The following is a 71009-nucleotide window of genomic DNA, read 5'->3' on the forward strand; positions in this document are numbered from 1 at the left end:
AGCATTGAAGGGACAAATATGGTACCCATCGACGTCCCAAATTTTTGGAGAAAAAGCTCAAAGAACTCAAAAATACAAAGTAATTATGTGTCAGAAAAAATGGTCTCAACAAAAGTACCCCCAGAGTACTTAGAATAACCCCACAAAAAGTATTTTATAGCTTGAATGCCCAAATCATGAGGTATGCAAGAGAAGTGTGAGGCTACATCCATAGTTAGAACAATTTAACCTTTCTTGTCAAAATCGAACTATTTGTCCTCAAACTCACCGTGTTTGGAGGAGGAGGAATGCTGCCTATGACCCCAAGAACACAATCCCTGCCGTCAAACATGGAGGTGGAAACATTATGCTTTGGGGGGTGTTTTTCTGTTAATGGGACAGAACAACTTCACCGCATCAAAGGGAGGATGGATGGAGCCATGTGCCGTCAAATCCTGGGTGAGATTCCTTCCTTCCCTCAGCCAGGGCATTGAAAATGGGTCGTGGATGGGTATTCCAGCATGACAATGACCCAAAACACACAACCAAGGCAACAAAGGAGTGGCTCAAGAAGAAGCACATTAAGGTTCTTGAGTGGCCTAGCCAGTCTCCAGACCTTAGTCCCATAGAAAATCTGTGGAGGGAGCTGAAGGTTTAAGTTGCCAGACATCAGCCTCGAAACCTTAATGACTTGGAGAGGATCTGCAAAGAGGAGTGAGACAAAATCCCTTCTGAGATGTTTTCAAACCTGGTGGCCAACAACAAGAAACATCTGACCTCTGTGATTGCCAACAAGGGTTTTGTACCAAGTCATGTTTTGCAAGGGGGTCAAATACTTATTTCACTGAGTAAAATGCAAATCAATTTATAACTTATTTGAAATGCGTTATTCTGGATTGTTTTGTTGTTATTCTGTTTCTCACTGTTCAAATAAACCTACCATTAAAATTATAGACTGATCATGTCTTTGTCAGTGGCCAAACATACAAAATCAGTAGGGGATCAAATCATTCTTTCCTTCACTGTAAAGGCACCTCCTCCTGGAGTGACCTTTTTCCAATACACATGAACTTGAAGTTATGGCCGGCCACCAGGAGACCGTGAGGCTGGAGACTTAATATGAACCTTGCACATATTTCTGAGCTCACAGCACACTTGGGAACTACTTTAATGAAAACAATGCCTAAACCTACTTTATGGGAAGCTCACAAAGTGGTCATCCGTAGACACCTCATACATTTACTCTAAACTTAAAAAGATGGTGAGCTATCACATACAAAATATCACACAAAAGATAGCCAGGCTAGAAATCTTTCACAAATCTTCTCTATCGGCTGACACTCTGGAACAGTTGACAGCTTCACAGCTGACTAATTCCACGCTTAAAACACAGAGACAGTTCAATGAGATTGGGAATAAACCTGGTACACTGCCAATGACGATCTGCGCAAAGCGGGCTCAACACTACATCCCTAAAATTTGGAGACAGTAACAATGCCCTTTGCCATACAACAAAGGGAACAGCACGGTGCTTACGACAGTAAAATCAAGCCCTGTACAATCTACCCTCCACCCCTCGATGTTCCCTATATACTGCACCACCCAGGAAAATCAAAGCTTACTGCAACAAACATTTATCAAGGAGCCTCTCACTCAACACCATGGACATTTTAGAAGCCCATATAAAGCATGAGGAGCTTAACTTGGCTATTAGGTCTCCCCTGGGTTCAGATGTGAGTTTTTCCCAACCATTAGGCTGTATATGGTCTTCATGCTGAACAGGACTGGGGTTAGATCGGCACGTAAATAGTGCCCACATATCTGTAATACCAAAACTGAATGAAGTATGTAGTAGACTTGTGCATTCGTCTTCGGGCGAACATGGAAACGAACACGAAGAGTGCGTTTTCGTGTTCGTTCCGAAGACACGCCGAAGAGAAGACGGCGGCGGTAAAACGTAGGCGAAGACGAAGACACACACCACGAAGATCTTCGTGATTGTCTTCGTCTTCGTCTACCACTCCCCCCCCTTCATCTTACCTTGTCTTGGCGGCATCGCGGCAGTTCCCGGAAGTGGAAATCCGCAGGTTCGCCGTCACAGGTTACAGGGCAGTGCGAATGAGCCTATTGGTCGCCTACAGGGACCTCCTCTGGCATCAACCAATTGGTTGATGCCAGAGAAAGACCCTGCAGGTGACCAATAGGCTCACTCGCACGGTCTTTGTAGCCCCTGACAGCGAACCTATGGATTTCCGCTCCCGTTAACCCCTTCGATGCTGCGTTATCTAACGCAGCATCGAAGGGGTTAACGGGAGCGGAAATCCATAGGTTAAAGGGCCGTGCAAGCGACCAATAGGCTCACTTGCACGGCCCCTTAACCCTTTAAAAAAGTTAACCCCTAACTAATTGAACAGGGAGGGAGACCAGTGGCATCGGCAGTGCCGATGCCACTGGTCTCCCTCCCTGTTCAATTAGTTAAATGTCCGTACGAGCGACTTTATTGGTCGCTCGTACGGACATTTAACCCCGCACGGACTAACTAATTGAACAGGGAGGGAGACCAGTGACATCGGTCTCCCTCCCTGTTCAATTAGTTAAAGACCAGTGGCATCGGCAGGGCAAGTTGCAGCTGCAACTTACCCTGCCGATGCCACTGGTCTCCCTCCCTGTACAGAGTTAAATGTCCGTACGAGCGACTTTATTGGTCGCTCGTACGGACATTTAACCCCGCACGGACTAACTAATTGAACAGGGAGGGAGACCAGTGGCATCGGTCTCCCTCCCTGTTCAATTAGTTAAAGACCAGTGGCATCGGCAGGGCAAGTTGCAGCATTGGGGTTTTAAAACCTCAATGCTGCAACTTACCCTGCCGATGCCACTGGTCTCCCTCCCTGTTCAGATAGATAAATGTCCGTACGAGCGACTTTATTGGTCGCTCGTACGGACATTTAATTAATTGAACAGGGAGGGAGACCAGTGGGATGTGCCGGGTAAATTGTAGCATTGGGGTTTTAAAAGTCTGCACGAGCGACCAACAGAGTCGCTCGTGCAGACTTTTAAAATCCCAATGCTGCAACTTACCCAGCAGATCCCGCTGGTCTCCCTGTTCTATCAGTTAATAAATGATAGAACAGGGAGACCAGCGGGATCTGCCGAACAATTACGGCACCAGGAGTATAACAGTCTGTACGAGCGACCCTATTGGTCGCCAGCAGGGGGCTCGTCTGCCATCAACCAATGGCAGACGAGCCCCCTGCTGACGACCAATAGAGTTGCTCATACGGACATTTAAACTCCTGGCGCCAGAGCGGCTTTAACTCCGTTTTAACCCCTTAACCGGGGAAAACGAAGAAAACCCGAGCACGAAGAATGTCCGCGAATATTCGCCCGAAGAGAAGACAGGACCAGGCGAATATTCGCGGAATACGAAGTTTTTTTTTTTGCCGAAGACGAGCACGAAGACGAACACGAAGAGCCCCCTGGTGCCCAAGTCTAGTATGTAGTAGTTTCCTTCCAATTTAGATATCTACATCCTAGTGGATATAGTTTATCCTAAACTTATCTCCTCTGCTGCACTGCCTGGAATAGGACTTATGAAAATGGACCTCTCCCCATATTACATGGTTCTGCAGAATCAGAGTGCTAAAGATGAATATCCTGCACAAATGTCCTTACCTCGTACAGGCTATCCCCATTTTCATTTCGTGGTCATACCTTAGGCAGTGTAGAAGACTTGTTGAGCACTATCTATGATCCAAGACTATCACATACTCACCTTGGTAGACCACATACTAGTGGTAGGATGGGGGACCCTGACCTAGAACTGTACTGGGTACCATCCGTCTCTCTGAGCAAGCCGTGGATATCACTGTAAGTTACTTACGGGGGCCCCTCACCAACTGGCTCTCAAACCGGAATAGATATGCCACTACTACTGACCACCAAACAATAAGTCTGGAAGAGTGGCACATATGACATATACCAGCTCTCTGATGCTGATCCCTAGAGGGTCCATGACAGTTTTTGCTCCGCCAAATGGCCGATGCTTATGCCTCCATCACGCCCTCCAGGGCTCCACTGTTAGGCCACTTTCTGACCTGTCAGAGAACCCAAACAAGACCTTTCAGGTTCACTATCTTGAGGAAAGAATTTAAACCCTGACTCCTGTTGACAATCTATGCAATGCGGCTGATAAGACCACCTACCTTTTCTTCTCTATGCACAAGTGATATCTGTACAGTGTGGCTCTCCACACTACTTCTTTAGTTTTGAAAGAGAGAGATTTAAACATTAAACAACAACAACAACAGGATTAGAAGAAAATACTCCCGATAACACATAAAGGTTCCATGTATAGCAGAATACATAAAAGATGAATAGATGAATACAGAAAGATGTTACAAGGTCCTTGATGACCTCCATTACTTCCGTCCCCGGTTTCCAGAACAATTCTGGAAGTGTCAGGTGGACGACAGATCATGCCTGCACATTTTGTGGTCATACTCACGCATTCTACCCTTTTAGGTCAAAATTACCCGCATAATTAAGGAGATGGCCGACCCTGACTTCCAGGCCACTGCTGCAGCTATATATCTTTATCATTCCCTTTTCCCCTACATGGCCTACAAGAAGTTCACCTAATTAAAACAGTGTACGACAATATATATGTCTCACTCAATGTATGCATATGTGTATTGAGTTACATGACTACCTTGTCTAATAAACTAAGGATTGAAGAAAAAAAAAAAAAAAGATAAAATAAATAATACTGGTAATAACACTAAATGACTTTAGGGGCTGATGAAACTCATTTGTCTGAACTTGAATTTACATAATACTATAAAGCTGGCTCGTAAACAATTTTCTTTATATTTCTGCATAAAATCCTAATAGTCTCTAATGTATATTATCTAACACCATACAGTAACAGACACATTCAAATATCTTATGTACACGCATGCTAACAACATATACTAATACACACACTATATGCGGACATACACACTCATGCTATCACCATATTAGCACTGGGTAACGCTATATAAAACTACACACGCTATCATAAATCTGGCACTACGATACAGTAGACTATACATTAACACATACAAACACTGATATGACAGAACACACTTACATACACGTCTCCCCTCGCACCATTGAGAGTCCGGCACCCTTTCCTTTCCTGCTCGGGTATGGATGCCTTAAGGCTTCCATGCAGGAAAGCATAGGGGGCCGTATTCACAATGACAGCCATGGCTATTTTTTACCCCCTTTGTCCCACAAAAAACACTGGATGCATTCTGTACTCCATATCGATGTATGTATATAGATCTTAGTTTAAACCTGAAACACCTAACATAACACGAAGACCAATTCAAACAGGGAATAGTCATACCTGGGCACTCTCCGGATTTGACACGGAGATTGCTGCCCCTCCGGTTCTCCGGGTCAAGACCAGAATCCTCCAGGTCATGGGAGCGGGGTCTTGACATGCCCCGTTCCCCCCACCCATTTTACCTTTAAATAGGGGTGTTTCCCGCTGACGTCAGCAGGACCGCCCACCGACGTCAGTGTGCAGTCCTGGCCGCATCTCGCAAGGGAAGGCTCCGGATAGCCGGAGCCGAGAAGCTCCCAGGTATGGGAATAATAAGTAAAAAGTAGAACTTTCTATCCATATATTTAAACAATTTTTTTTTTAATAACAATCTTTGAGAAATCACAAGAAAATCCTTTCCACACACACAAGGCAGGCATAGTGTATACAGCAACAAAAATACATTGGCCATCAAACTCTACGTATTATAAGCATTATTATACCTGGGAATGATGCAGGTTTCAGTCTCTAAGGTGAGATGATGTTCTTCTGGGTCTCTGCCAACCTGATGCAAAAATCATAATTGTGAGCATAGAAATAAATAATTTAAAACAGCTAATTATATATATATATATATATATATATATATATATATATTACACTCAGCAGACAACAATAGTAGAAATATAAACTTGATGCTATTGGTGATAAAACAAAAAATTCCAAAGATAAAACACCAACAGGATTATTTCCCAAGGAAACATTACACTGTATGACAAATCAATGAATAATCTTATGAGGGTTTCAGGTACTAAATCAGCAAGGAGACTGTTCCCCGATATACTGCCCCTCTACCACCTGCACTGCCCTGTGCCCCGATATACTGCCCCTCTACCACCTGCACTGCCCTGTGCCCCGATATACTGCCCCTCTACCACCTGCACTACCCTGTGCCCCGATATACTGCCCCTCTACCACCTGCACTACCCTGTGCCCCGATATACTGCCCCTCTACCACCTGCACTACCCTGTGCCCCGATATACTGCCCCTCTACCACCTGCACTACCCTGTGCCCCGATATACTGCCCCTCTACCACCTGCACTGCCCTGTGCCCCGATATACTGCCCCTCTACCACCTGCACTGCCCTGTGCCCCGATATACTGCCCCTCTACCACCTGCACTACCCTGTGCCCCGATATACTGCCCCTCTACCACCTGCACTACCCTGTGCCCCGATATACTGCCCCTCTACCACCTGCACTACCCTGTGCCCCGATATACTGCCCCTCTACCACCTGCACTACCCTGTGCCCCGATATACTGCCCCTCTACCACCTGCACTACCCTGTGCCCCGATATACTGCCCCTCTACCACCTGCACTGCCCTGTGCCCCGATATACTGCCCCTCTACCACCTGCACTACCCTGTGCCCCGATATACTGCCCCTCTACCACCTGCACTGCCCTGTGCCCCGATATACTGCCCCTCTACCACCTGCACTACCCTGTGCCCCGATATACTGCCCCTCTACCACCTGCACTACCCTGTGCCCCGATATACTGCCCCTCTACCACCTACACTACCTTGTGCCCTGATCTACTGCCCCTCTACCACCTGCACTACCCTGTGCCCCGATATACTGCCCCTCTACCACCTGCACTACCCTGTGCCCCGATATACTGCCCCTCTACCACCTGCACTACCCTGTGCCCCGATATACTGCCCCTCTACCACCTGCACTACCGTGTGCCCTGATCTACTGCCCCTCTACCACCTGCACTACCCTGTGCCTTGATCTACTGCCCCTCACTCCTCACATTCTCCATGTTTGCCCTCCTCTCCGGACACCTCCCTTTCCAAAATAACATGTTTATTAAACAAAAACGTCACTTCTCTGTTGGATTTTCACAAGGCTAGGAATTACCGGTTATGCTCTCTGGAAACCTCCCTTGGAGTTAAACTGTCACTCAAAACGGTAGCGCTACGGTCCGCAGTATACATTCTCCTGTGTCCTAGGTACTGGCCAATGATACGGGAGAGCGCTAGATAGAGTGGCAAAATCAGGACAGTTGGGAGGTTTGTTTGCTATTAACTAAACTGTCAGTTTATACAAAAAATGTTTGGTGTCCGCAGAAACACAAAACCGGGTTTTTCTAGATTAAATAGTTTTAAATTAAACGATGTAATGTTTCACATTTGATGCTTTACATTTAACACAAGCTCACTAATACCTTTTATTAAATAGGCTGAAGAAGCAGTGAATGTATTTGTGTTATTTAATGTGGTTTTGTACATACTTTTATTTTTTATATATTTGTTTATTGTTTTTCTCCCCTGCCTCATCATGTTGCCGTGTCTCACGCTTTCATGTTTTGTGAACTAATAATTGATTCTGCTTTAATGAAGTCATAACTCCCTTAGTTAGAAGTAGGCTGCACATTCTATTGCACACTCAGATAGCTTTTCGATGTGGATGTATCAGCATGAAGCTGTTCCTGATCGGTGTTATTATTTGGGTTCTTTTGGTTTTATCTGAGAGCTCAGAACATGGAGGTGAGTTTATCGGTTATTACAGATTATTTGGCATCAAGGGCTTTAGGGATGATTATGTACCGCAATGACTGTCATTATTAACTCTATGATTTATGGATGTTTTATAGTTTTACAGCTCATTCTATTATTAACTATTTAACCCACCTCCCCATTGTATTTAAAACAGGTTAATGCCTATAATTGACAAGTAGTTTTAAAACCAAATATATTTAATAATGTGTTATTCATACTAGATTATCCATATTGTGTAAATACCAATAAAGTTACATTTTACAGATTACAGGGACATCCTGTTTATTAAAAGACCTTTTGTTTTTATTTCAGTCTGTGGAAACAGACCCCTAGCGGAGGATTTCCGTGGCTCCCGCGTGGTGGGGGGAAAGGATGCGGAGCCCGGTAACTGGCCCTGGGCAGTGAGCATCCAGGAGGACGTTGACAACGAGTATTTTCATTTATGCGGCGGCGTTGTCCTCAATAATTTGTGGGTTCTCACAACTGCCCATTGCTTCAAAGATCGCGGCAAGTAAGTAAACAAAAAACAAACACGTCATACACTTAGGTCAATATGGGATTTATTAATGCCTGAAAAAGTAAATTCACTAATAAAATGTACTTTGGTTTATTCAGTGACTATCATACCTGGAGACTTGTGTTTGGCGCCAACCAACTTTCAGACATGGGGACAAAGGCTCAGATCAGAGCTATAAAAGAAAAGATTCAACACGAGAACTACAACCCGGAAACGGAGAGTAATGACATCACCTTGCTCAGGCTGAATAAGCCTCTGAAATTTGATGAATACACGCAGCCAGCGTGTCTCCCGGCCAAACAAGCCATTCTGGACAAAATGGACGAATGCTACATCGCAGGCTGGGGCGTCCTTAAAGAAGCCTGTAAGTATCCATAGACTTTATATATAAGAATAGACTCTCTCATTATCACTGTGTGCTTATCTTCCCCTATCAATGGATTGGGCCCTTGTGGCACCTTTCTGGACACTGGGGCCTGGTGGCCCCAATGTAAGCTTTAGAGCCAGGTCACTCCATTCTAAGGGTGATGGAAGGAGCATGGGGTGGGAGGGGGCACCAAGATTTCTGAGGCCAGCCCTGTATCTGATAACTCTTTTATTCATCAGCCACTGAAACATCGGACGTCCTCCAGGAAGCTCCTGTGAATTTAATTCCAGTGGAACGCTGCAACCGTCCAACCTGGTACAATGGAGCTTTGGGTGACTACAACTTGTGTGCCGGATATGAACAGGGTGGTATCGACAGTTGCCAGGTAAGCCCATTATTGTCCTCATTCCCTTCTAACTCACGGATGATACATTGTTAATGTTTTTAACATCATGTACAGTTGTAGTAATTATTAATTAAATGCTTTCTTTTCTTGATTCACACAGGGTGACAGTGGAGGACCTCTGATGTGTAAAAAAAGCAAAGCTAAGTTCTTCACCGTAGTTGGCATAACCAGCTGGGGCTCCGGCTGTGGCCAGAAGCAAAACCCTGGAGTTTACACCTCTACCCAGTATTACCTCGAGTGGATCTCTAAACACATGTCCGAGGACATGAAGCCTGCATCCAAATCTTTGAAGATGAAGGCTGTGAAAAAAATCTGGCCTAAATTAGCTGAGAAAATCAGCAAAGCTGGCAAGAAAGACCATTAATTTTTGGGTGCTCTGGAAGTAGAAGAATCAAATCTGAACCATCTCTTCACCAGAGGATTATTATTACATGTCAGCAATGTGTAGCTTAGAATGATAAGATTAATAAATAGAAATGCATGAATAAGCCGTGTACTTGTGATGAACATGGAATGTTGTGGATGTGTATTGTTAGGATTGGCTAGTGTGAATACAAACATGTATTTTGTGTGTATGACGAACTAAGGTATTTAATACAAATATTCATATAAACTGTTAAATTAAATTTGTATAATTTGTATTGCAGTTTAGTCGATCGTGCCCTGCTGCTGCTAAAACTATATTGAATTTTCTTTGATATTTAAACATCACCAGAATTAATAATCTACCAAACCAAGCAGGTTATTGAGGGATATTTGCTTTATTGTACAGATTTGTGAATTCTGTGTGTGTGAGATGGGAAAAAAAGAGAAGATTTCAAAATCAGAGGCATCTAATGTTCAGGGTTAATGAACATACAGTATGTAGACAACCTCTATCGGCAGCAAACTCACAAAAGATGGAGAGTTCTGGGTAGGATACCCCGGGAAGTTCACGGTTAGACTCCTTGCCAACTACCACTAACTTTCCACCCCTCACAGCCCCTGAATTTTCAATGAGTTTAATCTCTTGAATGGGCAGATGTCGCACTCAAGTCCTGCTTACTTCCAACCTGTTCAATTATATTTGGTGCTAGCCTTTCCATAATACACAGCTACCTCTACCCCTATCTGGGGGCAGGCATTATACTTTAATTTATCTGATTATACCACTGGTTCAAGTAGTTCTTTTGAAGAGCCGCACCTTACCAAGTCCCGCATCTTCCATACAGACTGGCACAGGCTCACTACATTTAAGAAGAACATTTCCAAAATTGCTTGGGATTGTTCTTTGTCATTTTTGCAATTGGATTAAAGAATGGAATCTGTAGGTGGTTTTTTTTTTTAAATTTTTTATGTAATCGGCCACATTAAGTGGAAACTAGCATCATAACCTTCCCTTAATGTTTCCAACAGTGTACCTTCTAACCTCATGGATATTACCAATCCAACCCTGTCAATCAACGCAGTCTATGGACAATTGCTTATGTATAGGTTGACCCATGCATTCTTTCTCAAACCCCCAAAAGAAGCCTTCTGAAGTTGTCAAAGTTGTGATTCAAAGTATATTTTGCAGTAATAGGAAACATGGGTTCAATAGACAGAAAATAGCCGAAACGTTAAACCGATGTTTACCTAAATGTCCACCTTAATTACAGCACCAATGTTGACCTGATCTGCATAAATTATTCTTCTTCTTCAGTTCATAAGAGGTGCGAAAAGTGATATGACATCATATATGATTTCCGAACTAAAGGTTTTATAAAGTACATGGAGGAGATTAACTATCATGAAGGCATGGAACATCATGAAGAAAGCAGCGATGTCTGTTTCTGTGCACACAGATATCCAGCCGTTTCTATGCCGGAAGTCCTGCGTGATCTCTTCATCAAGCAAAACTTCCTATATGAATGAACATGAGTAGTGAGTTCCACTGATCAAGGACCGATCTGTAGCATCGGTAAAGAACAAATAACCCTGTGAGAGTACACACACACACATATATATATATATATATATATGTGTGTGTGTGTGTGTACTCTCACAGGGTTATTTGTTCTTTACTGATGCTACAGATCGGTATATATTCCTCTTGAACTCTCAACAATACCTGAAAGGATCGTGACCAGGGTGCCTCCTCTGTGGCTCTGCCAGAGGAGCTGGATGGGGAGATCAAAAGATATCCCTTCGCCAGGTCTCTCTCGGCAGCGGCAGACAGACAGCCTCTCGTGCAGCCTGCAAGTATACGGAAGTCAGGCGAATGGGGGTCACATTACCCCGGCAGCGGTAAGTCCTGTGGTTGGAATCAGGGGTGCTAGGGTTGGTCTTTGGGGTGTGCAACTTATCATCTATGCCTGCAATTTAGGGGGTCAATGCATTTTTATTTGATCTATACTGCTGACTTTGCATTATCACACACACCTCCACTGGCCCGGAAAATCAGAACAGTCCTGCTTAAACAAGGACTGTTGGGAGATATGAAACCCCCAATCAAGTGTCTTGATTCTGGAAATGCTATATATTTATGGGTTAAGCAATATATAGCCATAGATATACACAGGTGCTTTTAAATAGTATATGCTGGGTGTGCGCCAATTCTTGCTTTGTTGTATGTACATGTCGGTCATCAATTACTGGACAAATCTTAGAAGATATGCATTGCTGTTTCAAAGCCTTGAGTTTTTACAGTTAGTAATTGTATAGTTTGTAATTGCAATACCAAAGAACACATGAATAATATGCAAAATGATTTATTTCTGGAAAGCAGACTACATAGTGTATTTTACTGAGTCCATCAACAGCTGCCAAAGCTAGCCATAATTATTCACTTTCTGCGGGTTACTCAGTATTTTGTGTAGTTTATGGGCAACTGCAGCCGAGTAATGTGGCAGGAGACCCAGTGGAGGTCTCTTCAGACTCCGCAAGTCCCTGACACCCAGTGATTATGTGACCAGCAAGAAATCCCCAACTTCCATACAGATATTTAAATGCGATCACTATTCAATATAACATACATTTGAAATGACAGCTCGAGGTCACACATTTCGCTCCCTGCCGTCAGAAGGGAGGATAGCCGGTACATCCTTAAGAGGTAAACACATTTTTCAAAAACGTAAAAAACCCACTTACCTGATGTAGAAACTGTAACGCTGCAGCTGCCCTTCTCTTCTGTGATCTGAAGATTCATGCCACTCCACTGATTCAGCCTGGGATTAGAAAGTATCAGTCAGTAAAATGTTAGCAAAGAGGGCATAAACAAATTTGCTTGGACCATTACATAAAGCATTTTTTGTCCCCACAAAGCTGCATGAATGTTATGGCAGGTAGCTGTATATCCAATTAAAATTGCGTCTGTCCTGGGATAAAAATACTGCCTATGCACAGGGCATTACACTGTTTATAGGCTGCATTGTGTTTTAACTGCGTATGTCTAAGACACACACAGCCTAAATGCTTGTAACTGAGCTCCAAACTACCCAGTTTCTGCGCTGGCTAGCCTAGAGCTCAATGCCGCAGGGTCATCCAGGGGTCCAGGAAGGAAATGTTGGTGAGTGACCAAACATACAACATATCTGTCAGACAGGACAGAGTAACTGCTGCTTCACCAGCACACAAAAGCATAACACATGTCCATTAATACACCCATGCATACACAAATATGTACACAGAAGCACAACTCCATACATTCATACACAGACATTCACACACATACGTAGACTTAGACACGTGCCTTCACACAGACATGCATGCAGAATGCACCATCGACAAGTGTTTTGTTTCTGCTGTGCAATGCATGCAAATGTATACCTGGCACAGCAGCAAGTGAGGGGCCTTGTTACGACAGGCCCTGGGGCAAATGCCCCTTTCACATTGTTAATATGCCTCTGTTAATATGGTTTGGTGGAGTCCCAAAACAGCCTGAGACAGTTTATACCAATTCTTAAGGATTAATAAAGCAAACCAATATTTGTTAATTGCTGCAGTGCAATGTATGCATTGGTCTGCACTGCAGAGCTGAAATACAGTTGTACTGGGTGAGGTGGAGGCCTTTGTGTCCTTAATAAAATCATGACTTTACGTCATGAGACTAGTAAAATCTTAGAATTTTATTAAGGACACGGAGGCTCCTATTATAGTGCAATTTCAAAGCTGATCAACCAAACGTTCAGAAAAATGATGGATAGGGCGAAGATAGAATTCCCGAAATGTAGTGTCAGAAGACCAGTCCGCAGCCTTCAAAATATCCTCTATACGACAACCAAGGACCGCAGCTTTGGATGCCAAAGAACTCCTAACAGAGTGTGGAGAAAAGATGGAAGTATCAATGCCTGCCCGATGTAAAATCCACTTCAACCACCTGGAAAGCGTGGAAGAAGAAACAGAAGCATGAGGCCGTCTAAAAGAAATAAACAAGGGAAGAGATAAGGGATCCCTAAGATCCCGAGTGCGGTTCTCATATTCCCGAAGACAAAGAACAGGACAGAGGAGAGGACGAAGAGGAAAGGACGGATAAAAAACAGTTTTTTTATATTGGTCTTAGTCCTCCTAGAAATATCGAACAAAACACCATCTGGACGGTAGACCTTAGCAGAAAAATCCAAGGCCCTGACATCAGACACCCTTTTTCAAGAAAGGACGCAAAGTAAAAGTAAAAGTTTTGCCGATAACTCCTTAAGAGAAAGCTCATGATTAGCAGACCAAGCCTCTAGGAAACGAAGAACAACATTAACGTCCCATGTAGAGGAGTAACAGGGCACAGGGGGTCTGGAAAAACGGATACCCTTGAGTAACCTGCATACCAAAGGACGTTGGCCAATAGGAACCCCATCAAGAGGAGAGTGGCCAGCTGAAATGGCCAAGCGATACAAATTAACCGTACGATACGCTTTGTTGTCATGAAAGAGATCCGTAAGGAAAGACAGGACCATATTCAAAGGGGCCGAAACGGGATCCAATGACCTGCCCAGGCACCAGCGAGACCAGGATCGCCATGCTGAAGTATAGGCTCGCCTAGTACCCGGGGCCCATGCATCGGCCAGGAGGGGGAGAGTTCGTTGTGAAACACCCTCGACAGACCAGGGTCCCCGGAAACAAGCCAAGCTACCAACTGAAGCTTGTTCAGAAGAATCAGTTCGTGGGGGCGAAAGTCGGGGTCGAGGAGCAGGTCCCGGAAGGAAGGGATAGGCCTGGGAAAATCCGTCGAAGTTTCCAACTGTTTGGGAAACCAATGTTGAGATTTCCACAGCGGAGTTATCAAAACGAGGGATGTCTGGAACCGTATCATATGCAGAATCGTCCGCGCAATCATGCTGAAAGGTGGGAACGTGTAGAGTAGGGCCTTCGGAGAAATGCGTCCGTGGCAATCGCCTCTGGATCTCATCTCCAACTGAAGAACCTTGGCAGTTGCGAGTTCAGGCGAAACGTGAACAAGTCGATCATCATCGGACCCCATAGACATTGAAGTTTGGAAAAGACAGAAGGATGAAGGCGCCAATCTCCTGAATCCCTGAGAAAACGCGAATTCCAATCCGCTGTGATGTTGGAAAGACCGGGAATGTGAACAGCGGTCACGGAAATTCCATGAAGAAGACAGTATCTCCAGAAATCTCTTGCGAGACATGCCAACAGTTTGGATTTGGTGCCCCCAAGATGGTTGATATACCGCACCTCTGCTACGTGGTCCAGCTTGAGAAGGACGGAACAGGAGGCCCTGGGAGGTGCTAGACTCCGGATGGCAAAAGAGCCGGCTAACAGTTCCAGGCAGTTGATGTGAAGAAGGGATTCTTCTGAGGACCATCTGCCGCCTGTAGATATAGTCCCGTAGCGCGCTCCCCAACCATGTAAGCTTGCGTCCGATTCTATAACCATGTCTGGAGTGGTGCCGAAGATGGCCCTGCCATTCCAAGCTTCCATGTGGGACAACCACCACATCAGCCCGTCTATGGATTCGGCGTCGAGAGAAATACAATTTTCGTATGAGGGAACCGAAGATAGTGAAGAAGTTCGTAACCTTTGCAGCGCCCGGTAGTGAAGGGGGCTTGGGAATATGGCATGAATGGAAAAGGACAATAGCCCTATCATCCTCGCAATCTGATGCACGGTCACCGTCTCCAAGCGCAGCAATCGCCTGATCTCCTTCTTGATTGCCACGATCTTGGATTGTGGAAGGAAAAGAGACTGTCGAACTGAGTCTATCCAAAATCCCAGAAATTCCATAGTCTGTGAAGGAGCGAAGCATGATTTTTCTCCATTTATGAGAAAACCCAGGGACTGGAGAAGGTGAAGAGCCCAACCGAGGTGTGATTGGAGGAGCGAATGGGATTGAGCTAGAATGAGGATGTCGTCCAGGTAGATTATGAGACGTACTCCCCGAGAACGAAGGAATGCCACTACCGGTTTCATGACCTTCGTAAAGCACCACGGGGCCGATGAAAGACCGAAAGGAAGACAGGTAAACCTCCACTTCTGACCTTCCCAAATGAACTGAAGGAAGTTCTGGTGAGAGTCTGCGATCAGGATCGTGAAATACGCGTCTTGAAGATCCAGCTTCACCATCCAATCTTCCGGTAACAAGAGGTCCCGGAGACAATGGATCCCTTCCATTTTGAAGTGGTGATACAACACAAACGCATTGAGGGGTCGGAGATTGATGACCGGACGGGAACCCCCTCCTTTCTTTGGAACCAGGAAGAGAGAACTGACAAACCCCGGAACGAGCATGGAGGTTGGTAAAATAGCCCCTTTTTGATAAAGCGACCTTACCTCGTCTGAAATCAGGTGGCTCTGAAGTAGTGGAAACCTTGGGGAAGGAGGAAGTCGAGCCTGTCTAGGAGAAACAGTTAGTTCTAACTGATAACCCTTGACCGTATTCAACACCCAAGCTTCTGAGGTAATTAAAGCCCAAACGTGGGCAAAAGCCACTCGTGGGAGGGAGAGAAGGGGAGGAGGGACTTGCCGTAAGGGCGTCTAGATGAAAAGTACCCTCTGGAACCTCTGGTGGATGCAGGGCGACCTCTGGAAGGAAAGAAGGTCGCGATCTTTGTTCAGGGAGAGCTGGACGTTGAGAGAAGAAGCCCCTGCTTCGTCCGGCCCCTGCAAAAACTCTTGGGCAAAAACTCTTTTCATAGAGGACTGAGCCTTATCGAGGGCAGTAAAGGTCTTTACAAATGAGCCAACATTCTTAACAAACGAGTCCCCAAATAATAGGCCTTTGGCCGAAGGACCCGGCTCCTGAGTAGCCATATTGACCAATTTGGGCTCAATTTTAATCAGGATGGACTTGCGTCTCTCAGCACAGAGAGCTGAATGAGCGTTGCCTGTCAAACAAACCAAACGTTGAAGCCAGCCCAGAGCCTCATCAAAATCAAATGTGTCAGGAGAAGCTTTCCCCGCTACAAGCAACTCGAATAGTTTGGTGATGGAACATTGTAGCATCCAGCAGAGACTGGAAATCCTCTGATGACAGAGGCTGAGCATCATCAGCATGATCCCTAATGGATGAACCTGCAGCCCCAGCAGGAGCAGCCTGGTCACCAAAATGATCCATGAGATATAATAAAAAATGGGAAACCACTAGAAAATACCGGCTGAGAAAAGAAACAATGGGTTGATTAACCCGAGAGGAAAACACCTGACTAGAAACGAAGGAGCTGAGACGTCTGCCGGCGAAGAGCACACAGCTGGAATCGCGGGAATCCAGTAACACGCGCGCAAACAAAGATGGCCGCCACACCAGTCAGGGTGCATGCGCGCACCGGACTCGCCGGCTGACAGCGAAGCCGGTGACACGGAAGCTCCGAGAAGAGCACCGCAACGTGGGCAAAAAAAACGGAGGAGCCAGAAAAGCAATGAGGGAACTGAAAAACGGCAGAAACCGTCATGAGCAGAACACACAAATAAGATGGGAAGGTCGGGTACATGGCGGGAAGGCACAAAAACATACAATAACAACGACAGTAAATATAATGTGATATGAGAACAGAAAAAATATGCATTTAATAACACTGAGAAAAATGGTAGAGCAAAGGAATACTCAACTCAAGAGGAAGTGCAGCAGTATATCACGCCCTTTGATGTACCTGGATCTATTGCTGATTGGCTGACCTGTCTATATATATCTTTATATATGTTTTTTCTCTTCTGATAACTACTTCCTGTATTTTTTGCTGCTGAGGGAGTAGTAATAAAGAAAGAGAATGCACTATAATACTCGCCTCCGTGTCCTTAATAAAATCAACGATGGCATGGTTAGTGTCCTACTTCTTGTCATGTGACACAATCGTAGTCACATGATAGTCTGTGAGATTGAGAGCTGCATGCCTGACTGCCGGTAAAGAAAATTCACTACTCTTAATTTCGACCTTCTTTTAAAAACACCGCTCATTGCTCATCTGGTGGCTTTTCACCATAGATGTGCAATGCTGAGGATTTGCGCAAAGATATTAGTCAGGGAGCTACCGTTCCTGTGCCCCAAGTACATTTAGCCAATGCATTATGGTTAATAAAAACAAAAAAGCAGCGCTCCCTTAGCATTAGCAGCAGGATAGAGTTCCAGGCAATGGAAACAATGGAAACAATGTACAAAAAGCACCGTGATCTCTAAAAACACCGTATTTGCCCGATTATAAGACAAGGCTTTTTCCAGAGCAAATGCTCTGAAAAATACCCCTCGTCTTATTATCAGGTCGTCTTATGATCAGACCTCAACTAGGTCTGACTATGAGACTAACATCCAGATCCAATGCAGCGATGCCTGGATCCTCCTGTGTTATGCCCCCCAACTTACCGGTGCTTCTGAGTCCCCGGACTGCCCGGACTAAGCACCAGGGGAATCAGATGCAGGGGACCTGGATCCTCCTGTGTTATGCCCCCCCCCCAATTTACCGGTGCTTCTGAGTCCCCGGTGCTTAGTCCGGGCAGCGTGTAGAGCTCTAGGCGATTCGCGTAGACAACTTAACATAGAAACATAGAAAGTGACGGCAGATAAGAGCCAGAAGGCCCATCCAGTCTGCCCAACCTCTGAGTACTCTCCTTTAGTACTTGCCCTTATCCTATATCTAGCTTGGCATTATGCCTATCCCATGCTTGCTTAAATGACTTTACTGTATTAACATCTACCACTTCCACTGGGAGGCTATTCCATGCGTCCACTACCCTTTCCGTAAAGTAATATTTTCTGATGTTACCATTAAACCTTTGCCCCTCTAGTTTATGCTTGTGTCCTCTTGTTGCGGTTTTATTTCTTCTTTTAAATAAACTTTCTTCCTTTACTTTGTTGATTCCCTTTAAGTATTTAAATGTTTCTATCATATCCCCCCTGTCCCGTCTTTTTTCCAGGCTATATAGGTTAAGATCCTTTAACCTGTCCTGGTAAGGTTTATTTTGTAATCCATAAACCATTTTAGTAGCCCTTCTCTGCACTTTCTCCAACATATCTATATCCTTCTGGAGATACGGTCTCCAGTACTGTACACAATACTCCAAGTGAGGTCTCACCAGTGATCTGTACAGCGGCATGAGCACTTCCCTCTTCCTACTGCTAATACCTCTCCCTATACAACCAAGCATTCTGCTAGCATTACCTGCTGCTCTACTGCATTGTCTACCTACCTTTAAATCCTCAGAAATAATTACCCCTAAATCCCTTTCCTCACACGTTGAGGTTAGGACAGTACCAAATAGTCTATACTCTGCCCTTGGGTTTTTATGCCACAGGTGCATTACTTTGCATTTATCCACGTTAAATGCCAATTGCCACAGCTCTGACCATTTTTCCAGCTTACCTAGATCGTTTGCCATTTGGCTTCTTCCTCCAGGAACATCAACCCTGTTGCAAATTTTTGTGTCGTCGGCAAATAAACATACCTTTCCATCAACACCATCTGCAATATCACTAATGAAAATATTAAAGAGAATGGGTCCAAGTACAGATCCCTGAGGTATCCCACTGGTAACAAGACCTTGTTCTGAATATACGCCATTGACTACAACCCTCTGTTTTCTGTCACTCAGCCACTCCTTAATCCATTCAACAACATTGGGATCTAAACCCAGAGGTTGCAGTTTATTTATAAGTCTTCTATGTGGGACAGTGTCAAAGGCCTTACTGAAATCCAGATACGCAATGTCTACTGCACCACCTTGATCAATTACTTTAGTCACCCAATCAAAAAAATCAATAAGATTTGTTTGGCAAGATCTTCCTGAGGAAAACCCATGTTGTTTTTGATCTTGAAAGCCATGTGACTTCAGATGTTCAACAATCCTTTCCTTTAACATGGTTTCCATTAATTTTCCCACTACAGATGTAAGACTAACTGGCCTGTAGTTGCCCGACTCCTCCCTACTGCCTTTTTTGTGTATAGGCACAACATTCGCTACTTTCCAATCCCCAGGGACAACTCCCGTTACCAATGATTCGTTAAATATATCAGTTAACGGTTTTGCTAGTACACCCCCAAGCTCTTTTAATAACTTGGGGTGTATCCCATCAGGCCCCATCGACTTATTTGTCTTTACCTTAGACAACTGAAGTAAAACCTCCGCCTCGATAAACTCACATATTTCAAATGATTCAGTCTTTTTTCCCAACTGAGGTCCCATTCCTTCATTCTCATCTGTAAAAACTGAACAGAAATATTCATTGAGGCAGTCAGCTAAACCTTTATCCTCTTCTACATATATGCCTTTTGTTTTTAGTCTAACTAATCCTTGTTTAACTTTCCTTTTCTCATTTATATATCTAAAAAATGTTTTATCTCCATTTTTTACTGATAGGGCAATTCGCTCTTCTGCCTGTGATTTGGCAGTTTTTATAACTTTCTTTGCCTCTTTCTGCCTAATTTTATAGATCTGTCTATCTTCCTCACTTTGGGTATTTTTGTATCTACTAAAGGCTAACTTCTTGTCTTTCACGATTTTGGCCACTTCTGCAGAGTACCACAGCGGTTTCCTTAATTTTTTACTCTTACTGACCAACCTAATACAATTTTCTGTTATCTTCGATAAAACAGCTTTTACAAAATCCCATTTCTCCTGAACACCATTTAAATTGTCCCAGTCTGATAATGACTCCTCTATACATTTTCTCATTTTAGAAAAGTCAGCTTTTCTAAAATCTAAAACTTTTGTTTTTGTGTGGTGTGACTCAGTCACTGTTTGTATATTAAACCACACAGACTGATGATCACTAGATCCCAAACTTTCACCTACAGAAATATCTGTTAACAAATCTCCATTTGTGAACACTAAATCCAATGTGGCCTCCTTACGAGTTGGTTCCTCAACCACCTGTTTTAAAGATAATCCCAATAAGGAGTTTAGAATATCCGCACTCCTGGTACAACCAGCTACTTTCGTTTTCCAGTTCACATCAGGGAGATTAAAGTCACCCATGATTATAACATCCCCCTTCACTGTCATTTTAGCTATTTCCTCCACTAGTAGATTATCGAGTTCTTCTACTTGTCCTGGGGGTCTATAAATCACACCTATGCGAGTTACTTTACTTTTGCCAAATTGTACTGTAACCCAAACCGACTCTAAGTTCTCTTCACCAACTTGTATTAAGTTAGATTTTATGTTATTTTTCACATATAGGGCCACCCCTCCCCCTTTCCTGCCCTTTCTATCTTTTCTATATAAAGAGTACCCCGGTATTGATATGTCCCAGTCATTTTTCTCATTATACCATGTCTCAGTAACAGCCACTATATCAACATTCTCAGTTGCCACAACTGTTACAAGTTCATGGATCTTATTCCCTAAACTGCGAGCATTTGTAGACATGACCTTCAGCTTGTCATTTAACACCGATGCTGAAATCACTTTCTGTCCTTGCTTTGGGGGGCAAAACATATGCTTCTCCCTATTATCTTTATAGACCAAGCCCCCAGATCCACCCACCTGGTTACTAAGTAAATCGCCTTCCCTTTCTATACTGTCTAACCCGGTATTTATTCCCTCCCCCCCCCCATTCCTAGTTTAAAATCTCCTCCAACCGTCTAACCATTCTCTCCCCAAGCACATTGGACCCTCTTGCATTTAGGTGCAATCCATCACGACTATAGAGATCGTACCCCAAAGCAAAATCAGCCCAGTGCTCTAAGAACCCAAAGCCCTCCTTCTTACACCAAGACTTCAGCCATGCATTTAGCTGCCTAATCTCCCGCTGCCTTTCTGGTGTAGCGAATGGCACAGGTAGTATCTCTGAGAATACTACCTTGGAGGTCCTTTTCTTAATCTTACTACCCAAGTCCCTAAAATTATCTTTTAGGACACTCCATCTTCCTCTTACTATGTCATTGGTGCCAATGTGCACCAAGACAGCTGGATCCTCACCAGCCCCTCCCAATAATCTATCCACTCTGTCCGCAACATGCCGAACCCGGGCACCCGGGAGACAGCAAACCATTCGGTTGCTGCGATCAGAGCTACAGATTACCCTGTCTGTTTTCCTGATTATTGAATCCCCTACCACCACAACCTGCCTGGGCTTTCCTTCCTTTCGGATCCCCTGCACATTGGATGAGCTGCTCTCCCGGCTGTTAGGGAGAACAGCTTTTTCCGCAAAGCCTACCTCTGAGTCTGCCTCCCCAACATGCTCACTTAAAAGGGCAAATTTGTTGGGAGGGAGAGACTCTGGGCTGGCTTGCCTCTTCCTCTTCCCTTCCCCACTGCAACCACGTCTTACTGTCACCCAGCTATGTGCCTGACTCCCTTCTGACTGATCTCCTCCCTCATTGCTAGGGGCCCCATCTAAACTTTGCTCAGTGAGCAACAGACTCCTCTCAAGGTTGTCAATCTCTCTCAGTGTTTCAATGTGCCTCTTCAGAGCACCAACCTCAGCTTCCAGAGAGACCAATTGATCACACTTACCACAGCGATACGGACCCAGGAACTGCTGTTCCAAGCATGCATACATATGGCATGATGTGCACTGAGTGAAATCTCCAAGCTTGCTCATTCTTTATAAAGGGACGCGAGTACAGAATTTAAACAGTTGCTTTATGTCACTTACCCTCCTTGCTCTTGCACTCTTGTGTTGCACTAACTGCTGTGGTGCACAAACTGGTCACTTACAGAAAGCAAGTCACTTAGAAAATGCAAGCCCCTTACAGTGAGCAAGCTCTGTGAGTTTAACCACTTCCTTATATACAGAGCAACACAGTTAATTGATTATAAACCCCACCCTTAACTAATTACACTATAGAAAATGGGAGAGAAAAAAAAACCAAACAGTTAATGCAAAACACAGTTTTTTTTGTTTTTTTTTTTGTTTTTTTACCACAAACCCTTCAACCCTCTTGTTGCTGGTTGAGATACAAACCCACTGTTGGTATACTTATAATACCACTTCTCTGCCGCTGCTGTGGTGCACAAACTGGTCACTTACAGAAAGCAAGTCACTTAGAAAATGCAAGCCCCTTACAGTGAGCCCGCTTGAATGGCCTAGAGCTCTACACGCTGCCCGGACTAAGCACGGGGGACTCAGATGCAGGGGACCTGGATCCTCCTGTGTTATGCCCCCCCAACTTATCAGTGCTTCTGAGTCCACGGTGCTTAGTCCGGGCAGCGTTTAGAGCTCTACGCGATTCAAGCGGAAGTTGTCTACGCGAATCGCGTAGAGCTCTACACGCTGCCTGGACTAAGCACGGGGGACTCAGAAGCACCGGTAAGTTTGGAGGAGGGAGGGGGAGGGAGTGTTAAATGGGGGGCATAAGGCATTTCTGGAGGCAGAGTGCTCTGTGAAATTGCCTTTTAACCCCCTTAATGCCACTCTGCCTCCAGAAATGCCTTTTAACCCTCTATAGGCCACTCTGCCTCCTGAAATGCCTTATACCTCCCTATATGCCACTCTGCCCCATAATATGCCTTTTAACCCCCCAAATGCCTGAGTGGCATATAGGGGTATAAGGCAATTCTGGAGGCAGAGTGGCACATAGGGGGTCAAAAGGCATATCATGGGGCACAGTGGCATATAGAGGGTTAAAAGGCATATCATGGGGCACAGTGGCATTTAGAGGGTTAAAAGGCATATCATGGGGCACAGTAGCATTTAGAGGGTATAAGGCATTTCTGGGGCAGAGTGGCAAGCCTAGGGGCAGATGTGCATAACTGGGGGGGCAGGTTGAAAAAAAGGAAATAAAAACAAAATATTTTTCTCAATCATAGCTTTTATTAACAAACAATAGTTCACAGAGTTTACATGAATTAACATTTACTGGTAAAACTTTTTTCCTATAGGGTCGTCTTATATTCAGGCTTTTTCTTTTTTTCAGAAATTAATATTCAGATTTTGGGGGGTCGTCTTATAATCGAGCAAATACAGTACTGCACTTTGCTATACAAAAGAGTGTGTGTGAAGGTAATATAGATAAATATATAGATACAAATACTATATAATTATGTATGTTTTTATTCAACATAACAAAATCTACCAAAAAACATAAAAAGGGTTTACATCACATTACTTTCATTCATAAAGTTTTTAGATAAAACACCCACACACTCCAAATTCCACCTTGTGTTCCGTGCTCAACCAGCCCAACGTCAACGTCTATGTTTATAAGGGTTAGCTTTGATATGATCTACTCTGTATTTTAAGAGAATATGTGAGACGTCAGCGTGAATAAAATTGCAAGCATTTTCTCGTTTCAACACGTATTTCTAGATATATTGCAAAGTGAAGACGGAAACAAATGCTGTTAATTGTGCTCGCTGCACAGGTTGTGCCTTCCAGCTGGCAGACCCATATCAATATAGTGACACCTTATAGCATGGAAGAGTGTAGGAGTTTTCCCCATTTGCGAAGGCGTGTCAGCGTATAAAAACAAGCATGAGCCCATTCCAGTCTATCCGGACAAACGAAACCGTCATTGTGAAATGAGCCCTCGTCTGCATCCAGAATGACACTTACTTAGATCCAGGAAGCGGTGACAAAAAGATACCGTTAATAAACGTGTTCAATAAAATTAAAACAGTGTACGTTCACAGATTACGTGATAAATTTAATAATAGGCATCTCTTTACCTAATGTATCAGTTTGTCTTAGTCGTGTCATATGTATTGTATGAAGCGCTGCGTAAACGCTATAATAATAATAATAATGTGTGTTAGTGTGTCTTGGTGTGTGTTAGTATGTCTGGGTGTGCGTTAGTGTGAATGCCTGCTTATATTTACATTGTCAGTTTGCACAAGTAACACATTTTTCATGATTTCAATTTCGAGGGTCAGCTTATATGTGGATGGGCTACCCGCAGGTGTACACGGTAGTACAAATGTTTGTTTCATATCCGAAAACAATTGGATATGACGCGGTTTAGCTTTCTGTGCAGAGGTTGATCCCCAGCAGACTTCTTGGGCAAGAAAATAATTGAGAATTTGGACAAACTTACAAAGTAAAGCAAGAATTCAGCTCATACCCAGCAAATACCACTCTACGGCATAAATATTGGAGATTCTGTTGTAAATATATATATACACACACACTTACAATAAATACAGAAAGGGGGGCATTGCCTAAAAAGTATAAAAGGCAGGTTCTGACCAAACCTGGTACACAGGTGCCTCACTAATGGTGTCCAGAGAAGGCTTTCAATTGCTTACCAGAGGTGTCGTGCAACGAAATGCAGTTTGACTACAAAATACAAACTGCAGAACATTATATCAGTGCTAATGAGGCATCGCAAAGCATGTATTCAGCCTACTAATAATTTGCATTAATCTTTATTAATTTAAATTAAAATGGGTCGTACCTTCTTGTGCAGCCTTTTCCGTGTCAGGGAAGGAATAATCTTTTAACAGTGGGAGACTGAGGCCATAAAAGCTTTGCATGGCAGAGGGATACGTGTATACAAAGAGTTATTGCACATCATTGTAGGGGTTTAACATTTGTCCTATACTCCCCCAGAAACACATACTGATTTACCGTGGTGAATGGAGGCTTTGCAGGTAAGTTACGGGGAGAAGGGAGGTGAAACCTATGGGTGTCTCCCAGAAAGTCGAGCGTTTCTCAATTCCTCCCGTTGCTACATCATCTGGGAATCCACACTTTAATATTCAGATCACACACCCCAGATTTTGTTATTTTTTGGAAAGACGTACATGCACAAGGTTTCCTTTGTACAGGTAAGATCTCATTATAGAAAATGAAGCTTATTCAATGTATTTATTATTATTATTTATTATGTTTTTTTCCAACGCCTTCACATTCTGCATGACAGGATAGGTTTTTAGACGTATGAAGGTGTTAGCTGTCACTTGTATGTGTCACATCTCTAACAAATCAATTCTACTTTCCCCTCTCAAGCCTCTCAGAGTCTGCCTTCCAGGTGCAGTCTCTACAGCTTCAGGCTATAGTTGTTCCTGCCGTTCTAGGAATTTACCCCGATTTCCAGCAAAAGCCGGATATATAAGAGAGGACAGTATAGTGCAGGTGCGTCCTTTCATTGTCTCCTTTACAAGTACTGACAGGCACCAGTGAGCTTAAAACCGGAGTCAAGCAGAGCCTCATGTGTGAGTCATGAAGTCTTACCGAGTCTGTGACTTGGACACCCCATGGACGTGGAGACTACACAAGTGTTCTTCATAACAAAAGTACGCAGAAGAGGTCGAGAGAGACCAAGCGTTACTGGATCCCATTTAATTGCTATTAACTTATATAATTTTCATGCCTTACCCTGTCCGTCTCAGTCACCTTATAGAGACAGAGAGTAAAGCATATAAAGTTCACGATCGCACGATTTGTAGTGACAGGGGAAGAACACAGAGCATATTAGTGGTGGTTGCTTTTGGAATGTAGACCTCAACTTCGACTCCCTCACGACCACCTTGTAACATATTAAAGTAGACAGCTGCCATATGATGTTAGAGTAGTTTGTTTCAAGACATTGCAAAGTGGTAAGACAGGTGCATGATCCTGCCCGGCCCCACTTCTAACAAACCTTCCTTTCCCCAACAAAGATATCTCACTTTGGACATCTGAAATATTAGGGGTGAGCTAGAGGGTTTATTGTTTAAACAGTAAACTGGCCCATTTAATATACTATGCTCTACCCAGGGCCATCATCCTTCTAAATGCATCACAGGTGTATGACATCATCACTAATGTTTAGGAGATGGGGTGGCTGTTGCGGAGGCTGGTGCTGGGGACACTACTCTGCGCCAGCACCCAACATAATACCAATATAATATATATCCATAGGATTTACCGGAAAACTACGTTTCTATGTGTTGGCTAACTTGTCTGTAAGAATGCTAGACCTGACCCTGCCTAATGCATAGTTCAATCAGTTAACCGAAGCTCATCGGGGGTTGACCTTTCATAATCTAATAAAACCCATTCTACTCCTCGTAGTATTCTGGTCCTCATGAGTGTCTGCACACTTTTGTTACGAGTCAAGCTTAACATGACAAGCTGAGTCTGGGGCTCTGGCTCAGCCCCCATATGGTCCGTGCTGCCCACCTCGAAGATAGAGTACCTAAACGAAAAAGTAGAACATATTGGAGGTGGAGAGAAGTATGATGTTAGACACAGAAATTCGTGACCGCTCAGAATTCCAAGGTACCATTATAAAATGACTAAGCAGCGATCTTAGCCTGCGACTTTGCCAGGGATTCTTGTTTATACACAAAATTAAAATATTAACCATGTTAAATATATTAGAGACATCAAAAGTGACTTTCTGTAAATTCACATCAACACAAAATTGTACAAAAGGTGAGAAGTATGTAAAAACATGCACGTAAATGTTACGCTGCGGTACTTAGGAATACGGACCCATATTTATTCTCTTCTAAATTCACAGGAAGTCCAACTGTCGCAGAATGTGGAAATATGGATTCTGGTATGTTGTGCGTGCTTTTGTGGTATAAAATAATATGATATTAGAAAACTAGTCCATATCGATAATTTTATTGAACAAAGCAGGTGAATATTAGCCCATTGAGCAGTTAAGTATTTCTAGCAGCCACTTGGGGGTTTGTCGCGTTAAAGGGGCACACCAGCTGTAAGGCCCCCTTAAAGTTTTTTGTTGCTCATTTTGTGTAACATACCCCTATATGCATTTACTCTTTTCAAGAGGACACTGTTTGTTCATAACCCCTATTATATCATGTAGAGGATTATAGTTTTTGTTGCGGTGAAAGTGTTCAGCCGGTGTGTTTTAGAAGTCCTACTTCCAGCACCTTCATATAACAAACACACAAAGCTACTGTGTCTCCTAACTGAGCCTCTGCTTGTATTATTTCAGTGGAACCCAAGTCTCTCCGCAACGAAGATACTCTTCTGTACGGCCTGTGGTAAATTAATTTTCACCTATTAATTATTGTTAAGGAGAATCATCTATAGAAAATGTATTTTAATGCACTCAAACTGTGGTCTGTAGACCACTGGTGATCCCCAGGATACTTTAAAGGTGGCCTCAGGATAGAGAGAAAAAAAACGAAAGCCGGCGCACCCATAGCATTGTGGTAGAAAACAATCTTTTATTGTAGAAAAATCACTGTAGAGGGTACAAATGACGCTGTTGAGGAAAAAAAATATTTTGGAGTTAAATCTATATCTGCAGTAGTGGTTGCAAGTAAATGCTCCTTGATTTTTGTATTTTGTGGCCTCAGTAGGATGCAAGGCGTGCAGCAGAAATGTACAGTTTCTTAACTAGGACACTGTACATTTAACCAGTTATTGTGCATTTATTTTTTAGCATTAAAATGGCACAGAATAGGGAAGGGGTCTTTGGTGTCCAATGCATTTTAAAAGTAATCCCCAAACACAAAACAAAGGAGAACCACGCCTCGTTTTCTGCATTTGGAAAACAAGTTGATGTTCTGTGCAGCAGTAGAAACATCCTTAGGTACTCATTGGAATCGACCCCGAGGCTGTGGAAATCACACCCGATTGCCGCGCTTCCTGGTCTCCATGCCGGGAATCCACACCCTCCCTGTGCTTTTCAGGGTCATTTGGGGATCATCCCATGTGCATCCAGCCCTACCCTTCCTTCACCTTCCTACCTTCTATAAGTAACAGCTTTATGACTGACTGAGTTTAGAAACAACCCCGTAGAGACTATAATGCACGAATATTTTTTATTTTTTTATGTTGAGCTCAGAATCCACAGGATGAATTTCAAATGAAGTACTGGTACATAATGTCCTACTGGAACGCACCTATAGATATCACTTACCCTACTCCTCCTTATATATCTCTACGGGAAGACATTGGACTTGCTCAGGATCCTCCTCCACCGCGGCGCAGGCAGTTCTTGGATATGATACGGAAATTTAACTCAAATGGTAAGGCAGGTATTTGTACGGAGCAGGGAATGTCTCTGGACTGAAATGGAATTGGAAGCCCAATGTTTTGAAATTAGAGTAAGCCTCAACTACTTACAAAACTCCATATTATACCTCCTAAGGGTCTTGTTTTTTGTGCTCTGTCCAGCGTATCAGGACAGTGGGGATCATGGGGCGATTGAGACATCCTCTGATCTCCCCTGAGCAAGCCAATGAGCTGTGAAACCATCAAAGAACAACAACGCCCAATCCCCTAGATTTTGTACAGAGAAAAGCTCTGTAGAACAAGTACGGTTCGGCAAACCGTTACGTACGGTTCGGCAAACAGAGCTTTTCTACAATGAAAAAACAGCCGCTTGAGCTGCCTTAGAACGGTAGAGTCATGCGATTCCTCTGCGTGGACTTGCGCAATGCACCACTAGGACACACCTCTAGGGCTTGCACTGGGTTTGGGCTTATGTTAAAAAAACAAAAACAAAAAAATCCTTTTGGACCCTAGACCCACGGCAAAAACATTTGCGGTAAGGTAAACGAATATGTTGCAAAACACTGACATGAAGAGTAGCATCATATCCCCTTAATGACAATTGCCGGTTCTGGCACGGCACGAAAAAAAAGTCGATTATGACAAATGACGTGCCAGAACCGGCAGGTCTTTAAACGGGTGCAGAAAGCGATCTACGTTCGCTTTCTGCACCCAAACGGCGTTGCTGTAATGCCTCGACCTCGAGGCATTCAGCAACGCCACGATCGGCACCAGGGGCGTCAACAACCGCCATACATTGTATGGCGGCGGACGCCCGTGTTAAAAGCGTTTAGGAGGCGATCAACGATCACCTCCTAAACTTAAATGGTGTCGCTGGAATGCCTCGATCAGGAGGCATCCAACGACACCAAACACTTACCTTTGGATGGTCTGTGACCGCTCCGGAGAGCGGTCACAGCCGCAGCTGCCGGTGATCTTCGCCATCTGCAAGATGGCGGCGGCCCGGGAAAAAAAACAATAAAGGTGAAAAAGTTCGCTAGACGGTCTCAGACCCTCTAGAGAACTCTGGCTCCACTTGCAGGTTGAATACAGGTACTGCATTCAACCATGCAAGTCAATGGAGCCCCGCTTTCTAATCACAGTGTGATTAGTAAAAATAAATTTAAAAATAAAATAAAATTAATAATAATTAGAAAAAAATAGTAAACAAAACAGTAAAATGTAAAAATAATTTCCCACTGATGTCACTATCAGGGGAACCTTCAAGTTGAAAAAAAAAATTTATTTTTTTTTTAAAAAAGGCAAAAAAAATAAAATATATATATAAAAAATATATTTTTGTGAGCAAGTCCTAAAATTAGCATATTAGCATATTAGCTTAAAACAATTCTCGCATGGAGAGAGTTAAAATACTGGCATATTAAATGCCCATGGGGTGTCTACTTTTAAAAAATGTATGATTTGATGGGGTAAATTGAATGGGCCAGGTTCAACAAGGTCCCAATTAACACGGGGGGAAGGATGGCCACACATCTAATTTCCAATTAGAAAAATGCACACATACCAAATGTGGCCTTTTAGTTCCCCCCAAAAATGACAAACCCATGCATATCACTGTACTCAGGAGATGTTGCTGAACACATATTGGGGTGTCGTGTGACAGCGGCATATACCAGGAGCTGTAAATTCATACATAACATAGGTGTGTGGGGGAAAAATACACACAAAAGAATACTACTGCAAACTTTGAAAAAATTCTGGTGGTAAAATGTGTGCATGCAAAGAGTTAAAATACCAGCATTTAAAATACCCTGGTGTGTCTAGTTTTCAAAAATATATGGTTTTGTTGGGCACACTGAAATGGCCCGGCTCAAAGATGTACCAAATAGGGCATGGGCAGTGGATCCCCAAATGCCAAAGTTCAACATTGAAAAATGCGCAAATGTGGCCCTTTTGCCCCCAAACAGCCAGGCAAAATCATTCATGTGAGGTATCGCTGTACTCAGGAGATGTTGCTGAACACATATTGGGGTGTTTTGTGATAGTGACATATACCAGAACCTGTTTATTCATACCTGAAGTAAAATGTGTGTGACAAAACAAATGCAAAAAAATGACTACCACAAAGTTTGACAAATACTGGTGGTAGATATGGTGCATGGAAAGAGTTAAAATACTAGCATTTGAAATACCTTGGGGTGTCTAGTTTTCAAAAATATATGGGTTTATTGGGCACACTGAAATGGCCCGGCTCAAAGATGTACCAAATAGGGCATGGGCAGTTGATCGCCAAACGCCAAAGTTAAACATTGAAAATGCGCATGCCCCAAATGTGGCCCTTTTGCCCCCAAACAGCCAGGCAAAATCATTCATGTGAGGTATCGCTGTACTCAGGAGATGTTGGTAAACACATATTGGGGTGTTTTATGATAGTGACATATACCAGAACCTGTTTATTCATACCTGAAGTAAAATGTGTGTGAAAAAACAAATGCAAACACATTACTACCATAAAGTTTGACAAAGGCTGATGGTAGAAATAGTGCTTGGAAAGGGTTAAAATACTAGCATTTGGAATACCCTGGGCTGTCTAGTTTTCAAAAATATATGACTTGATGGGGTAAATTGCATTGGCCGGCTTCAAAGATACCCGAAATGGCACAAGGGGGGAAGAATTACCAGATTTGGAAAAAATGGCTTTGAAATAGCAAAACGCTACCTGTACTTATTGCCCCATAATGTGTAGAAAAAAGCAAAAAAACATAAAAACATTGCGTATTTCTAAACTCAGGACAAATAGTAGAATCTACTTAGCAGTTTTTTTCATTACCTTTTATAGATGAGTAAAAGATTTTTCAACTAAAAGTTAGAAACAGTCATTTTTTTCTAAATGTTTCACCATATTTTATACTTTTTTTAATAGTAAATAATATGATACAATCAAAACAATGTCATCTAAAGTAAGCCCTTCTTGTCCTGAAAAAAACAATATATAATGTGTGTGGGTTCAGTAAACGGGAAAGAAGAAAATTACAGCTAAACACGAGCAGCGCAGAAATGTTAAAACGGCCATTGTCACGAAGGGTACAAAAAGTACGGCCCTTTGTCACGAAGGGGATATTTATTATATTGGATATTTTATGTAACGTGACAAATTTGGGCGCAAGGTTTTTAAAAATGTTAAAAGCTAAGATCAGATGGCAAACCCAACTGGGACCTAAACTTACTTGTTTGCATTTTCATTTCAGATATTAAACTCGTAACTTTCGGTATTGTAGCACTTGAGAATGATGGCTATAGTAAGGTGGGCAAAGAACTCCCAACATCAATTCGGGATAGTAATCAGAAATGGCTTGTGTGCGAAAATGGATATCTTATAGCAAAGTATTTGCCAGGTCCAGAAATTGACAAAAAAGGTGAGCTCTCGCTTCTTCTTGTATTACAGGGTCAGGAAATGTATACATCTTAAAAACCCATGGGCGATGCAAGCTGTGGCTTTGGGCCGTATAGTCCAGAAGTAGAACCTAATTCTAGGAGCACATAGGACACAGGGTCAAGATGTCATAACCCAATCCCCCTCACATGCCTAACAAACAGGGAAGTCCCATGAAAAACGACAGCTCACTAAGCTGCCGATTTACATACTCTCATCCGTGTGAGCTGGAAACCACCACTTTAGTTTGCTGATATTTTCATTGTAATAGTTCAGAAAAGAAAGAAAACAGAACACAAAAACAATTACCTGCTAACATGTGATGTAACAGGTGCCACAACTATCAAAGAACGCACATATAAATAAATAAAACACTACATAGAAATATATTTAGTTGTACATTTAAATAAAAGAATAATGGGTAAATAAGTTTATGGGAAATAACATTTTCATGACCTTCATTCAGAATGATAGCAGTCTGCAAAAACAGATGCAACAGTTTTTTAATCATATAATTACGGCATTTAATCCCAATTTATGTGTGCCTGCTCAGCAATGCATTGTGTACTGTCAACTACATCGGCTTTGCGTATCTATCTACAACTACATATATAGCAGAGTCATGGCCAAAAGTTTTGAGAATGACATAAGTATTGGTAGCGCTCACCTTGTCTTCTCTAGAGAAGTTTTTTTCCGGATGCCCAAACAAATCGGAAAGGGGATTCATCAGAGAAAATGACTTTAACCCCAGTCCTCAGCACTCCAATCCCTGTACCATTTGCAGAATATCAGTCTGTCCCTGATGTTTTTCCTGGAGAGAAGTAGCTTCTTTGCAGTTCTTGTTGACACCAGGCCATCTTCCAAGACTCTTTGCCTCACTATGCGAGCGCATGCACTCACACCTGCCTGCTGCCATTCCTGAGCAAGCTCTGCACTGGTGGCGAACCGATCCCACAGCTGAATCAACTCTAGGAGACGGTCCTGGCACTTGCTGGACTTCTTGAGCGCAGAGTGATCTCCAGACTTGCAAACGTCAACACTCTCACCTGTGTTGACGAGAGAATCACTGATATGATGTATGCTGGTCCTTTTGGGACAGAGCTGAAATGGAGTTGGGAAAAAAAAAATGTTTTTTGGGGGATTAAGTTCATTTTCACGACAAAGAGGGACTTGGCATTTGATCTGATCGCTCTTCATAACATTCTGGAGTATATGCAAATTGCCATCATCTAAACGGAGGCAGCAGACTTTGTGAAAATTAGTATTTGTGTCACTCACAAAACTTTTGGCCATGACTGTATACATTTGCAAAGATGGGTCAGAGCTTGTCAGAAAAAAAAAATCAGATTCTGTCATTTCTGCCATAATAATTTGATAGGTCTGCCAAGGGGAAACAGTGTCCGGGGCCCCGGCACTCAAAAACCTTGGGCAGTCGCACACAATTTTTCAGATCACTATTGAATGAAAGACTTAATGTATTTTTAGGTTCGGGAAGGCCGCTGTTACAGGTTTGTTTGTTTTTTGTAACCTTGTATTCTCTGCCAATTTTCACAGCTTCATTTAAAATCTCTTACTATGCGCCAATTGTAAACGGAAAGAAGCCCATTACTTTGAAACTTGAAAGTCGGTACCTTTCATGTCAGTCAGGCAACTTAACACTACAGGTGAGTGCCCAAATGTTATGTTTATGGCAAACATTAAAGGCAAGGCTAGCCCAATGCATTCTTGGGTAGGAGGGAAAGTGGGCATGGAGTGGGCATAAACATTACTCTTCCCACTTGAAGAGAGGAGTGGAAGCGGCAATTTACCCGGAGACTATGGGTCAAACCCAGAAAGCTACCAGGTACAGATTTAAGCTTTCATGCTCAGAGTGCCTCGCGTATACAAACTGATATAACGTCTGGCAGTCTGCATGGGGGTCTAACATATTTTTATTTCTTATTTAGAGCGCAAATGATGAAAACTTAAACAATATAAATTCCAGCAATGCACAATTCCTGTTTTTCCAAATTGACACGAACAACGTCTACAATGAGATCGCACCTGCTACAGCCCCGCAGTCACTTGTCTGCACCTTGGCGCAAAATAACAGCCCTGTTATAGTGGAATCGGCCGACACAAACACCCTACAGACCGAGTTTGTGTTCTCCGGAGAATTGTATGGGTCGCTGCTCGATGTTGGTCAAAAGAGAATATCTTTACAACCACTTAAGAGAGAAATGTATTTTTGGGAAGAATCTCAGAAATGTTTTCCCAAACAGAATTAAATTGTTTATTTTCTTCATTAAAAAAGTTAGACATCTTTCCTGTTAAAATAAAAAAAATAATAAAAAACATAGAATTAACTGCACAAACGAACCTTTTGGCCTGTCTATTCTGAACATTTTTGTTGATAAAATGACTTAAACTTCAATCTGTCTTTGGTCTTGTCTATGATTCAGGGCAGCCATCAGCAAACCTGGAACTCTCCATGTTTTGTCAGGAGACTCTGGGAGAAGCACCGCTTCTCCAGGTCGACACCATCCTCCGAATCGCGGGAGCAGAGTCCTGACATGCCCCACTCCGCTCCCATTCCCTATAAATGGAGGTGTTCCTCGCGACGTCGGCGAGAACGCATTCCGACGTCAGCGGGACCGTCCACAGCGGGCAGACCCGGCCGCATCCCGCGAAGGGTAGGCTCCGGGTAGCTCAATTAGCTCACTGTATTAGCCTCTACCACTCCCGGAGGCTGTTCCACTTATCTATCGTCATCTCAAGTACACATAAAGCCTTTGACCCTCTAGTTTTAGATTAAGATCTCGAGCTTCTAATGTATTTTTCTTTTTTAATGCATTATTAGAGTAAGTTTGCATATTCGCCAAATCATTTTACTGAATGCAAATTGGAGCTTCCGTTGTTTAATGATTGAAATTACAAAATGAGACTTTTGTTCCAATTAAACCTTTACAACGTCTACTACATATGCAATTAGTAACTGGCCTCAGTGGGGAGAATGTAGGAGAAACTTTTTGTGCGATGCTTCCATTAAAGAGGAAAACCGTTCAGACGAAAATTACAGCTAAACACGTGCACCGCAAAAATGTTAAAAACAGCTTCAGTCACAAAGGGCACAAAGAAGAAAACAGCCCAGTCCTTAAAGAGTTAAGAAATATGATGCAAGTTTTTTGAAAAAGAAATTGGACACATCGTTATTAAAGAACTTTCCCCAGCAGCCATTGTATATGAAAAGAGCTGCAGGTGCCAGGTGTGGTCTCCGGTGGACACGCATCATAAAACCTCTGCACAGGTCACCCAGGCTGGTGTGGGCTCCCCAGTCCATCACATTCCTCCACCGGGCTGATGGTGTGTCCACAGAAAAACAAAACCAACACTGGTTCAGAGACTGGGGGGGCAAATCTACTTACATCTCATCGCTCATCTCTATATACACTCCTAACTGGTCTCTCCACTCATCCAATGATCTCCTGCTGTCCTCTCCTCTGACTTCTAGCTCTCATGAACGCTTGTAAGATTTCTCAAGGGCTGCCCCTATCCTCTGGAATGCCCTTCTCCGTCTGTCTTTCCCCTGCCTTCGGTCCTTCAAGAGTCAGGAGTTGGATAACCTGGAGTCCAAACAATGAAACTTGATTGGAGGTTCTGTTTAGGTCTTCACAAAATGTTTTCTGCACCATGGTACAGCTATGGGGGTCTGAGTTAGGGCTCTTGGTGCCCTAGGTGAACCGTGTCTCAGATCCTGCATGTTTGCGAAGCTAAGGAAAGACCTCATGGTGGTACCTCTCATCAGCTCAGTGCCCTAGGCAGCCACCTAGTTGGTCTATATGGTGGCCCTCTCGAGAATTAATCATCTCATTAACTAAATATGAAAAGCATCAAAAAGTACTTAAACGTCATATTATACAAAAATAAATTACTCGTGAAATGGAAGACAATAAGGTTTACAGTAATACAAAAGATGACAAAGGCAATGTTTGTAAGCACTGACTGTCCCTGTTCTTTGCCTCTCCCCTTCCCACTGTTATTGTGAACTAGAGAGAGGACAGTAAGAAACATCGACTCCCTGGGTCCCAAGACACAGATTTTACTTAAAAAGAAATACACTTGTTTTTAGGGCTTACTTGCTTAAACGTACTTTTTAATGTATATTTTGTAGTTTCTGTGGTGGGGTTTAGTTAGTGGGGAATTAGTTAGAAGGGGTTAGGATTAGGTAGAGTAAACAAAAATAAAGCATTAAGAAAACAAAATTAAAAATTAAAACAATTATATAAGCATTTAGGCTGATTTCCAAATCAGGGCAAGTTAACAACTATAATTTATACTAGCTTAGAAACTGTAAAAAAAAAAAAAAAAAGTGCATTTAAAAAAAAATATCAATAGAAAACGTGGTGTACATGATACAATGCTCAGCATGTGACAAAGGGTGCTACATTGGGGAAACGGGCCTTAAGCTGCCTCTCAGAATGAACCTACACAGAAGCTCTACCAAAAAGGTAGGACATCATTTCACCCGGAATAATCACTCCATCCAAAACCTGAAAGTTAAAGTACTCAAAGGGAATTTTAAAGACTCTCAGAAAAGGAAACCATTTGAGATTCAACAGATAAAGGAGGGTCTTAATGTGGATTCTGCTTTCCTGACACACAACCAGAACTTCATATGAACATTTATCATTATTTATTGGTTTTATATAGCGCCATCAAATTCCGTAGCGCTGTACAATGAATGGACAGGACATAACAAGTAGTAATTATATATATATATATATATATATATATATATATATATAATAATTTGAGTTACCGAAGCAGGTGAGGAGGGCCCTGCTCAAAGAGCTTACAATCTGTCCAATGCGTGTCTAATTGTTATACTTGTCTCTGATATGTTGTGTGTTTATTGGTTTCCTATGTTTATTTTTCACCTCCAATGCCCATTATTTACGACACCCCACTCAACCCCCCCTTCTCTACCCTCTGTCATGTCGATCAGTTTTTTCTTATTATTCTTTTAAATATTATGTTGGTCCAATAAAAAAGGTATCATTGCATAGTGCAATACTCTGGTTTTTGACACATACATATGGTTTTAAAAATAGGCCCTACTTGTCCTGAAAAAAAAAATGATAAAGAGAGAAGTAAGAGTTGAAGAACATTGGGCTGGTCCTTAATGGGTTAAACATGCATGGGATAGACCTAAAGCGATCCAGAATCTAAGACGAGACCAAAGACTGATCAAGGTCTGAGTCTCCACATCAGATAAACGGCAGATGTGAATTTATTAAAATTGTTTTTTCCCTTCCGGATGAGGCTCTTAGTTCTCACAACAAAATGCAGAAGTAACCAGTGAGACGTGAAGTAGATTTTATTGACAGAGCCCAAGCAGTACGAGGATATTACCTAATTACGTTTACATTCTAAGAACAGGAAGAATGTCACTTTTTTTTAGAAAGTGTTTTTTTTCTTTTTTATGTTGCACAAACAGAAACGTATGTACCGGTATATTGCAGAAATTGTGAAATCTGCCTTGTTTTGATATCCGGTTAATGCATTTAGTGATAAAAAAAAAACAAACCTCAGTGCTATTTAAGTACCAAGTACTGGTAGCTCCTGGGCCCCTAAGTGTGTGGATTTTGGGGCCCCTTCATAATTTGAAATGGATGCTCCCAAGTGGTTATTATGTCATAGTTATGACTATTGAGACCTGTCTATCCTCAGCTGACCCGGTCTTTCATATACTTTGCTATTTCAAAATACATAAAGGGACTCATTTAAAGGCATACTCACACCAATTTCATTATCACTAGTATCAGACTAAAAAGACATTGAAATTGTGTTTTTTTTTCTTTTTCTAGACATTTGTAGCTTTTGCACAATTCCATATTGTATATTTATTTCTTTTCAGACAGTTGCATATTAGCCATTAGTTCTCGCTCTGTAATGGTAGCCCAATATAGTAGACAAACACCCTGACTCCTTATCATGCTGGCACAATGAATAATGAAAATATATGGTGGGAGGGTTTATATTGGATACGCAGCACTAGTGTAGACATTCAGTTCCATGTGGTGGTTGAGTAAGAAAAAAATATAAAAAAATATAAAAAAGAAACGCACAGACATATGAGCGGTCTTAAAATGTGGGAGTTTCAGGCGAGGGCATGCCACCATATCCACATTTTTTCCAGCGCAAATAAATGAAGGGAGCCATCAGATTTCCTCAGTTCCTTACAGAGAGAAGATGACACACTTTTACACACACTCACACAATTACACACTCATGCCAACTAATTAAATCAAAAAGGCCGCTAATACATATCTGTAACAGCACTTAAGGGACATGTATACATCAGGGAATGCAGAATAAGACCAGATAGTGGCCTGAATGAGAAAACATATTGTCACCCTCCCCGAATAAACATGAGGAAAGTCTACATGACAAAACATAAGATTGCACAGTAGTAAAGAATACTGTTCTACCAATGGGAACAAAAATATTAAATTACCAAACCACACCCCAAAGAGTAAATACGAGCTCTTAACTTATGCAAAATATACAAGGTAGAATGGTCTTAGCAAAACAAAAGAAACTGTGGGAAGACACGCTACGGGCATTAACCACAGAAAAACAAAAAGATTTTAAAAAAAACAGACTCACTGCAGTTTTGCAATACGAGAACAAAAAATGCGGAACTGCTAGGAGACATATTGGGGCAATATATTTTGCAAGGGAGGGCTGACACCTTTTGAATGGAAAGCAAGTAAAGCCATGTAGCCCCCCTGCTAGCCTCCGGTGTACCTATACACAGGCTCTCGTTCACGCGCAGATACCTGAAACCTGTCTCTGTGCCCTGCTCACACGTGGCGCATCATGCCACGTGACCACACCAACCAATTTTGTGGGTGAATTCCTAATTCCAGCCTCCCTACCTAATCTTTTGCGATGCCTATGTATTATGTCCTCTTCACCTATTCTACAGCGCTACATTATATGATGGACCTATGCAAATCAATAGAGACATTTACTGATTTATGTAGCACCATGGCATTAGAACTGTACAATGGGAACAAAGAAGTGAGGAAGAGCCCGGTGGTCTAATGGGACCCCCGCTCATACAGCGCTCCATTTGATTCCAATGATAGTGCTTTCCAGCTAGTGGTTAAGCCATGAACCATGGGGAGGTCAGTGAGCTGTAGCTTCTCCTAAAGGTAAATTAGTTTAATTATTTAATCATTTCTGCGTGAATTTGGCAAGGTTGCGTGGGACCTTTAAAATCTTACCTTCCTCTCCATGGAACTTTCAACAGACCAAATAAAACTGCTCTGATCCAGGCATAAATCTTAAATGTGTGACCTACCTGAAGTAGAAACACAGGCATAACTTTATGGATGTTTTCAACAACACTTTGCAAAATTTCTTACTGGAACCGCTGGCAAATTTCACAAACCGACAGAGCGTCACGCAAAATGTAAGTGGAAACCCGAAGCTAATAAAGGAAGCAGGTTACCACAAGAGGACATTAGCAGCATACCTCGCAAATTGTCAAAGCACGGCTCCAGAAGTTATCACGTTACATGTCTCATGGCTGTTTCCGCGACACCTGAAGAACGAGTATAAAAATATATTTCCCTTGCCCCGTTTGATATAGAAATACTTGCTGAAGTCTGTTTATGAATATATGACTGTGACTTGTAGGGCTGAGGAACCTTGTGATGCACCCATAACCAGCAAACATTCTGACCACCTAGGAAGAGGGACACCAGTAGAGGAATTTGGGCCTGAAGGAGAGACTGTCCCTCTTGAAAAGGAGCACATGGCAGGTATTTTTAGGATGACATGTGCTTGGGCGTGTATTTGAGGGCCTCTGGCGTTGGAATGTCCTCGTTGCTCAGATCTCTACCGCTTCCGGTTTTCTAAAATATGATCAACACAACCTAAATCCCCTTACCCTCTTATTTACCCAAGACTTCTAAAACAAGATGCATTGTGGTAAATTGGCAAAGAGAAATAGGTGATAAAAAAAGCACTGAAAGTAATGAAAATATTTTAAAACAACTTTTTTTTTTTAGGTTTATTTATAATGTTCAATTCTAAGGCTTCAACTTACTGAATATAAGTTACTGAATATAATATTATATACGATCATCCCTGGCAAGTTTCCTTTTGAAGGGCGGAACAGACCCTGCACAACGTATGGGAATTGATGTCCAAGAAACAATGTCTTGGCTTGTAGAAAGTATTAAACAGGAGATGTTTATGGTCTTCTCCGGTGGACCATTAGACACCATCTTATCAAATTCTCTGCCTGGGAAAAAATAAATATTACTCAATTTTCCACTAGATGCTATGTCTTAGCGAGCAGAATCTTCTTCCCCTTTTATTTCCTTTGGAAATATGCCATCCAATTTAGTTCTTTTTACTGTAATTGCGTTATTTATTCCTTGCATAAAGGGGAACTCGTGCAGGAAGAACTATATTTTTCTTTAATCATTGCATATCGTGTCACACCTACCAGAAACCTCACTGCGGTAACTTAATCATAGCGCGTTTGAAGTCTTTGTTATAGCTTTCCACAATAGAAATCGGTTAAACGTGAGATACGGTACAGTGACAGCATTAGAAAGGTTTCTTTGGGCTTTTGGATGTGTTAAAGGGACACAGCCATCATTAGCACTTTAATGCCTGCTCCACCCTATTCCCACGCAGGAGATGTGCATGCGTGGAAAGCACTCCCACTAATCCGCATGTCCGTCTTGCTGTAAGCTGAATTCATCAATATCCTCATTGTTATCTAGCCTGCTAGGTATGTTGAGGAAAGCAAGCATCCCCGCAGAGTATTTCACATAAAGCACAGTAAGGCTGATAAAGCTTTAAGAAAAGTGCCGTCCCGTTCCTTTAAAATTTAACAGACAGTTTCGCGTAGACTAGCAATAAGATATATATTACGCCCATTTCATTGGCATCAGGTGTACGCAGTGACATTTTTCACATGCAACATAAGAACCTATTTTTTTATATATATTTACAAATGGAAATAGAATACTCTTAGAAAATTCTTCCTAATATGTAATAAAACACCTTTAGTAAATAGTGAAAATGCACTCATATAAGAGCTACGGTGCTTCTTTAAAGTGTAGAACAAAAGGAACCCATGGCCATGGCTGCCACGCATGGAACGCGAGTCTTCTTCCCACATACATTGTACAAAATCCTTCCTCCTCGTCCCGACCCCGTTTCTATACGCCCTACTCTTTTATCATACTTTTGTACGAGAATTGGGATTGTCCTTCTTTTCATCCTGAAAGTACATTCATTTAGCATTCACATATCCGGGCATTGGCTGTCATGGTTAGGGTGGCGGATCAGGGGCAGCAATAGTCCCTCCGCTGCAGCTCAGCGGGGCGGTTACACGAGAGAATTCTGTTCTCCCCAACCGGCACCTTAACCCGATGGCGGACTATGCAGAAACGTTATGATGCTTCACGCCTTCGTAAGACAATAGACATGACTTCATATCCTCAGCAATAAAAGGGGTCCGGAGGCGCTGCTTGAGTCAGGCCCGGAGAGGCAGCCATCGTCACCGGGTATTTCACTACGTTTTGGTTTGCATTGTATTTGGTTCCCTTTTCTGTACTTTGCATCCATGTGAACAATATCTGAGATTACATACCAGCAGAAGTATCAGACTGGTGGGAATACTATTTTGCATTATCTGATTGTTACAGAATGTTTAAAAACTGGCAAGACTCCCTTTACATCCTTTTTTTGTTGATGTATTCACAAATGTCTATTGCTGACACACATAACAAACATACTCAGTATAACAATAAATGATAGTCACGCACCGCACGGGAACACAGCATGTATTTTCTATGCCCTTGATGGTATTGCGCAATACTCCGCACTTATCCCATGGCTCAGTCATGCTGTATTGGAAGTGAAATAGTAGGTCTTTTTAAGGGTGGGTTGAAATACAAGGGAAAATAATAAAGCTGGCATTTTAATTATTAAGGTAAACCCAGCATGGCGGGCTCTTGGTACAAATAGCATCTGAAATGTTAAAACACCTTTATAGCTAAACACTGAAAAGCATAATCAGATCCCCTGTGTGTGTCAGAATTACGGTTATCAGCAAGAACAGCCATCCATGTCAATCCGATTACACAGGAGATGGAGGGAGTAAGCATTTAGCCCCATTCTGCACTTCTTACAGTCTATACCTATAATGGGACCCCTGGATAGCACATGCAGTTGGGTTTAATCACTAAATCAGACATTTGCACGGATAATTCCGCTTTCAGCTCTTTGACTTCACTATACAGCAAACCCTAGTGCTGCCCACTTTATATAAAATAATAATTCCACTCTCCGATCACTTAAAACACAAAGAAGCCCTGCGCCAGGGGAACCTACCTACCAGCTTTGTCCCCGCACAATAATTAAAATATTGAAGTAAAAAAAAATATGAACGAGGCTACGCTTGAAGCGATTAAAGAATTATTTCCAAAAATGCTTTGGGTACTGAACAGGACTAAGTATGAAGTTTTGAAAGCTGCATTTAGTAAGTGTTAAATTCAGCAGAGCAGGTGGAACAGCAGCTTTAATGGTATTCCCTAAAATTATATAGCTGAAAATAAGGAAAGCCCAGGCATATTTCCTGAGACGTCACATTTTGGCAATCTGTGTGGAATCCACTCTTGCATAATTAGCCGGAAACTACGGCTCCGCTAACTATAAGAGCAGCGAGAATGACAAGCCAGATTAAATCACTTAAGGGAAGGAACAGCATCTGCGCTTAGAGAAAGCAAGTCAGCTCAGAGAAAGGTATTTATTGTCTTCCCAGCTCCTGCTTTTATGAATCCTTAGTCTTTATTTTATGCAGCTGCTTAAATTGCTTTTTCTTTTTTAAATCTGAACAGAAATAACAATGGCACAAGTACCCGAACTGGACTCTTACCTGATGGACAGCTACAGGTAGCGCTGATAATGAATACTCTTTACATGCCATGTTGCTTGTGTTGTAATTGTTTATACAGAGTATTGTAAATATATTTAACACCTTTTTTTATTTGTGAATTTTAGTGAACATGAAGAGGAATTTTATGCAGATTATTCCATTGGATGCAAGGTAAATACAATAAACAACAAGTGGCAATTCTTATAAACAGATAAAAAGATAAATGGATGTGTGTATGGCTATTAAAGCTCTATATTAGAACCATTTGGCCCATCTGCCATCCCATGCATGTTTAAATTTCCTTAGAGTATTAACCTCTACCATTTCTGTCAGGATCCTATTCTACTTATCTACTACCTCTTTCAGTAAAGTCAACATTTAAAACTAACGTGATCGATGTTCTTGCCCTAGAAAACCATCGAGGACTCACACTGGATGGCTTCCTATGGAGACTGCGACGAATGTGACTCTGGAATCACTCCACTTACTCTGCACTCCATGTACTCGTTCAAGAAAACAGTCATCCTTGTGGTAGCGATTGAAAAACTGAAAAAGAGGTTAAGCTCTCCCAGACTACTGGAAGACACAGATTTACTAAGCCTGCTGGATGACATTTTCGTTGAAGGTAAGGGTCGAAGCGTTTAGATATCCCCGACGACATCGCTGTTTGAAAAGCAAAACGTTTGCAATGGTAGAAAATAAATGAATGTGAAATAAATGAGCCGTGGATATAACAGCTGCAGGGTTACACAAAAAATGACTTAACCCATTCGGGGCCAGAGGTGTAACATTTCACAATCATTGAAAAGGAGGGCACCTTCCAGACACAAAGTAAAAGTCACAGCTATAACAATAAAATGTCAACAAGAGGAGAGAAAGACAAAGACAATATGCTTGTCTGGTATAACAGCCCCAGGCGAGTACTATCCGACACGGCAGGTCGCTGCTGCCTAATATCACCAGCCTCTGCCTATTACTATCCTTTCCTATGATAAAGAGAAACCTGGTTTGATACCATAACTGACTCAAGTGCGAAACGTGTTAAACTTCTTCTTCCTGTATCCACGTAATTCACTGGCACTTTACCTACTACAATAAATGATATATTACAAGACTTGGACTTTGTTTCATAGTCGACTAATAATCCCCAACTCAAATATATATAAAAAAAATTAAAAAAGGACTCGGATTTAATGCAATATCAGAAAATGGATTGACAAATATGAATATTTTGTTTATTTTAGAGGAAATCTCATTTGAAAACGCGCAAACCGCCTTTGCATCTGCATCGGACTACAAACTGCTAGATACGAGCAAATGCAAGATCAAGGATTCGGGGAAAAAGTGTCTTGTTTTGCAGCAGTTCCCAGGGAAAGCTCAGCTGGTGGCGATTCACTTGCAAGGATTAAACATCAAGCTGGAACGTAAGTTAACCCCCGCATTACAGACGGGCAAATAGTTCTATATAGGTGCCCATATATTACAGCATTAAAACACAGAGTAAAGCTGCTGTATGCGAGAAGTAACGGGGGCTTCTGCCACTCGCCTTCTACAGTGTGACCCCATTAAGACAAAATGTTAAATAACATTCAGCTTGGAATGCTCTTAAAACTGTGTCCTAGAGGTGTTTCAGCTAAACAGACAGGATTTCTGATGTTGAACTGTTTTGCTCACATCTTCCTTTCATATTCCAGAAATGATACAAATGGCTTTTTACGCTACCGAGAACGTGGAGGAACACGACAAACGGCCTGTAACACTGGCGCTAGCAGGGAAGAATCTATACCTGTCTTGCACTCCCGGAAACGGCGCTCCTCAGCTGAATTTGGAGGTAGGTAGCAAATTTCATCAACACGACGCACTTCATCAATTAGATTATTAATATTTAAACATTTTGTTGAAAGATTTTCCACTAAACTGCCTCTGCCATTGCTTTCAGGAGGTCACTGGAGGAATAAGTAATAATGACTTACGGCGGTTTCTTTTCCTGAAGTCCGACAACTCTTCGAGCTCTTCGAATAGCTTTGAATCGGCCGCTCACCGTGGCTGGTATATCAGCACATCCCAACGCGGAAACGAACTGGTCCAGATGATGCCTGAAAACGACCAAAGATTCATCAGGGAGTTCACAGTTACCTATCAGAACTAAACGTACTGCACAATGCAGCGCAACCACTAATGTGTATGTACTAAGTACAACATGGAAGCAGTGCTGCTGTTAAATAAGCGATGCCTATTCTGTTTAGAACATATTTAATGTATACATTGCAGCAGCTAAATGCGTAAAATGATTGGCTATACCCTATTTCAGCATAGTAGGCAGGCCCCTCGGATCCTACCCAATGCCATTAATAAATACGCACAATGTATATATCAACATAAAGAAACCACGTCACCTATGGATGATTGGTTCTCTTTAGACATCCTTAGCAGCACTGCTTTATTTTTCAGCGTAATAACATTTCTCTATGAGGGATGACACAAGCAACTCCGTGAAGAGTTGCACCCATTGAAAATGTATTTAATTTATGTATTTATATGTTACTGCTATTTATTCTTATATTTTATAATATGCATCGTACAAAAGTTTCATAAAAATTTTATATTAACGTGAAGAATAGTTTTATAAAACGGGGAAAATGTTGGTGTGTAAGAAATTAATGATGTTTTAATGTTTGTAATAGGAACAGTGATGCATTGTATTACTACAAGAGCGGGGTGCAGGGGGTTAATAACATTGTCAATATTAATGTTACATTTCACGCTCTCCTATTATAATAGCGCTATGGAATCTGCTGGTGCTATATAAATAAAACATTATGAAATTATACGTGTCTCAGGCTTTTAACTTAAATGACATTTGTCCCTGCGTAAGCATTCTATGCATGCGGATAAATCCATCGCATGTCTTCTTCATTTCCCTACCGAGATCTTTTCTGGTAATTTCATTCTGCAAACAATGCACCACTGTTAGTTCTAATGAGCTGACCATGGTTTCTTTCGTCATGCTGTATTAAAAATAATAATAATAATAATAATAAAAAATAATAATAATTAAACCTCTCTGGGACCTGAATACTTCCAAAAAATATGAATATTAAAACTTCTTGACATACCTATTGTGAGAAAATCAGGGTTTAAGGGTGATTTAAGGATTCGTGCACATTCGTAAAAGACAGCTTATTTGGCAGCTCCAAAGAACTGTGAAGAGGCAAAGCATAAATTGGTGTCAGAAAAGATTGTTTAAGGTCCAGTGCTCCCTGGCACCGTCACAACTATTTACTATGATTGGCAAACCTTCATGAGCTTCTCCTCCAAGAAGGGTTGGGCTGGCCCTGTATAAGGCATAGTTCAACTAGTAAGATGACATTAAGGAATCTCTCCACATTATGCAGGTGAACTCGGGCCATGGGAGAAGCTCGACGGCCATTCATAATGTGCAGCGAAGACAGGAGTTAAAGTGATCGAGTTACCGGCAAACTCCTGCAATAGATAACACACCTCTAGGGAACAGGACAACAATATGCTAAATCTACTGATAATTTATTATTCTGTTTGGTGTTAAAAGTGAGATTAACATTTTAAAAAGTGACTTTACCGTAAAGTAATTTCAAAAATCTAACAGTGTTTTTAAACACATATATTTTAGCAAAAACACTGCTCTTAATTAATAGACCCCAAACCGGGTCTATGGGAAAATAGATGGCTAGTCTAATTACCCAACAACACACAGACAGGGGAGAACTGGCACCTTCTGGCCCAGGGGGGCAAGTAAAACCAAGTTTCCTCCATTAGCCCCTTGCCCGCCCTCAACATACACGCAGGTACACATATGTAGACACATTAACACAAACTTATACACTCACACATGCTTAAGCATACTTATACTAACATACACTTACTCATACTTCCTAATTTACTCGCACATCCATGCTACACAAGCAAAAGCTTACACGAACACATTCATATAAACACACACTTATACATGCCCCCCAGCTGTCCAGATTTATGCGGGACAGTCCTGACTTTGGGTCAGGGGAAGGGTGAGATCTGCACTCACCTCAGGTGCAGCGGCTGCAGCATGCAGACTAGTTGGGAGATCACAATCTCCCTCTAGTCAGCTCAGTATTAGGGAGCGCGAGGTCTGTCACTTCAGATTATAATGCCGAGCGCAGCGATAGCCAGCCTGAAGTGACAGACCTCGCGCTCCCACTGCAGGATACAAGATGGAGGCAGAAAGATGAAGGATGGTGGAAGAGGTAAGAGATGGGGAGAAAGGGGTGTAAGGGCAGTGTATGTATGTAAGCTTGTGTGTGTGTGGGCCAATGTGTGTAAGAGCAGTATAAGTATTTGTTAGCTGGTGTGTAAGGCAGTGTGCGTGTGTGTGTGTAAGGCAGTGTGCGTGCGTGCGTGTGTGTGTGTGTGTGTGTAAGGGCAGTGTACATGTGTGTGCGGGCAGTGTACATGTATCTCTGTGTGTGTGTAGGGGCAGTGTACATGTATCTGTGCGTGTGTGTGTGTGTGTGTAAGGGCAGTGTACATGTGTGTGTGTGTGTGTGTGTGTAAGGACAGTCTACGTGTGTGTGTGTGTGTGTAAGGACAGTGTACATGTATGTGTGTGTGTGTGTGTGTGTGTGTGTGTGTGTGTGTGTGTGTGTGTGTGTAAGGACAGTGTACATGTATGTGTGTGTGTGTGTGTGTGTGTTACCGCGGGGTAACATAACATCACGTTTTGTGACCCCACTGCGTTCCTGCCTCCCTAAAATTGTTCACAAAAGGACCAGTCCGCCCCTCCACATACACACATTATATATATATATATATATATATACATATATATATATATTATACATGTACATACATACACTCGTGGGGTAGCTTTTCCTGGCACAGACTGGCTGCATCAATCTCTGCAGGACCATCCTTTCCTCAGTGTAAAGCGCTTAGGCCGCGTTTCCTGATCCCAAACGTAGGTGGCGCCTTTTCGCGCTGTCTTACTATCGGTTTTCACATAGAAGCAAATCTTTGGCTATTTGAAGATTTGAAGGCAAACGCAAAGCGTACACAAGACATATAAAGCAGAACGTTTATGTTAACGGCTGACAGCGCCATCAGTGCGGAGTCCCATCAACATATTTCGTAATACCCGCCAAACTAAAACTCGACCCCACATCCTAAAACACGAAGCCGGCCAGTCCTTATAAAGTCAACCATCCGGACTGCACCAAAGTCCAAATATTTAGTCGTTACGGCACCAATGGCCAATCGTCTCCATTACAATGTGGGTACTGAAATCTAACGTGCATAAACACAAACAATTTCGTTTGTTTTCTTAATAAAGTTTACAAAACGAACGGCGTTGTCATGACATTTGTTTTGTTAATAAAGTTTTCCATATTAAAAAAAAAAAAAAACAATGACAGGTCGTTGTTTTGTTAATAAAGTTTTTACAAAAAAATCCGCAAATCGGATTGGTCGGTTCGAAACACAGCAGTTTTTATTGGAAGCGGGACAAGTCCGGGCATTGCTTACCATGGAAGTTCGGAAACCTGTGAGCGCAGAAGGTGGGTTATGATCGTACTGCTCGCCCGATAGCGAAGCTCTGACGTTATAGCAAAATACTTACCGTCCATAGTGAATAAACGAGCCACGCCACTCTAGTGCATGCAGCCCCCGCATTTATACCTAACCTCTGTATTCTGACACACAGCCTGGGTGGCCTCGGTTAGCGGGATTGTGTCGGTGCTATAACGGTGAGCTGTTACAGTTAAGGGGCATACAGGCAGTAGGCACCCACCCTCGTGTCAGCAGATGGATAAACGTAACTAAGGAAATATAAGACTAAAACCATAACCTCTGCCTTTTGGTGCGTTCTTTAGTAAATAGCTGTATGTTTCCTTATTATATCCTGCTTCATTGTGTACACCTGGTATATCCATGAAAGTATAACATTATGGAAGCCATTCACTTATTAGCATACCTTCTGAGTGCCTGTATAGAGCATGTTAGTGCATCTAATTACTGCACAGCCGTTCTATGTATGATGTTGGTAGAAAATACTCTTGGGTGCTATGTGCTCACTTTTTAAGGCCTTTTCTGGTATGATAGGGCTAGGTTACTGTCCCTGAGAACCCCACTAAAGAAGATTGCATATTAAAGGAACTCTTTTCATTGGAAAATCAAAGTACTGACTTGCTGTAGCAGCTGCAGCTTCCCGCCTAATCTGTTGTCAAACCATTCTTGTCTGTGATTGGCTCTTAAAAGCAGACAATCGGTAACATAAAGCGCTCCCACTAAAGTCAGTGTGAGTGCTATCAGCACAGGGGACTTACTGGGGCTGACCTGAGGTGGGTATATCGCATGCAAGGATATGTGTTTGGCCGGGCACGTCTCCTGTGCGGAACGTGGGGGTTCTTCAGAATCCCCTGATCCCTTTGCGAAAGGGGCACAACTGAAACTTGAAGGGAGCGACCCTTTAATTAATAAAAACTCAAATTCTTGTGTCTTTTGTCTCATACAGAAGAGCGCCGACAGAAGCTACTTGAGTATCTAGCTGCCAAGGGAAAGCTGAAGCCCCAGAATAACAAGTGAGTTTGTCCTGGGGATGCCAATTCACTGTGGAACTTATTCACTAAACCATGAAGTGCGTGTGCATTATGAGGGTACAAGTGCAGGGATGTATCGCCACAGAAATGCAAAAACATATTAGTGTATGAGGTGGTTTCTATTTACTCTTCACCTGTGTCGCTTTCCGATTCGGCGTTCACGGTCATCATCTTCTGCCACCAAAGCTTGGTTATTCCAGTTTAATCGGTGAGACTTCTTGAAGTTCACACTAGCTGAAGTATTGTGCAGATCCAACATAACTCGTATTGGAAAATAAATCTCCCAGGGTTGACCTGTTATAAAGCATAGTGACCTTTGCATAAAGAAACCACAGCTCTCCTTTTTGTGTTATAACAGTTTGCTTTATTTGGTAAGAAAGAATTTTTACTATTATGTTGTAATGTGAATAATGTAAACTAACTTGCTTTATTCATATGTTTCCTTTCTATGTTCGTTTCTTAAACCTTTACAGACCCTACCTAAAAGACTCCACCAATCTACAAAAGAAACCATTGACCCATCGTTCTAAAGCACCGCAGGTAAGCTATTAGACAAGCAGTTATTTTATCACCGGCGATGTTAGCGGTGGAAGCTGCTAATATTTGTTACAATAAAGGTCACCCAGTGCAGCGAGATTTTTATGTGTAACTGTAAAAAATGCATATAGCTACTTTCCCACATCTTGGATTTCTAATTTCCAATAAACAGTAAACCTATGTAATTTGGAAGGCCAACTTTTTACTTAGTTAAATAGTTTCCTCCAAGTGCTTTGTGTTTTTGGAGTTTGTATGATACTTTACCCTTCCAGTGGTGGGAAATGATTGCTTCAGGCAGTATTTATAAGGGAGGAAATTAGTTTTGTCACTCTTAACAAACATGTGTAAATAAACGCAGTGGCAGAAAATCCCTACCTCCCCCTCCTTACATATTCCTTACTACTTTGAAAAGAAGTACCTAAGAACAGTTAAACATATCTTAACGCAAAATGTCCATTTTATACTATACATGTCATACTAAATAACTGTAAAGATGCCAAATAGTTTTGACCATTGCCCTTTAAAAACATGAAATGTTAATTGAAAAACTAAATTTTTTTTTCTTTTTAGATTAACAAACAGAAAGAGGATGTTGTCCCTAAAAAAACAAAACATATTCCAAAGGCATCAAGTAACCTTCCGCTTCAGCGGCAAACGAAAATGGTACATTCAAAAATGTCAGCAAGGGACAACGTTTCGGCTACTTCAAAACCTAGAAGTAGGACGATGCCGAGTGCCGCTGTCCCATCAAAAAACGTGATACCCTGCAAGAGTCTTAAACAGAAGAAAGGTGAAACACAAGTAACCGCTGACACTGCGTCTTGTGCAATCCTTTGTAACTCTGGGAAGGAGGCCGAGGCTGGGGAAGAATCCGGTGAGAGGATCTTGCTGATTGAGCCCAAAGGCAAGCAATGTTCCCTTAATATTGATGGAGAGAATTTCATAAATGAGAACCGTACAGCTGAGCTCGTAGTTTCTTGCCGGGCAAAGCAGATTGTGCAACAAGTCCAAAAACCAGTTACAATAAAGTCATTGGATAATCATGGAAAGCCGCAAGCACAGAAATCTTCATGTATGGTGGCCTCAACTTCAAGAAACCCCAGCAGAGATTTTAGCCTTAAGAAAAAGGCGTCCTGGCATAATGAAATCTCAAAATCCCTCCATCCTGTGACATCAAAGCTAGAGAGCCACCCCGTTCACAGGGCTGAAAGTACGAAGACTTGCACAGCATCCATGCAAAACCGTGCTGCGGGAAAAACCATCCATGTTAATTCTGCCAGGACAACATCTTTACATGCTAAGGTTTCCCATAGCATACAGACAGCAGCAGCAAGCTGCCCTGTAACAAAAACATGCTCGCATTTGCATAAGCCTGTAGGCAGACCACAGAATTCCTCTGCCCTGACCAAACCTGCTACCATACAGCACGGCACTGGCAACACGGCCAAAACATCACTTAACAACCATACAACCAGGACAATCAATAAACAATCTGCCAAAGAGCAGGTGGCAAAGTCTTCCCACGGCACGGTGCCTCCCCGGCTCCAGAACACAACTAATCTTTGGCACAAACAGAAAGCTGATGCTGTATCTTCAAGTATGAAAACGCCAAGCGGCAAGAGAACCAACTCACTGCATAAAGCCTCGGTGATGAACGCTGCCGGTAGTTCCACATCTGTCCATCTGTCCAACATGCAAGGAAGCGATGAAATGAGCAACCGATACACAACACCCAAGACTGCTGCAGAAGATCGCAAGTATGATGTGCTCTTTATTGGTGGGACCCATTGGCTAGAGTGCACAGGATGATATGCTAAAGCATTGTGCACTCCTAGGCTAATATTTCTACATAGGCTATTTCTTAAAAAGCATTGTGAAGACAGGGGTGATCACTGAGTGTAGGGAGGCCGGGGGCAGCTCACCATTTTGAGTGAACAGGCATCCGGATGTGATGCTTATCAATGGGCTGATTACCAGGGAGACTTCTCATCTCCCCAACTGAGCTGGCACAGCCTCCATAGTATGTTACATATGGTGCTGCAGTAGAAAGGACCTCGGCCGCCAGGGTGCATGCCAGGTGGTGGTTGGTGGCCACAGAAGTACTCTGTTGGTAAGCACTCAGCGCCAGTGGCTTGATGGATGCATTTGGTTCTAAAGTACAAGCTGCTTTCTACAAATTTATTGGGGCATTGTAAAAATAACCTTGGCTGTGTCAAAGGCTTTTCTTAGGCAGCGCCGTTTGACCTCTTTTCATATTAGCATGTATTGTACAACCATATCTATTACATAAAAGTACTTTTATTATTTGATTTGACATATATGAGGCAATAATGGGGTAAAAAAAAAAAATCTATTTTCTGTTTTAATTATAACTAAACTACGAATTTGCACAGCCTCCCAGGGAAAAACCTGGATCTTTGGCATAGTTCTACCAACTATATACAATTTTCTTTGTGGGATTCGTTTCAAGTGTTCGTGTGTGTGTGTGTGTATGTATATATGTATATATATATATATATATATTTGTATATATATATACACTAAATCAATGCAGTTAAAACAAAGCAAACATGTGTGATACTAAATGTGATGACTGTCTTCACTGCTGGATCACAGGATAATATGCATGAAATTCCTGGCTGTGTTATTTGTAGAAGATATGACAAATGGTTATTTTATCACAAATGTTACTTTTTTTTTTTATTTATTTAAGGTATGGATACATTTGATGTTGTAAGTGTGACGTTCACAATCGGCAGTAAAACTGGAATTTTCATCTTCATTAAACGTAGTCTTGAGCAACATTGTAGACATTATGATGCGATGAGTCAAAACAACAAGAGTTTGCCCTTTTGAGTTATTTCCCTAATTGATGATACAAACTATGTATTTCCTGCGGAGTCAGAGGCTATGACAGGATGACCGTCAGTTCAAGGTCTGTCCCTCTAAATCACCGGCGCATTGCCTGCGGCCCGTTATCCTCCGAGTTGACTTTTGCTCTACAAAGGTCTCCCCCCTCGCCCCCCCCTTTCAAATGGCAGATGACATATAACTGCATTTGGCATTGTTTCCAAGAGTCAACAAAATAATCTTTTAGCACAAAAAACCTTCAATAAATCTAGATTTTAGTGTTTTTCGTACATGTTCAGGATATTGAGATTTATTCCTTCTATTCTGACATCACACGCAAGTCCAACAAAGAAATGGCAAAGGTGCCTCATAGAAATTTCACTTCCCATTATCCGTCCGTGACGAGCGTGCTGAAATCATGCTATTATCACAGACATCTTAAAGCAAGAGAAAGTGACAGATCATGAAAGAAAGGAAAACATGATTAATATGCCGTTCCAATCTAGGGGAAAGAATCCAAACCCGGTGAATTAATCCCATTTAATCTCTGTTGGTATTTTGTAGTGCCTTTTATGCATGCTGTTAATTCTGATTCCATTGCTTGGATTATTTTAATATGATTACGAAGTTAATCTTATACTAATCGTATCGGGGGGCCATTGGTAAAAATAAGTATTCCATAAACCCCGTGTAGTATGTTTCTTCCGTGTCTCTGCTGTCTGTTTTGTATACTATCTCACGTTTGTTTGGGGTCTAAGTTATTCTGCTGCTAGTGTGTATTAACCCCTTCATGACAAAGCCTGTACACGTATGGGCTCACAATGTATTGTTTTTAATGGGTTTAAGGACAACCCATTGTCCTTTAGGGGTTAACATACACTATTACGGCGGGTAAGAACCATTCAGCCCATCTACTGATGTGAAGACTCTGATCTTAATCAGTCCTTGGTCTTGTCTTAGATTCAGGATGGATAGCTTTATGCCCACCCTATACATGTTTACATTAGCTTCTGCCACTTCTTATGGGAGGCTGTTCCATTTATCTACCACCCTCTTAGCAAAGTAAAACTTTCTTACATTACATCTAAACCTCTGACCCTCCAATTATGACCTCTTATTCTAATGCTTCTCCTCGGAAACCAACTTACATCCCGTCTTTTTTGTTCAATCCCTTTCTACGTGCCTTTTAAGTTATAATTTTACATTGAAGTACTGTACTTTAGATGGTTCGTGAAATGGTTAAAACAACCGTGAACCAGGGGTTAGGCAAACAAGAACATAACAAAAATATCAGTTGTAGGTTTTTTTTTTTGTTTGTTTGTTTTTTTACATGGATCTGACTTTTTCCCCTAAACCTATGTTTTCTGCTTCAGTACACCAAGTCAGTGTAATGGAGTTTGTAGAATAAAATAAGAAAAATGTGTATAACCTAATATAGCACGCGTCCCGATGGGTGAGCCATGGTGGGCGTAGTTGATGTGTTTGAGGGGCTTTGGTTAGAGGACCACTTGCGATTTCAAAGGTGCTGGGGGAATATATAATAAACTTCACTTTTTTTGGTTTTTATAGGCGACGGTTAGAAGAGTGGCTTCTCACTAAAGGGAAGACCTACAAGCGCCCCCCCATGACCATGCCTCCCAAGAAGCCTGACAAAAGCAAGACGCCTGGAATTCAGAGCAGCTTTCTGTGGGCTGAAATAGAGGAAGAAGAGGAGCTGCTGCTGCTGTCCCAAAGAATAAACGCCACCCTTAGTGAGTGCCTGGAGCTCATCAACAAGGTAACAGTGACTGTTTGCTAAAGGAACAATATTGGCATTTAAAACTAGTGTGTGTTAAATTGCGTCTCTGCTTTTATTCATCTCTGCATGGTGTTTCTGAAACCCTTTATAAAGAACCTAAGCTCATCCCTTAGCGCAAATTGGCACCCTTACCACCAGCTGAGGCTGCTTGAGTAGGCGCCAAGCCAACCTTTGAGGCACTGTGTGTGTTCCTGGCGCATTTGCTTCTGACAGAACGGAATACTTTGCAGACCTTTTGGGGGGGGGGGAATGGACATGACTGCAACATAATGGTGATATGAGATTTATGTGTGATTTTTGCCAACCGCTGATAATTATCTGTAGTAAGAATTGTTTATTAGCAACATTAAAATGGTTTTACTGATGGAGAATTATAAATATATACATTGTGCTAGCAAAGTTGTCAGAAAATGTGTATATAAAGTTCTGCCTACGTGATCAATGGGCATTCTTGTCCAATATGGCCACCTTGGTGCCGTGCACACATCCTTGCTCCCGTACTGCCTTCTCCTGTGCTGTACGTGTGATTGTGTGCACGTTGTTATGTGACGTGGTGCAGAGGACTGAATTTAATCTTTTAGGGCACTTTCCGCCCATATATTTGCTCCGCAGGTGAATAGCACTGTTGAGTGGAAAGTTACCCCTACAAAGTGACACTTTGTGCACTTCTTAAAATGTATTCACAGTTTTACAGGTATAATTAAACATGTGAAAAATATCAAAAATATATCCGTAAAGCTAATTCATCCTCTAATCATATATAATGTTAAGTCTTCTAAAGTTTTCTGTACTAACACCTTGTGTCTGCTTAATTAAATTAATACATGTAATTTTTACTGACTCCCCCAGGTGGATTGTAACCCCTGATCTAATGACCTTTATTTCTTTTAATTTGTCGTATAGGGTGCACCCTCACAGGATATCCATTCTGCCTTAGGCAAGATCCCCCACGCTAAGAAGTTTGCCAAGTTTTGGGTGTGTAAAGCCAGGCTCAACGAGAGAGAGGGCATCTTTGATGTCATTGACTTATACGAGCAGGGGGTTAAATCCGGAGCTCAGGTGAGTTTTTAGAAAGGTTAGTGATGCCAAGATAACGTGTACGTTTTCCCCCCCTCGTTTTATTTTGGATGTTATTTGTTCAATTATAGCCAATTACTCAGGATTCATTGTTCATAATGTATTGAGGATCCCAGCCACAAGCATTCTGCGGTAATGCTGGCATTTTTTGTCTGCACAAATGTATCAAATGATCATCTACGGAAAGCAGTGCAACATGTTTGGAGTACTTTAAGGGAAGGAAGAATGAATGGGTTGCTAGTGTGCTTTGAAGCCTTAGCCACACTGGTTGTGGTATTTATAACTCTAACCTGAAATCTGCTGAAATTGGTCATAATACTAGAAATGAAATGGAATGTAATGGGTTGACCAAGAGAGCTGTAGTAACTCCCAGAGATCACCCACATGTATCCTCCTGTTGTCCCCAGAATCACTTCCAGCACCAGTCAGCATGCGCACCTTGGAACCCGGCTATGTGTACCCAATAAGTAGACACAACTACCTTGAATTGAGGACAGCAGGAATGAACACTTTATTGATGTAAAACATAGACAGAATTTCATTAACCTAAATTAACATTGTTAAACAGGTACCTGTAGACAACCCAACCTTTAATCCCCTTTAGCTACTGAATATCCCCCTGGCAGCCATCCTGTTAATGGGATTCGTTTACACAATGGAGTTCCTGCTTGTGCTATCTTTGTTTGGCAGCCAGGCTGGAGCCATCTCTGACTACCTTGGGGCCTTGTATGACAGGTCATTCTGTCACATGGATCTTCTACAAATGTGTTCTCTGCTTACTGAGAGCCAAATCATAGATTCAAATTCACACGACCCATTCTCCAAATACCCTTTAACTTTTTGTACTATGGGGGGAATGGTCCAATGAGCATGTTGCAAATAACAGGGCAGGGGAAGAAAAACAGGTTGACATGGCGGAGAGAGGGCAGAGTGAATGGCGGATACGGACAGACAACGAAGACAGAGGGCAGTGGGGATAAAACAGATTGAGAAGTTGGCTGCCATTTGTTGTAATGTAACTGGTGCTTCAACAGTTTATATCGATTACTCTCCATGAAATTCACTTTACAGCCAATGAATGAACTGCGAGATGCCATATTTGATATTATGAAGTCTACAAGCAAAAAATCTAAAGGTAATTTTAGTGTTCTCAATGATCGTATCTATTGCTTGACATTAGTCTCTGTTGGATGGCTTTCGTCACAGTTGCTGTTTGTAACTGGGATTTTCATTGCTATAGCAGTCACATTTGGGCCTCTGCCCAGTAAGGAACGTGTTCCAGTGAATGAAGCTCTAGAACATTCTAGATGTCCGATCAGTACAAGCGTGAAGAAAAGAAGAGATGAAGGAACACCGTGCGGCCGCCTAACCACCAGTGAGCAAGGCTCTGCAATCAAGTTCCAGGTTTCTCGTGTTTCCAGGTAACTATTGCATTAGAATAGATTGAACCGACCTCCTTACAGGTCTGGTAGCTTCTTTAAGTCCTGGAAAGTCATTTACATCAACTCCATTTTGGCTTAAAGTAGATGCATCCATCACATCTTTTGAGACCAAAGAATGTGTATGGGGTAATGTATTTTCTGCTACAAAGACTCTATGTTGCTATATGTGTTCGTAAGACTTTCCTGCTCATCTTGCGCAGCATAAAGAAGGAAACCGGCTGCCAGGAATGGAAACGCCTGACGCCTGTGCGGAGATCTGTGAGGATCAGTGAGGCAATGCCTCGCTACCCAGAGGTTCTGAAGGAGCACGACACGGTGGTGGCCTCCCTCGGGGAACTTCTGGACATGGCAGATACGGATGCTGTCCTGTACACAAGGAACGAGGCTCTGCCTGATGAGGCTGACGAGGATCTTCTGGATATGATAAATCAGGACCGCTCTGAGCTTAAGGAGGAACCTGTGTGATCTCTTGGCTGGTAACGTGAAGTGCCCTGTGTATTCTCTAGTGAAACTACCTGTGTGCAGTGAATGCAGCCGACTGCAGCAGGAATCCGGTGGGAGCATGTTCAGAATTATCGGCATTGTTAGTTTGCTGAGTGACTTCTCTACATCATGCGTTATCCGTCAGGTTTTAGCATGGAGCCTTCCTGAGAAATGCAGAGTCCTTGTTAAACTGCAAGAATCACCTAGCGGATGACTTTGCTACGCTATGCCGTGTGTGTATCGGTAATGCTTATCGCTCCCTAGTTTTTGTTATAATTGCATGTATTTTGCACATTAAGACTTTTAAGCACAATTATTAGGCCGTCTATTGTAAATATTTACAGTCCAGTATTGTATAGGAATATGAATTTTTTTTATCCCGCATGTGCACTGGACGTTCAGCTTTAGCAATGCGGTGACCCCCACTGTCACCCGGCATTAAAAGTATATGCGACATGTAAGCAAAGCAAAACCTGCTGTCAGCTGCTTGTATCATAAAGTATAAAAATATGGGACTAAACCGCTAAACAAAATAAGTTAGGGCATGTGCTTTGTTTCTGGGTGATACACATGAATGAAAAACATCACAGCTTCCCTGCTTTCTAATCCGTGGCTTGAAGGAACAGCTCTAGATATACAGTGACCACTAAAGATTGGTAAAGGCCAAGCTTTTTGCTTGTGGGGATATGTTTGTTTTCAAGACACGTTTTCTGCTTTAGCAGGGAAAGTATATTTTTTGCTTTAAAGCAGCCATTTTGTAAACTTTGTTGAGCTGCTGTCTAAATGCTTTTAAATATTTGTCGAATAATACATTTTATGATCTTTGATGTAGTGCTTTTTATATTTTTATGTGTATAAATGTATATCTTTTTATTTCACAATCTATTTGTACATGTTAACAGCTAAGTCTATTATTTAAGTATTTTTATTATCTGCTTCTTAATAAATCAGATTTATTGAAGTCTTGACGTTTAGACACTTTGTCCCCAACTGATTTTGTACAGTGCCTACTTTGGGAGAGGTTTTTGGTAAATTTAATAAAAATGCAGTAGTAATGGCAGTTCCCGGGGTACTTTTAATGTTGTAAAGTCTTTCTGCATGGTCAACATTGGTGTTGATTCACATCTATCCAAAGTTCTATTGACAATCAATGTGTATGCAGAAAAAAATGGGGAGGAGGGAGGCTAAATCTTTGTGTCGAGGGAAAAAACACTGTGTTGAGTTAAATGTAGAAGCTTTTTCACGAAAACACTTTCAGTTACATAAACCAGTCAATTTTGTTAATTTCAAGTTTCCGCTACTGCCCAACCTCACTGAGAACTATCCATGTAGGGCTTGATATATTTAAACATGTCTACCAAAACCATCACCAACAGCCTAGCACTTTGAACTAAATGTGTGTATATATATATATATATATATATGTGTGTGTGTGTGTATATATATATATATATATATATATATATATATATATATATTAGTATGTGTTTTACATTCGGACAGAAGGACTTTGCGTTGTGACCTAAATGACATCACCGTTAGTCCTGTGGACGTCTCGTTTCCTTCAGGACACAGGTAGAACATTTCTTATTGATACAGTCAACATCTACAGCCTATGTTACACTTTTTCATAAGTTTGCAGAGTTCCAATTCTTTTGTGCAGATGTCTCTTTATTACCATAACCTTGTTTCTTCTAAATAACAATACGATGGAAACAACAGTTTTAAATGCCAAATACACTTTATTTCAGTAACAATATAAAACAATGTAAACCTAACACACTCACACATATAAAAGAAAGCTCAGATATATAAATTGAAGATTCCCTGACTCAGAGGTCGGGTATTAAGAAATCAAAGAAAATGATGTATACAAAAAAAAAGTCTTTTCAAGTAAATTATATTTGTCGGACTAAAGAGTACAAAAGAGTAGCTGGGACGGGAGGGGAAATGGTGCAGACTGAACCATAAAGCTGTATTCACTAAAAGCTTTTTGTAGGTCATACATTCAGTTGCTGATCCTAATATAAAATGCTAGTTTAGTGAATACATTCAGGATTGGTGACTTTGCTTATTAACCATTAAATGTGTGAGAGCCATAGTCGTTGGGGACATCTGCAGTTCCCATTTTGGCTTTTAACAGGGCTTGACACTGGCTGTCTATGACTTTTCAAAAGCACTGTTATATGTTACATGTGGTATTTTCCTTTAAATACAATGCTACCCTCTGTGATATAACCAACAAAAAAGTTTAAAAGTATTGGTAAAAGAAATATAAAACGACATAATTACTATACTCTAACCACCTAAAAAAAAAAATAAAAAAAAAAAATGCCCAACTTTAGTCTCCTAACCTAACAAGAAGAGCTAAGGAGGTAGATCTAGGGGATAATACGTTATGTGTAGTAACCGGGAATGAGCTTCATAGGCACCTATTTCATGAAACAAGACTTCGCTCATTTCCGCAATGGTGCTTTTAAAGCTCTAGGCCCATCTTTATTGCAGGGTACCTGGCTCAGTGGTTACTGTCCTTGGTGGACCAGCTATATATACTCTATATGGACAAAAGTATTGGGACACCTGCCTATTACGCCAACAGGGACATTTATGACATTGCATTCTAAACACACAGACATTAATAAAAAGCTGGTCCCCCCCTTTGCAGCTATAACAGCTTGGACTCTTCTGGGAAGGCTTTCCACAAGATTTTGGAGAGTTTCTGTGGTACTTTTTGCACATTCATCCAGTAGAGCATTTGTGAGGTCGGCACTGATGTTGGATGAGAAGGCCTGGCTCGCGATCTGCGTTCCAGTTCATCCCAAAAGTGTTCGATGGGGCGGAGGTCAGGGCTCTGTGCGGCCGGTCAAATTCCTCCACACCGAACTCATCCATCCTGTCTTTAAGGACCTTGCTTTGTTTGCTGGATTTAATATGCAGTGTCATAAAAGTCCCTGTTGGTGTAACGGTCAGATGTCGCAACACTTTTGTCCATATAGCATATTTGTACCACTGCTCCCTATCTTCTGTTATATCATCCCATTACCCTCATTCACTTATACAGAGTGCTATGAAAGAAGCTTGTGGATCCATCATAGCTGTGCCTCTTGCTATATCGGAACAGTCGGTCCACTGGTTTCTTACCACTAATAGTATGAGGTTCTAATGATAAAGTTAGCTGTACTGCTTCTTGGGCATTAACCTGAAAGCTCTCAGAACCATGCCCTCCACGTTTGTTGAATTAGAAGTTCTGGAGAAAGCAGGACTAAATGCAATGTGTGTCAGAGAACATGACATTGGAAGTGTTATAGAGAACCAGCCTGGCTATTTGACAGATTAGTCATAGCATATAGATATAGAAAATGGATAAGCGGCAACGTCTCAAACAACAAACAAAAAGAAACAACAAAAGTTGGAAAATTACCATTACAACTAAACGGGAAAATGAAAATCTTACAGCCAAAGGAAGAATAACCCCTCTCTGAATTTCAGCTACTTAAATGCAATAGTACAGGAGAAGGCGATTGTTGGTCCATTGCGAACTATGAGGTGAGGCAAGGCCCAGAGGTTCCTACATTATTATACAACATATTACTTTGGCAGACAAATTGTTTTAATCAGAGTCAAGAAGGATAAGATCACCCGGCATTATGGAATGGATACTTGGGGAACACATCCTAGTAACAACCAGAACGCTGTATTTAACCTCGCAAGTACTATCTTTTCCTGCATGGCACAAAAGCGGCTGTCACAGAGAACATGCGGCTCCAATATTCTTACATGGATCAAGAGCTAAGCCTGGCACCTACAGACTGCTAAGTCTGATAAACGTAAGGGGTACAACCAGTACCAGTGAATGGGGGCCGCCCAAGCATAACCCACTTTAACATCGCAGCCTGCTACTTGTGTCTGGGTCCTTTCAGGGGATAGCGGTCTGCAGCCCCGTTCCAAGCATGGAGCAGGGGGACGTTGTCTTTAGGTTTGTGTTGGGCCCCAAGATTTCTGAAGATTGCCAGACAAGTAAAATGAGGGAAATCCTTGAAGGGTTATGAAGAGATGGGAGATCCAGGATAACTTGGATTGTAAAGGATCACGGCAAGCCGTTCCTGCAAGCAGGGGTATCCAGTATAATGGATAGCTGAATGAATAAATCATTAGTCATTTGTGTTCCTCTAGCACAAGAAGCTCATTTAGGTCGGATGTTCATAACCAATAGTGAATTTGGTGACCTGCAACTCCGCTCAGAAGTCCCTATTTAGTAAATAAACCTTTTAGTAGTCCAAACGTTACTGAGATATGTGAAAAATATATATAAAAAATATGAATATTTGATGCAGTGCCGCTAAATTGACGGACCAATAACTTGGTCTTGACAGTACTTGACGGCGTACCTATAACTGTGATCAATGAAAACCAGTCAAACAGGAGAAGAGTGATAAACTGAGTCCCTAAGCGCTCTGTTCTGGGTTCTCTTTAATTTGTTGATTTTTTGTTGAGTTATTACATGCGAATGTCTGTTTGCAGATCGTATAATTTTAGAGACGGTAATTTAAAAGAGGATATTTTTTAAGACAAATTTGGACAAATTGAGGGAAGAGGCAGGTAATCGCCTGCTGGTATTTAACATAAATATAATGTAATATTTTTCGGGGGAACAAAGTTAAAATTGATGTTTTTATTGTTTGCTTATACTTGAAGACAATAAACTTCTTTTTTTTTTAATTGTGTAGAAAGTGAATCTGTGACTGGAACAGACAATAAGATTTTGCCATGCATGGAAGATGTATAATATAAAAGCATTATTATCGAGTGTATAAAACTAATTTAAGCTAAGTGAAGTATATCACCGCTCCCCGCCGTGCTATTAAGTGATTCAATCCAGTTAGTTAACTCTTCAAGTGCTAGCCTTGTGTCATGTTGAACACACGTGCAGCACTGAAAGGTGTGGAGAGTCTTTAAATTTAGTCTTAATGTTCCATTTATGTGTTTCCAGTAAAAAAAAATGGTTAAAAAAGTAAAATGCTGTTTCCTAAACTCTTGGCAGTTATCTTCTGTGAGTCAGCACCGGGGGACCCGAGTCTGGTTTGGGAGAACAGGAGATGGAGTCCAAAGACAACTGGCCATAAATGCAAAGCCCTGCCTCACCTTGTGCCGTTTGTCCATACTTTCCAAAACCATTCATGTGCTTATGGGTTCTGAGTGAGTTGCTCTGTGGGGGAAGGTAAATCACTCTTGTAGAATCTAAAAAGATCGGAATATTCCAGCGAAGGTAACACTGCTCAAACATCATCATCTTCTTCACCTACTTCGTGCATCAGTTGCTTTAGTCTCTGTCGGAAAACAAACTCCCAGTTAAAGACAGATATAGAGGGCCTGGGGCCAATGTAAGCGAGCTGACGCAGGTACCTAGACTGCCCGGAAGATGGGGATCTATAGGCCGTGCAAACAAAATAAATCATTCAAGAACATAAGATAATATCCGTGGAACTAAGCTGGATAGAACGACAAAACTGAAGACTGAAAATGCGTGTAAGAAAAATAATACACTTGGTGCATTATTTTTTTATCTACTAAATAATGTAGGGTCGGACAGATGACTACGGCTTATTCCATCCTACTAATTGGACGAATTCTCACCTGTTTTCCGTACAAGTTGAGTTGTTGGTGCAAATGTTTTCCAATTTGCTTTGAAGGATCTGCTCCGTCCATGCTGATATGGTCCACTGTGGATTCATGTGGCATCTTGGGAAAGGGAAGCATAAAGATGAGTTGATATTGAGAGGCCTTCTACTGGAATGGACTGCACGCAGGCTTATGATAAAGGATCAAGTCCTTTATCTGCTTTTATATTACCTGCCTGACCTAGGGCAGCTCCCCCACCCCAGCTGCCTTCATCAAGGGAAAAACATGCCCCTCTTATCCCAAGGGGTTAAATATTTTTGTTGGGTAAGTGACCCAATTGTGTATATAGTGCTGGATTATGACATCATATCCCATTGCTCCAATTAGAACGGGTCAGGAAGGAATACATTACAAAGATCTGTGCCGGAAAAACACAGATCTCTACTCGTTCATGGGTGGCATCCCTCTGGCTGTCAAGCTGCTGTAAACAACAAACCCACTGTTGCTTAGGATGGCTATGAACGTTGGTATTCGTGGCTTGCAGCAGCTCAACTAAGACTGATGCACCTGGAAATATTGGTAGACCGTAGGAATGGGGAATGGGCAAAGCTACACATCACCCCCTCTATCTGGACAACAACATAACTGGTGGGCAATAGGACTTCAAAGTTAAGCCATTTGGGAGACATCCCTCAGCTTGCCAAGTACATACCAGCACTGGGAGAGCCCGGAACAAATAGCTGAAAGGATAGTACAGGAGGTTTATGAAGGAAGCAGCATAGAGATCAGCATAACGCATCAGCTGGCTGGAGAAGAGAGTCTGTCGGGACCCGCAGCGGAACAGGCTGCCCATCTTCCCGTAGCACATATCCATCTCATGCGAAACTTTCTGCGTGCAAACAATAGGCCAGTTATGAGAATCCAGAGCTTATACATACAGCATACATTACATTAACACGGTTTAAGTACCAGCTGTCGTCGGACTGTTGTTCTGATCAGTAAGGTAGAATTGTGGTCCATAAGTAGCTAGAGAGACTTGGCTAGGCGTCCCTAATCTACATAGTTGAAGGCGTCAGCTGTATAGATAACCCCAGCACTGTATTCAGCAGTCATGTCCCAAGGCAACTTGGTTCCTTTTATGGACAGCCGGGCAAGGGTTGCAGTGGAAGGACATTAGTCTTATTCCCCTGTAAGCAACTAGAGATTAATGTTGGCCGTTTAGCTTATCGTGGCCTAGTGTTTATAGGACAACAGTGGGGAGTTTGGGCTTAGGCAACACAATCTCTGGTGCATATAGGTTTGTAATGGCTTTGAAGATACTCTTAGTTTAAATGTTCATTTCATGGAAAGTGAAATCTGTGCATCACATTGGCAGGACCCGTATGATCTGACCAATATCCCATCCTGACGTTTTTCAGCCACCTAACAACAGGGGAGAGATAACTGAATGGGGAGAAATAATTATACAGATCCAGAGATATTATTATTATTGTTAGAATACTGCTCCCTATGGTGTGTGTATATATATATATATATATATATATATAATGGATTTTTTTTAAACACGCACACAGCCCACACATATATATAAATATATGTGTGTGTGTGTGTGTGTGTGTGTGTGTGACAAATCAACATTAAAGTTATTTTTTTTCTACCCAACATTGCGTATCAAACTTTGCAGCGGGGCCATATTCTCAGCTGTGGTTATACTATTCATGTTCATTTCAAGGTTAAGGCCACAACATTTTGTAGGGAATGCACAATTTGACAGGTGTGGTGGGAATTTAAGTACAATGATTCATTTAATTGATTTATGTATGGAGAACGTATAAAGGGATCCCCAAAAGAGATGGGATTTCATCTTCTGGAAGTTAGGAGATGAAAGGGCGTTCCACGCACCCGAGGCTGTCAATCGTCTGCTCCCTGTCCCTGTGGATAAGGCAACGAGCACTTCTGTCCTGAATACTATAATGTCAGGGCTGACAATCTACACCCTTTCTTCCACGTCAGCCCCTCTTAAGGGAATGAGGAACCTTACCTGGATCTGCTTCTGGATGGAGCTGATGTCCGGATGCTCGCTGCTTCCGCTGTCCATGTGTCTGAAGAATGAATGAGAAATGCACCTTGAATCAAATGAACCTTGATGAAAATTGTCATAATTTATACTCATTTTGCACAGCCCCACGCTGTACGTCATTTAATAATGCCAAGGATTACACGAGATGAAGACTTACATAGAATCACAACAAACACAGATATGCAGAGTTCAACAAGGAAACTAAACAACTGCAAGACTGGAGAACAATCATATTTGTTATATGGTAGCTTGGAGTAAAGAAGAGAGAGAGGATGTGATAGAAATATAGAAGTTTATTTCACAGGAGAAATGTTAGCGTTACAGTTTAGACTTACTGATATAATTCTGCCAAAAAGATGTCCAGGCTCTTCAGTTCACCAAAAAGCTCTAGAAAAGAAATAAACGTTTTCAGATGACCGTAGACCAGGGATAGTCCATTGTCTATAAAACTCTTTCTCCCAGCTGCTTGGACACATATGTTTTTGTTTTCAGAGAATCCAGTCTACACACGACGCAGTAGGTCATGCGAGAAACTTAAAATGTCTGGCGCTCTAGAAATAAGATGTAATAATCACATAGAGTTCCTCTAGGTGCATCCAGTATTCACAACTGGCCCTTGGGCATAAGCAGTGTACTCTTTTAACACATTGGGTTCCAGCAATTTGTGTGAGCTTAATGTACATTACTACCGGAGAAGGGACGTTGCTTTGGAGTGTGTTAAATGCTTACCGCTCTTTTCAGCCCAGATTTCGAGCTCCTTGGCCAGCTCGGGCACTACGAGGAAGGTCCTCCACCCCTGCCTTTTCTTCGACTTCAGGATGTCGCCGAAGATGTGATCTCCCACGTAAAGGATGTCCTTGCCCTTCATGCCAAGCAGTTCACACACAATGTCGGAGGAGCCTGGTGCAGGGACAGGGCAAGAGTGAAACACAGACACACAGATGGTCCTGAAATGGAGCGATGGACCTAGTTTGTGATCCAAATCACATTTTGTACTGGAAGAAATGAATCGGTCAAAATCTTCTGGCAACATCCAAACAAAAGAAAAATCCCGCAGTATATGATATTCACATTGTTTGTTTATTCAACGTTCTGAGTCAGATCTCCGGTTCTGTTATAGGTACTGGGAATAGGAAGTACCAGTCAAGAATGGTTAATGGTGGAAAAGTATTTGAGGTTGAAAGTGACAGAGATAACTACCTGGGGTATTGAAAGGGCTGATGACATTTCATCATATACTATGCCCCAAGTGAGGATGTTGAGTGTGCGTGAGAAAGAATTACCTCCTGAGTACACCGCGCAGTGCTGGTGGGGGCCCGTGTACGTTCCGATTCTCAGCTTCCCATTGTCCTGTAAGGAAGGATAGATGAAGATTGAGAGCGTGTGAATAAGAGGGGTCTGTTATCTGGAGCTCTCCCGGGTATGACATGGTGGGACATGTGCTATTTAAACCTTTGGCATAAAACCCACTCCCATTTCGGAACCATTCCTGTCTCCTGCACCACAAACCGCCGGTTAAATGTTTCTCATCATCCTTTACAACTAACCAACCTGATTTCATTTTTGTCCCTGGTTTCCCACATAGACTGGATGGAAGGAATGGTTTTTATTTGCTATCAAACTCTATTTCTAGAGTCTCCTTCTACCCATCTTTATTTTAACCAATTATCTTCCTAAACTTAGTGCAGATCCGCTGATTTCTATGAATAATCCTCAGTCAACTCCCTATCGAGTGCAACTGGAACTATATTCAGGTGCTCAACAATTGTTTTAATCCACGTAGGCATTGAAACATTTTGTAACCTCTCAAGAGTCCAAATTGTTTGGTTCTTTGGTAAGTTTAGCCCTGATTCCTGTCAACCATTTGGAGTTAAATAGTAGCTTAATGAGTTCCAATACTGGTAGAGTCAACTGTATTATTTAAAATAACTTAATACTGGCACTTACTGAATGGTTAGCCAGTGCTACGGAATTTGATGGCGCTATATAAAACAATAAATAATAATAATAATAATAATAATAATAATAATAATAAAGCAAGCAAAAATCCCTGCAGTGACAATATGTTTCAACAATACAAAAAGCAAGTGTGTATTATGCTAAACGAACACTAGAGGGCACCACATTTCAACAAAGCAGTTATCTGTAGCAGCAACAATTTCCGCAGCGCTTCTTACTGCGCATGCATTCAAAGAGTCAGACAAAACTAGAACAGACTGACTAAGACAAACCGACACATCGGGTAAAGAGGGCCCGGCTCGCAAACTTAAAATTTTGGGTATTTATCCAAAAGTTGCACGGCTACTCACCGTGTTCACCTGACGTAGAACTGTTCCCTCTGCAAAGAAGAGAGGTTTCCTGGTGTCCACAACAATCAGATCAAAATAGGAACGCCATGTTTTCTGGTTGGGATCATTATTCTAAAAAAGAAAGAAAGAGTTAGCCAATACAAGCTGTGTGACATTAGCTCTCCAAAGCAGGGTAGAAAGTAGAAATACATATTTAGGGCCAGACTGTTGATGTCGGGGTGGCCCTGGCACTTTAATGGCAGTGGCTGTCTTATGATGTAAGCGCGGCCATACGCTATGTTTTTTTGCTCATGTAGTGGTCTGCCAGGCATTTTCAACCCACGGCCCCCCACACAGAAGCAGCAGATCGGGTACATATGTAATGATGTTGGCCAGAGGTGCCAGATGGCCAGCCCGGGCCTAGTCCCAACCTAGTTACTCTACCGAGCCCTGCATCAGCGCAGTGACTTTATTTATCGCTTGGGTTTGCATGCCTTCGGTTATGAGTCTGTTTGCAAAAATAGAATGTCTTCCAAAAACTACAACTGAAATAGTTTTACATGCGAAGGAGCTCAAAAAGAGCAAGGATTCTAGAAATACATCCTATGAAAAAGTCTTTGCAGAGGAACAAGTAAAAATGGTCTTCTTTGGCAGCTTTTAGCCCAATAAAAACACCAACTCGGTTTCCTACGTAAAAAAAAACAACTTTTATGCAGCATTGAACAGCAAGAGTCAAAAGCAACTTAAACTCCTACAGAAGATCGGATTAAATATATATTAAATTATAAAAAATACAAATATTCCTGCTGGTAGAGACCTGGGTGGGCAGAAACAGACTATTACTCTTCAACAGGTAGCGAACGTTTTCATAGACACTTTTGTCCTTCTATGGACACAATGTCTTTTCATGATCAGGACCTGGGGGCCGATAACTTTGAAAGAGCTTCTGGCAGCAATAATGAACCAAGACCGCGTCTCAAATATCGCTGGTAGACGGTTGACCTTGATGCTTCTGTTTGTAATGGCAAGTACATAAATCCCTAAAACTAATAATTTTATTAAGGCCAATGGAAAAGGGATTGGATAAGATTACACGGTCATGCAAACAAACAGTGCAGCCGTTTATTTTTAAAGCTCGCAGACCCCCCACAAAAGAATACGATGAGAAGATAGCACAGAGCGCTTGGGGGTCTGATTTAATAACAAGGAACTCAGCCTGCAGAACAGGACAGGACAGAACTCAAAGCTCCCATCACCGGGGATTAAATTGATACAGAGCCCAGAACATTGTGAGTATGACTCAGTGGCGTCGGCAGGGGGGGGCCAGAGGGGGCCATGGCCCCCCTACATCATGCTGTGCCCCACCGTGTGCCCCCCACTTGAAACGCCGTGGGCCGGATGGACGGCCGGCAGTATGACGTGTAAACGTTTCACTACCACAGTGAAGAGCAGCTCTGCGAAAACATAGAAACATGGAACTTGACAGCAGATAAGACCCGTTCGGCTCATCTAGTCTGCCCGTTTCTATCTGATGTACGTTTTTTTCTGGGATTCAGTATAGCTTTATGCCCACCCCATGCATGCTTAAATTCCCATTCATACGCTGGCTAGTATTACACATGATGATTCTACACACGGTAAGGGGATGCAGGGAGAGGAGGGAATTCCTACATTCCCATTGTGTGAGGAGAGGCGAACCGGTTGCGGAAAATAAACAGGTGCATTAATCTTGCCCACCTGTTGTTTTGTTACGAGATGCCACGTCTGGTGAGCTTCACATTATCCCAGAGCTATTACTGAGTCAATGATATCATAACAACATCCAACCTTCACGGTGCCGGGGACGCTGAGAACCCTGTCTGTGAGTGCCGCTTAAATGTGTGTCAGCCCATCAGTGAGTGTAAGTGTGCGTCGGAGGGGAATTCTGCGTTTGTTTGAGAGAGTAGTTGTGAGCGTTTGGCGGTCAGGTAAAGCAGAAAGAAAATCCAGAACACAAACGCGAGACTCCTTGCCCTAACCGGAAATCCCACCGGCAGAAGAAATAAATACGGTAGATGTGGCAGCCATCAATTATTTAAAACATCACATAAGGGGGTAATCCAGAAAACACCTTACATGTTTCATGTCCACACGCTTTATCATAGGTATTAAAGTGTTCATGATAAAACTAGTTGTGTCCACATTTAGCAATGGTGGTTAGCAAAATAGAAAGGATCTGCCACATACCATGTATAAAAAGCCACTATTTTTTATGATCGTTTTATCACACTAGCGATTTGTGACACTTTGTTGCCAGGGATTTGTTTGATTTGTGAACAAAAAAGTTTCAGCTGTGATAACGCAAAGAGAGTAGCTGCATGTGATAGTAGCGGCACTTCGTACAGAGAGTGCAAGCTGCACAAGAGATAAAGGCTCCATGTGGGAGGTAAGAGGGAGTGAGGGAGGTAGAGCTGTACTGTAGATGGGAGAGGGAGTGAGGAAAAGGGAGGAGGGAGAGAGAGTGTGTGTATTGGTATGGGTGAGTGAGTGAGTGTGTGTTAGCCTATGGTGTGCCTATGGTGTGTCTATAGTGTTAGGTTGTGTGTGTTATACAATGTTAGCATGAGTGAGTGTCTGTTAGGATTTAGTGTTAGCATGCATGAGTGTTACCGTATGGTATTAAAGTTTGTGTGTTAGTGTATGGAAGCAGCATGAGTATCAGCATATGGGGTTATAGTGAGTCTATGGTGTGTTAGCATAAATGTGTGTTAGTATTTGGTGTTAGTATGTATGTGGGTTAGTGTAAGGGTATGATGTTAGCGTGAGTGCATGTTTGAGTTAGTGGCACCTGGGAGTGGAAGAGAGTTTGTGTGAGTGTTTGATGTTCGAACGAGTTTGTGTGATAATACTTGTGTGTGTTGGTTACGGGAGGGAATGCCAAATATATACTGCACCCGAACACCATTACCCCTAGATTCTACGCAGATCTGCAGCTATTTCATCAGGTAAGTAGCTCTGATTGTACATACTCACATTTTGTGTGTCACACCCAACATCAAACAAATAGGACATGATGGCCTGTAGGAGAAACAGAATATTATTCCGAGAGAACATCGAGAAGAAGCTGTGGAGACAGGGACTGCATTCATGCTCACATCTGTGTAGTTATAATCACTGTTTGTAGCCAGAAAGACTTTTGCAACTTCCTTCATCCGACCGAGTAGCAAAGGGGTCCGTGCCTGTTAGAGAACACATGGGAGAGTTATGTGAATTATCTCCGTATCTCACAGGCGGCTGAGTAACGGGACAGTAACGCTTCAGGACAGCCGCTCGTAAAGGTAAATCCTATCATATACCTCCATATATTGTGTGTTCTGCTACATGATTACTCTGTGGGTACCTGTGTATTCCAGCAACAGCTTATAAAGACTAACTGAATTTGTAAATCGGTGTAGTTCCC

The 71009-nt window shown here is 42.1% G+C and overlaps 6 protein-coding genes across 7 annotated transcripts in view; 5 read left to right on the forward strand and 1 right to left on the reverse strand.

The window, feature by feature from the left end:
• The first annotated feature begins 7780 nt into the window (after window positions 1–7780).
• Window positions 7781–9593, forward strand: LOC128491484 (acrosin-like). The gene is made up of 5 exons (XM_053463804.1): window positions 7781–7850; window positions 8175–8373; window positions 8478–8743; window positions 8986–9131; window positions 9253–9593. Exons 1-5 carry the CDS (start codon window positions 7781–7783, stop codon window positions 9514–9516), a joined length of 945 nt encoding a protein of 314 aa, XP_053319779.1. The 3' UTR covers window positions 9517–9593.
• A 17347-nt stretch (window positions 9594–26940) lies between these two features.
• Window positions 26941–34116, forward strand: LOC128491831 (uncharacterized). Its single transcript, XM_053464170.1, has 6 exons — window positions 26941–26977; window positions 27383–27431; window positions 28241–28424; window positions 31659–31826; window positions 33398–33507; window positions 33790–34116. The coding sequence occupies exons 1-6, from the start codon at window positions 26958–26960 to the stop codon at window positions 34108–34110; spliced, it is 852 nt and encodes a 283-aa protein (XP_053320145.1). The 5' UTR covers window positions 26941–26957; the 3' UTR covers window positions 34111–34116.
• An 8464-nt stretch (window positions 34117–42580) lies between these two features.
• On the forward strand, window positions 42581–45448 carry IL1RN (interleukin 1 receptor antagonist). Its single transcript, XM_053463013.1, has 7 exons — window positions 42581–42658; window positions 42754–42808; window positions 42917–42962; window positions 43203–43416; window positions 44036–44215; window positions 44486–44622; window positions 44731–45448. The coding sequence occupies exons 2-7, from the start codon at window positions 42762–42764 to the stop codon at window positions 44938–44940; spliced, it is 834 nt and encodes a 277-aa protein (XP_053318988.1). The 5' UTR covers window positions 42581–42658; window positions 42754–42761; the 3' UTR covers window positions 44941–45448.
• Window positions 45449–48275: 2827 nt separating this feature from the next.
• On the forward strand, window positions 48276–50960 carry LOC128491485 (cytoskeleton-associated protein 2-like). The gene is made up of 5 exons (XM_053463805.1): window positions 48276–48355; window positions 49312–49378; window positions 49870–49936; window positions 50504–50902; window positions 50952–50960. The coding sequence occupies exons 1-5, from the start codon at window positions 48325–48327 to the stop codon at window positions 50958–50960; spliced, it is 573 nt and encodes a 190-aa protein (XP_053319780.1). The 5' UTR covers window positions 48276–48324.
• Window positions 50948–57606, forward strand: CKAP2L (cytoskeleton associated protein 2 like). 2 transcript variants are annotated; one of them, XM_053462820.1, is made up of 6 exons: window positions 50948–51690; window positions 54353–54560; window positions 55485–55640; window positions 56730–56793; window positions 56899–57079; window positions 57301–57606. In XM_053462820.1, exons 1-6 carry the CDS (start codon window positions 51008–51010, stop codon window positions 57563–57565), a joined length of 1557 nt encoding a protein of 518 aa, XP_053318795.1. In that variant the 5' UTR covers window positions 50948–51007; the 3' UTR covers window positions 57566–57606. The 2 variants fall into 2 exon arrangements, with proteins under 2 accessions (XP_053318795.1, XP_053318796.1); XM_053462821.1 differs by having other exon boundaries at window positions 56902–57079.
• Window positions 57607–62240: 4634 nt separating this feature from the next.
• LOC128490764 (cytosolic purine 5'-nucleotidase-like) overlaps window positions 62241–71009 on the reverse strand; it is a 19699-nt gene continuing 10930 nt past the window's right edge. The window contains exons 9-18 of the mRNA XM_053462819.1: window positions 70705–70788; window positions 70583–70627; window positions 67592–67702; window positions 66566–66632; window positions 66012–66182; window positions 65618–65669; window positions 65244–65304; window positions 63915–64091; window positions 63218–63322; window positions 62241–62910 (exon numbers count right to left, since the gene is read on the reverse strand). Coding sequence (XP_053318794.1) covers window positions 62860–62910; window positions 63218–63322; window positions 63915–64091; window positions 65244–65304; window positions 65618–65669; window positions 66012–66182; window positions 66566–66632; window positions 67592–67702; window positions 70583–70627; window positions 70705–70788 — 924 coding nt within the window. The 3' untranslated portion in view covers window positions 62241–62859. The remainder of the gene's footprint in view (window positions 62911–63217; window positions 63323–63914; window positions 64092–65243; window positions 65305–65617; window positions 65670–66011; window positions 66183–66565; window positions 66633–67591; window positions 67703–70582; window positions 70628–70704; window positions 70789–71009) is intronic.

This window comes from Spea bombifrons, chromosome 4, assembly GCF_027358695.1.
Source record: "Spea bombifrons isolate aSpeBom1 chromosome 4, aSpeBom1.2.pri, whole genome shotgun sequence".
Lineage (NCBI taxonomy): Eukaryota > Metazoa > Chordata > Amphibia > Anura > Pelobatidae > Spea > Spea bombifrons.

Bases quoted from the DNA above. Each gene is read 5' to 3' on its own strand.
- CKAP2L (XM_053462820.1), top strand. From the start codon at position 51,008: ATGGTGGCCTCAACTTCAAGAAACCCCAGCAGAGATTTTAGCCTTAAG. The intron at 51,691-54,352 runs GTATGATGTGCT...TGGTTTTTATAG, and splicing joins ACTGCTGCAGAAGATCGCAA to GCGACGGTTAGAAGAGTGGC. The intron at 54,561-55,484 runs GTAACAGTGACT...TTTGTCGTATAG, and splicing joins GCCTGGAGCTCATCAACAAG to GGTGCACCCTCACAGGATAT.
- LOC128491831 (XM_053464170.1), top strand. From the start codon at position 26,958: ATGTGGAAATATGGATTCTG. The intron at 31,827-33,397 runs GTGAGCTCTCGC...CAATTTTCACAG, and splicing joins TCCAGAAATTGACAAAAAAG to CTTCATTTAAAATCTCTTAC. The intron at 33,508-33,789 runs GTGAGTGCCCAA...TTTCTTATTTAG, and splicing joins CAGGCAACTTAACACTACAG to AGCGCAAATGATGAAAACTT.
- IL1RN (XM_053463013.1), top strand. From the start codon at position 42,762: ATGGCACAAGTACCCGAACTGGACTCTTACCTGATGGACAGCTACAG. The intron at 42,963-43,202 runs GTAAATACAATA...TTCTTGCCCTAG, and splicing joins ATTATTCCATTGGATGCAAG to AAAACCATCGAGGACTCACA. The intron at 44,623-44,730 runs GTAGGTAGCAAA...CATTGCTTTCAG, and splicing joins CTCCTCAGCTGAATTTGGAG to GAGGTCACTGGAGGAATAAG.
- LOC128491485 (XM_053463805.1), top strand. From the start codon at position 48,325: ATGGAAGTTCGGAAACCTGTGAGCGCAGAAG. The intron at 48,356-49,311 runs GTGGGTTATGAT...TGTCTCATACAG, and splicing joins GAAACCTGTGAGCGCAGAAG to AAGAGCGCCGACAGAAGCTA. The intron at 49,937-50,503 runs GTAAGCTATTAG...TTTTCTTTTTAG, and splicing joins ATCGTTCTAAAGCACCGCAG to ATTAACAAACAGAAAGAGGA.
- LOC128491484 (XM_053463804.1), top strand. From the start codon at position 7,781: ATGAAGCTGTTCCTGATCGGTGTTATTATTTGGGTTCTTTTGGTTTTA. The intron at 7,851-8,174 runs GTGAGTTTATCG...TTTTTATTTCAG, and splicing joins TGAGAGCTCAGAACATGGAG to TCTGTGGAAACAGACCCCTA. The intron at 8,744-8,985 runs GTAAGTATCCAT...TTTATTCATCAG, and splicing joins GGGCGTCCTTAAAGAAGCCT to CCACTGAAACATCGGACGTC.